The sequence below is a fragment of the Cynocephalus volans genome, chromosome 3 (genome assembly GCF_027409185.1).
Source record: "Cynocephalus volans isolate mCynVol1 chromosome 3, mCynVol1.pri, whole genome shotgun sequence".
Classification (NCBI taxonomy): Eukaryota; Metazoa; Chordata; class Mammalia; order Dermoptera; family Cynocephalidae; genus Cynocephalus; species Cynocephalus volans.
The window spans coordinates 145883643-145955731 of record NC_084462.1 but is presented as its reverse complement, the minus strand read 5'-3'; the positions used below and the strand labels follow the sequence as shown (position 1 = coordinate 145955731).

Below are 72089 nucleotides of genomic sequence, written 5' to 3'. Positions count from 1 at the left end.
TGAGCTTAAGGGCTGAGCTATTGAAAGCTATTTGACTGTTAAAATTTTTTAATTTACCCTGGGTCAATTTGGAGCTTGTTGTCATTATTATTATTACTGGTGGTCTGATGTGTACCATCCCCGGTGAGATGGATTGAGGTGTGATGGCGAGGCGTTGAGATTTTGGGATCAGATTCAATTCCTCGTCTGGTTTGGGGTTCCACATAAGGTTTAACAGCCTTAGCAGGAATCCATAGCAGGCCTGTGAGTGAGAGAACAGACGTGTACCCTCTCCCCCATGTAAACAATTTGGCAGATCTCAACCATTGTGGTTCTGTCGGCAGGTGGCAGAATAAAACCAAGGGTCTAGGTCTCTTTTTAGGAGGTATGAAATGTCATTCTGTGGCTGTTAATTTTTGGGTATTACAGTTTTAAAAATTTAGTGTAGGGGCCAGCCCGTGGCTCACTTCGGAGAGTGTGGTGCTGACAACACCAAGGCCACAAGTTCAGATCCCATATAGGGATGGCCGGTTAGCTCAGTTGGGAGAGCATGGTGCTGACAACACCAAGTCAAGGGTTAAGATCCCCTTACCGGATCATCTTTCAAAGAAAAAACAATTAGTGTAAACAGAGCTTTAAAGACCTGTTTATGAGAGGCCAGTCCCATATCTATACTACCCCTCCTTTGTTTATTTATTTGAGATTTAAGAAGGCCATTAGCCCTTTCAACAATTGCCTGGCCAGTGGGGTTAAATGGGATTCCTGTGACATGTTTAATGTTCCAGTTGTCACAGACTACTTGAAATACTTTGGAGGTGTATGCCGATCCACTGTCTGTCTTAATTTGGTTTGGAATCCCCATGGCCGCAAAGGCAGAAAGACAATGTTTTTTAAACATGTTTAGCAGTTTCTCCTGTTTGCACAGTGGCATGAATAAGACCAGAGTAAGTATCAACAGTAACATGTAAATATTTAGGACATCCAAAAGTGGAATAATGAGTAACTTTCACTTGCCAAATTTCATTACCTTTTATTCCTGGAAGATTAACTACTTGAGGGAAATTAGATTTAGAAAACCTCTGACAATCGGGGAAAGCACAAACAATATCTTGAGCTTGCCTGTAAGAGATCTGATGCATGTTAAGCAAAGCTTGTGCACCCTGATGAAAAAACTGATGAGAATCAATAGCTTTCTGTAAAACATTATTATACATAACAAAGTGATCAGTCACATCATTTTCAATTGATAAAGAGCCAGGAAGACCAGAATGAGAATGCATGTGAGTTACACAGAAAAGATGATGTCTTCTTTGAATAAGTTTTTTTTTTTTTTTTTTTTGTCGTTTTTTCCTGACCGGCACTCAGCCAGTGAGTGCACCAGCCATTCCTATATAGGATCCAAACCCGCGGTGGGAGCGTCGTCGTGCTCCCAGCGCCGCACTCTACCGAGTGCGCCACGGGCTCAGCCCTGAATAAGTTTTTGTAAATGTCCAAACATTTCAAATAAAAGAAAATCATTTCCCTCATGGATAGATGCATCTTGAATTACCTGTAAGACTCCAACTATGCAGGCAGAGTCAGCTACTAAATTAAGTGGCTGATTGTAAAAATATTGTAAAGCTGCAATGGCAGCTGTTGATTCAGCCCTTTGAGCAGACTTATGATGGATAGTAAAAAAATGTTTCCAGATACCCTGTTCTTGCCATGCCACAGATCCCACTCCTGATCCTCCAGAACTGCCAACAAACACAGCCAGGGCCCAAGGGAGACGAACAGGGGACTAACAAGATCCCAACTGCATGGGAAGCATTCAGAGTCCCTGCAAAATTCTATCATGGGGTAATGAGAACTGCATCCCACCAACAAAATCAACCATGGCCATCTGCAAAGACTCTGATCGTTCAAGGGAGTGCGAAAATCAGCCCCAGAAAGACTAGAATTAACACCATCAGGATCACACCCAGCAAGCACTCGACAACAGTGTCCTCCCGCAGTGAGCAGCTGAACACGTCATTCCAATTCAGTATATAATTTCCTTTTTTGTTGATGGGGTAAGAAAATCCATTCAATGACTCCTATTTGAGAAAAAAATTGGCAAAGCAAACCTGTGGTACTATGTGCGATGTTTAAAATAATGAAATGAATGACTTGAGATTTAACATTTTGGTAATGGGCCACAATAATCAACCACATTGTATATCGACAAAATAAAATTAAAAAAAAAAAAGATTTAACAATATGTGTTAATTGTCTGGAATGTAAAAAGGATTCAATCTGTTTTAATTCTAATTTTGCTTCTTCAGATAAGGAACAAGGGGAGGACAGATCAGGGTCTCCCTTCAAGATATTAAACAAATGTTGTAACTGATAAGGTGGAACACCCATAGAAGGGCAGAGCCAGTTAATATGGCCAAGTAATTTTTGTAAGTCATTTAGAGTAAAAGGCTGCTGAATATGGAAAGATATATTTTTTGGCTTTATACTTCTCTGAGTGATCAAAGAACCAAGGCATTTCCAAGGCTTCTTCTTTTTTTTAAAGATGACCAGTAAGGGGATCTTAACCCTTGGTTTGGTGTTGTCAGCACCACGCTCACCCAGTGAGCGAACCAGCCATCCCTATATGGGATCCGAACCCATAGCTTTGGTGTTATCAGCACCACACTCTCCTGAGTGAGCCACGGGCTGGCCCAAGGCTCCTTTTTTTGAATTTTATCTGGAGCTACTTATAAACCAGCATTATTAACTTGTTTGATTAAATGTAAATAAACTTGTGATAGCAGTTCTGGATTGTCACAAGCATTGTCAATTTGTCTAGATATAGCATTCTGAAGATGATTAGCAAAATCTATATGAGGCTCAATGGGTTCCTGTCTAACAGTAGCAAAAGATTTAGTGGGAGTATTCCAGGGACTATGCAATGGCTCCAAGTGTCCTATTTGTAACTGTTTAACAAGTAAAGTAGCTTGACTTAATTTCTCCCCTGTAAGAGGACACTGTTCCACCCAAACCGGAGGACGAGGGGTCCATTGGAATTTGACTGGTGGGAGTGTGACCATGGTCATCATGATAAATTTTGAAGGAGATGTCCCAATATAAATATCCCATTGAGCAAGGAGGTCTCAGCCCCCTAGAGTTTGAGGTAGATCTGGAACATAAGGCATAATGGAGGCAGTTTGTCCCTTAGGGCCAGTACACAACAAAGGATTTTTACTTTGATAAGGAGTTTTGAACTTGCCTAATCCAGTAAGTGTACCTGGTGCAGAAGTTACTTTCCATAATGGAGTCCAAACCTTTTTAGCAATTACGGTAAGATCAGCCCCTGAATCTGTAATTAATTTTTGTTCAACAGATAATGTCAACAGTGGCCAAGTCTTATGTAATCTTTGTATCAAAAATGTAGCAGGGGAAGCAAGAGGTTGAAGTTCAGATTTTGTTTCACGAATTTTGTCCCAAGCATTTGTGGCTGCTCTAGTTGTTTGGTCAAGTAACATGTCCATGCTAATTTGAACCTCATCTTGTAAATTTTCGAGTGAAATAGCATGTAAGGCTTCCTGATATTATTGTAGCCATACAGCATGTTGAGCAGGAGTTAAAATAGTTTTTCTGGAATTCCCAGAGCCGTGAGCCAAGCGGCGCGTGGGCTGCCTACTGTCTGCCCTGGCAGGAACCTAAAATAAACTAAGATGCCGACTTCCAGTCAAGACGGCGGAATAGACGGTCCCTAGCGTCACTCTCTCCCACAAATCAACCGATTTAAGCTATAAAAACATAACATCAAGTGCATATGGAACGGGGCGATGTCCAGTGGGGGGGCAGAAGCTCCGCAGAGACCACATGCGCTGCAGGGCCACCGTCACATGATGCGGCAGATAGGCTTCACCGCCGCCACCTAGCTCCATTCCCAGCCCAGCGCAGTGCACACAGAGAGGGGAGACATCTGGCAGGGGAGGCGGAGGCTCTGCAGAAACCACACACCCTATGGGCTGCCACTGCATGATCCAGCAGGTAGGCTTCACCGCAGGCACCCGGCTCCATTCCCAGCCTGGCCTAGTGCGCTCGGAGCAGGGAGACGTCCAGCAGGGGAGGCGGGAACTCCACAGGGACCACACTACTGCCATGCGATCCAATGCATACGGAGCACACAGTCGTCCAGCAAGGGAGATAGAAGCTCCGTAAGGTCCACACACCCTTTGGGGGGGCCACTGCCATGCGATCCAGCAGCAGGTAGGCTTCACTGCCGCCACCCGGCTCCATCCCAAGCCCGGCCTAGCATGCACAGAGCAGGGAGACATCCTGCAGGGGAAGGGGAAGCTCTGCAGAGACCACATGATCTGTGGTGCCTCAGCGCATCCCAGCAGCCCAGGCCAGAGTGCACGGAACAGGGAGAAGTCCTGCATGGGAGGTGGAAGCTCAGCAGAGACCACACACCCTGCGGTACCGCCCCGTGATCCAGCAGCCTGGCAGAGTCCAAGCTGACCAGAGAGGGGGCTCCCCAGAGAGGCCCAAGACCCGAGGCAACCACACACACAAGGCACTAGTGGCCAACCGAGTAGTCACTGAGGTAGCCATACCAAATTGGCGACGACAGCAACATCTTAGTCAGTCAATACTGTCAAACCTGTGGACTGTGAAACCCCCTGCCACAATGAATAAACACCAAAGAAAAGATACCAGAAATATGAAAAATCAAGAAAGTACACCACCAAAGAGTAATAACTCTCAAGCTCTAGATCCTATAGAACAAGAAGCCCTTGAAATGACTGACAAGGAATTTCAAGTGATAATTCTAAGGAAATTGAATGAGATACAAGAAAACTCAGCTAGACAACATGATGAAATGAGGAAAAGGATACAGGACCTGAAAGAAGAAATGTACAAGGAAATCAATGCCCTGAAAAAAAATGTAGCAGAACTTACCAAACTGAAGAAGTTATTCAGCGAAATAAAAAATACAATGGAGAGTTTAACAAGCAGGCTTGCGGAAGTTGAAGAGAGAAACTCTGAGCTTGAAGATGGGCTGTTTGAAATAACACAAGCAAACAAAAAGAAAAAAAAAAAAGAAAAAAGAATCAAAGTCACTGAAGAAAATTTGAGAGAGATATCAGACAACCTTAAGTGCTCAAATATCTGAGTCACGGGTACTCCAGAAGGGGAGGAAAAAGGAGATTGCATTGAAAACATATTCAACAAAATAGTGGCAGAAAACTTCCCAGGTATGGGAAAAATCACAGATCTTCAGATCCAGGAAGCTCAACGATCTCCAAACGTATTCAACCCAAAAAGGTCTTCTCCAAGACATGTTATAGTCAAATTGGCAAAACTCAGAGACAAAGAGAGAATCTTAAAAACTGCAAGAGAGAAGCGTCAAATCACCTATAAGGGAGCCCCAGTCAGGCTAACATCAGACTTTTCATCACAAACCATAAAAGCCAGAAAGGAATGGGATAATATATTCAAAATACTAAAAGACAGAGATTGCCAGCCAAGAATACTCTACCCTGCAAGGCTATCCTTCTGAAATGAAGGGCAAATAGTATATTTCTCAGACAAACAAAAACTGTGGGAGTTCATCACCACACGACCACCCTTACAAGAAATTCTCAAGGGAGTACTGGGTTTGGTTCCTGAAAAATAACTACCACTGCCACAAAAACCCAAGAAAAATCAAAACCCACTAGTGTAACAAAAATGGCATTCATGAAGAGAAAACAAACAAACAAAAATGCTATCTACAACCTAAGGAACCAACAAACACAGAAAACAAACAGTAAATCAGAAAGCAAGGAACAAAAGACACCTAAGACAACCAAACAATAATCAATAAAATGCTAGGAATAAATCAACACGTTTCAATAACAACTCTCAATGCAAAAGGCTTAAATTCCCCAATCAAAAGACACAGACTGGGGGCCGGCCCGTGGCTCACTCGGGAGAGTGTGGTGCTGATAACACCAAGGCCACGGGTTCGGATCCCACATAGGGATGGCCGGTTGCTCACTGGCTGAGCGTGGTGCTGGCAACACCAAGTCAAGGGTTAAGATCCCCTTACCGGTCATCTTTAAAAAAAAAAAAAAAAAGACACAGACTGGCTGACTGGATTAAAAGGCGGACCCAACCATATGCTGCCTTCAAGAGACCCACCTCACCCATAAAGACTCACACAGACTAAGAGTGAAAGGATGGAAAAAGACTTACCATGCAAACAGAAAAGAAAAATGAGCTGGAGTAGCTATTCTTATATCTGACAAAATAGACTTTAAACTAAAAACCATAAAAAAAGACAATGAGGGACACTACTTAATGATAAAAGGACTGATCCATCAAGAAGACATAACAATCATAAATATGCATGCACCCAATGTTAGAGTAGCCAGATTTATAAAAGAAACTCTATTAGACCTAAAGAAGGAAATACACACTAATACCATAATAGCAGGGGACCTGAACACCCCACTGTCAATATTGGACAGATCATCTAGGCAATGAATCAGCAGAGAAATACAAGATCTAAGCAATACTCTAGACCAATGGGACTTGGCAGATATCTACAGAACATTCCATCCAACAACCTCAGAATATTCATTCTTTTCATCAGCACATGGATCATTCTCCAGGATAGATCACATATTAGGTCACAAGTCAAGTCGCAACAAATTCAAAAAAATTGGAATTATTCCATGTATTTTCTCAGAGGACAATGGATAAAAACTAGAAATCAATAAAAAACGAAATTCTGGAAACTATACAAACACATGGAAATTAAACAGTATTCTACTTAATGACATATGGGTCCAAGGAGAAATCAAGCAGGAAATCAAAAGATTTATTGAAACTAATAAAAATAATGATACATCATAGCAAAACCAGTGGGATACTGCAAAAGCAGTACTAAGGGAGAAATTTATTGCATTAAATGCTCACCTCAGAAGAATGGAAAGGTGGCAAGTGAACAACCTAACACTTCACCTTAAAGAACTAGAAAAACAAGAACAATCCAAACCTAAAGTATGCAGACTGAAAGAAATCATTAAGAGCAGAGCAGAACTTAATGAAATTGAAACCCAAAAAACAACACAAAAGATCAATGAATCAAAAAGTTGGTTTTTTGAAAAGATAAATAAAATTGACAAACCGTTAGCATGGCTAACAAAAAAAAAGAAGAGAGAAGATTCAAATAACAAAAATTAGAAATGAAAAAGGTGATATTACAACTGATTCATGTGAAATATAAGGAATCATTTGAGACTACTATAAACAACTATACGCCAACAACTTTGAAAATCTGGAGGAAATGGATAAATTTCTGGACACACGCAAGCTCCCAAAACTGAGCCATGAAGATGTAGAAAATCTGAACAGACGAATAACAATAAAGGAGATTGAAGCTGTTATCAGAAAGCTCCCAACAAAGAAAAGCCCAGGACCAGATGGATTCACAGCAGAATTTTACCAAACATTCAAAGAGGAATTGACACCGATTCTTCACAAAATATTCCAAAAGATTGAAACAGACACAAATCTCTCAAACTCATACTATGAAGCAAACATCTTCCTGATACCAAAACCAGGTAAAGATATAACCAAAAAAGAAAACTACAGACCGATACCTTGATGAATATAGATGCAAAAATCCTCACTAAAATACTAGCAAACAGAATACAGCAACACATATGTAAAATTATTCACCACGATCAAGTGGGATTCATCCCAGGGATCAAGGTTGGTTCAACATACGGAAATCAATAAATCTGATACACCATATTAATAAACTCAAACACAAGGATCATATGATCATCTCTACAGATGCTGAAAAAGCATTTGATAAAATTCAACATTCATTCATGACAGAAACCCTCTATAAGTTAGGTATAGATGGAAAGTATCTCAACATAATTAAAGCCATATATGATAAACCCACTGCCAATATCATCCTGAATGGGGAAAAGCTGAAAGCTTTTCCTTTAAGAACAGGAACTAGACAAGGATGACCACTCTCACCACTGCTATTCAACATAGTGTTGGAAGTATTAGTCAGAGCAATCAGAGAAGAGAAGGAAATAAAGGGCATCCAGATTGGAAAAGATGAAGTCAAACTGTCCCTGTTTGCAGATGCCATGATCCTATATATAGAACAGCCTAAAGTCTCTACAAATATACTCTTGGAGTTGATAAATGATTTCAGCACAGTAGCAGGAAACAAAATCAACACACAAAAATCAGTAGCATTTTTATTCTCCAATAGTGAACATGCAGAAAGAGAAATCAAGAAAGCCTGCCCATTTACAATAACCACCAAAAAAATAAAATACTTAGGAATTGAGTTAACCAAGGAGGTGAAAAATCTCTATAATGAGAACTACAAACCACTGCTGAGAGAAATTAGAGAGGATACAAGAAGATGGGAAGATATCCCATGCTCTTTGATTGAAAGAATCAACATCATGAAAATGTCCATACTACCCAAAGTGATATACAAAATCAATGCAATCCCCATCAAAATTCCAATGACATTGTTCTCAGAAATGGAAAGAACTATCCAGACATTTATATGGAATAACAAAAGACCACGCATAGCCAAAGCAATGCTGAGCAAAAAATATAAAGCTGGAGGCATAACACTACCTGACTTTAAACTATACTACAAAGCTATAATAACCAAAACAGTATGTTACTGGCATAAAAACAGACACACTGATCAATGGAATAGAACAGAGAAACCAGAAATCAACCCACACACTTACTGCCATCTGATTTTTGACAAAGGCACCAAGCCTATACACTGGGGAAGAGAATGCCTCTTCAGCAAATGGTGCTGGGATAACTGGATATCCAGATGCAGGAGAATGAAACTAAACCCATACCTTTCACCATACACTAAAGTCAACTCAAAATGGATTAAAGAATTATATATACACCCTGAAACATTAAACTTATTAAAGAAAACATAGGAGAGACACTTCAGGAAATAGGACTGGACACAGACTTCATGAATACGACCCCAAAAGCAAGGGCAACCAAAGTAAAAATAAACAAATGGGATTATATCAAACTAAAGAGCTTCTGCACAGCAAAAGAAACTATTAACAGAGTTAAAAGACCACCAACAGAGTGGGAGAAAATATTTGCAAAATATACATCTGACAAAGGATTAATAACCAGAATATACAAGGAACTCAAACAACTTTACAAGAAGAAAACAAGCAACCCAATTAAAAAATGGGCAAAAGAGTTAAGTAGGCATATCTCTAAGGAAGATATACAAATGGCCAACAGACATATGAAAAAATGCTCAACATCACTCAGCATCCGGGAAATGCAAATCAAAACTACACTGAGATACCATCTCACTCCAGTTAGGATGGCTAAAATCCAAAAGACTCTGAACGATAAATGCTGGCGAGGTTGCAGAGAAAAAGAAACTCTCATACGTTGTTGGTGGGACTGCAAAATGGTGCAGCCTCTATGGAAAATGGTATGGAGGTTCCTCAAACAATTGCAGATAGATCTACCATATGACCCAGCTATCCCACTGCTGGGAATACACCCAGAGGAATGGAAATCATCAAGTCGAAGGTATATGTGTTCCCCAATGTTCATTGCAGCACTTTTTACAATAGCCAAGAGTTGGAACCAGCCCAAATGTCCATCATCGGATGAGTGGATATGGAAAATGTGGTTTATCTACACAATGGAATACTACTCAGCTATAAAAACGAATGAAATACTGCCATTTGCAACAACATGGATGTTCCTTGAGAGAATAATTTTAAGTGAAACAAGTCAGGCCCACAAAGAGAAATAGCACATGTTCTCACTTATTGGTGGGAGCTAAAAATAAATAAATAAATTCACACACACACACACACACACACACACACACACACACACACACACACACACACACAAATCGGGGGTGGGGGGTGGGGAAGAAGACATAACAACTACAATTCCTTGAAGTTGATATGACAAGCAAACAGAAAGGACATTGTTGGGAGGGAGGAGGGAGAGGGATGAGGGAGGAAGTTTTGGTAATCGGCCACAATAATCAACCACATTGTATATCGGCAAAATAAAATCAAAAATAAAATAAAATAAGATGCCTTACAGGTAAAAATAAAAATAAAATAAATAAATAAAATAAAATAATTTTTCCAAGTGTTTTCCAATGCTAAGTGGTTATATTATACCCATTAGCAATTGATTCTAAGTATTCCTTAGTAAAAGTACTATGTAAGCCATTTTCTTTGATGCTCTTTTTAAACCTTTTAAACAAGGAGAATGGGAGGTTTTCATGTCTCAACTGAGTCCCAGTTCTTACAACAGGAAAGACATGACAAGCATCAATTCCCATGTTATGTCCTTCTTTAAGACAGGACTCCATAAAGGGAACAAATGAGTTATTTGCCTCCAAAGGTGGAGAGGGAGGTTGACGAGGAGGAGGACGCGAAGATTGTTTTTCATCCTTTGTAATGGCATAAACATGTTTTTTCCTTTTGTTAAGGTTCTGAATAATTTTTAAAGCAATTCAACAAAATTTCCAAACCAGTATAATCAATAATAATTTCGTTAGATGATGGTTAGTTACTTTATAACCTACTGCCTTAAGGAGACATAGAAGGACTGGACTATGTTGAACTTCCCTCTTAGACAGTAAACTACACATAATTGCAAGAATAGATAGAGAATGAGAAAGTAAGAAAGCAAAACTTCTGGGCAAAGCTCAAGCTAGACACTGTAGCAGGCGTGTAATCACTTAATTGAAAGCCACCTGTGATCCTCTTCACTGGAGTGAGTCCCTCTTACCAGGATTTCCCTCTTGATGGGATGAGTAGACGTCCTCTTCCTTTTTCTGGGCATCTTTTTTCTTTTCCCCCTTTTGTCGGGATGAGTGGTGAATGTACTCTTTATTTTCCTTTCCAAGGCTTGGCAGGTCAGTCTCTGATTTGTGGACCCAGAATTTACCACTTTGGGGTCACCATTTGTTGCTTTGCCTCCCACAGATTTGTCACCTATTTTCCTCTGGGTGACAGAGCCACCAAAGATTACTCAAAGCCCATCTCTTCTGAGCAGTGAGAAGCCCCAAAAAGGGGTTAATCTCCCAGAACCCTCAAGAGCGAGGCATTCCTTCCATTTGGGAAATTAACCCCAAATTGGGGTCTCTTCCCACATTTATTCTCCAGACCAGAAAGTTACAGGAAGAGAACATAGGTGGGGATTTTGCCAAGTACAGTTCAAGAAGTTTAACAATAGAAGCTGGTACATTCAGTAAGGTGACATTCCATAATGCAATTAAGTTGATCCACCAACAAAAGCTTGACCCTAGCAAACATTCTCCTCCTACGCAATTTCCCAGTATCTTCATATCAATCAGTAACCTGTCTGTCTTTGAGCCAGCAATCTTGCTGCATTACAATTCCTTATCTTACAACAGAGACTATACAGCCTGGGGAAAATTTCCTGTCCTCTGCAATTTCTCCTCCTACGCAATTTCCCAGTATCTTTACATATCAATCAGTAACCTGTCTGTCTTTGAGCCAGCAACCTTGCTGCATTACAATTCCTTATCTTACAACAGAGACTATACAGCCTGGGGAAAATTTCCTGTCCTCTGCAAGGTCAATATTTGAAACTGCAAGGCTTTGGAAAACCAGGCCCTGTGAAATACATTTGCTTTATCCATACTCTACATGACTTGACAAGCAAATTCATTTTACCCTCTAACCCAGTTTTTCCTCAAATGAGGTATCAAGTTATTTTAAGGTCTTTCATTGTCCAAATAAACTTTTCTTTCAGTGACCAAGAGATAGGAAACTACAATATGGGATGTGGAAAAAGTGAAAACTTAAAAGCTACAGTGAACACTTTGAAGAAAAAAAAAAAGGAACAGCAATGTTTGCACATTGTAAAGAGAAGAGAGTCAACAATAATAACTACAATTTATTAAATGTTTCCTATATGCTGAGCACTGTTATGCCTTTTACATAAATAACCTAATTTATTCTTTACAAAATCTTTATGAGATATTATTATCTCTTCCAAGATCACATAGCTAGCAAGTAGAGGAGCCAGGAATCGAGTCTATTACTGTCTCTAAAGCTTATCTCCTAACCACCATACATACCACCTATAGCAGAATGATATGTATTGGATACCTAATTCCGCAAACATAATTAAATGGCTCTGAGTGACATGGGAGGTAGAGCATAAGAGTTTATAGTTTATACATCAAAATGGAAACCAGGAAGAAAATTGGGGATTTAATGGACAAAAACATTCTCTAAATGAGTTCCAAAATCTAGTCTGGTACTTAATCTGGTACCTTGGGCAACAATCCATTTTTCAGATAAAAGTAAAATAATTAGTCTGTGAGAAAGCAATAAAGCCAAGAAAAAAAGATTATGAGTGTTGAATTAAAGTTGCAGAGCCATGGATGAGGAAAATTTGTGAATTATTTTGTATAAATCATAAAACTTCACATTATATGTTGCTTCAATAGATGACTTTCTTGATAAATTCCATTAATAGAGCTGATCCTTGAACTATAATATCGTTGAGTACTTGCTAGACCCATGTACTAAAATCATTCTTCTTGGAGATAATTACAGAGTTTAAGAATTTCAAACACAAGTGCATATTGAGGATCTGAAATTATTTTCATGAGTGAAAAATGCAAGATGCCGTACATGAAAGGCCACTTTAGCATTGGTGAACTCCGATAATTTTTCTACCCAGTAGACTTTTTTTCCCCATTTGCTTGTGGGGACTCCATTTCTTGTAGCTCAGGTGGGGCTGATTCCATACCCCTCTCCATCACGTATGTACTTTCACATATATGACCACCATCACCACTACCACCATCACTACCACTACCACCATCACCATAAGAGTAAACAAATGGTGTAGACCTACTAGATTCTGCATATCTGTGGCAGCAGGGATTTGTTCACAGAGGGACCCTGCAGGGGCAATCACAGTTCTCTGTGGGACATTTGCCAATAGTGTTAAAGAAAAGGTCCTCTTCTGTTACTGGGATCTGCAGCATCGAGGAAAACTTACACCCAGAACTGCAGATGGCTATCTTTCCCACCATTTGTAAGAGAATAAAGCCAAAAACAGGGAGAAAAAAATGCTGGGAGTGGGTATGAGGCAGCATTCCAATGACATCATTTGAGACTGAATCTAGCCACAGTTGTGGTGCATAGCCTACAGAAGCCCTTCTATGTTTAAACTGGTTTGAGTTGGGTTTCTACCACTTGCAGACAAAGCAGAATCTAGAACCTTATGTACACTATAAATATATACTATAAATACAATAATACCCAGCTATTTTTATAATAATAAGTGCCTGCCTATCAGGGTCTGTAAACTCTGGCCAATGTACCAGAGCCTTTGCTTAGATGTAATAAAGCATACCTCCATCATGATGGCCCTGTCTCAGTCCATTTCTGTAGCTTATAACAAAATACCCGAAACTGGGTGATTTATAAAGAAAACAAAATTTATTGCTTGCAGTTTCTGAGGCTGGGAAGTCCAAAGTCCAGGGAACACATCTGGTGATAGCTCTGCCAGTGATGGCAGAGTATCACATTGCAAAAATGGTGGAGCAGAGAGAGAGAAACTCTCATGTGCTCTCCTTTTAAAGCCATCAGAATTATGCCCCTGACCACCATTATTAATCCATTCACTACAGCATGGTCCTACAATCCAATCACCCCTTCCAGGCCCCACCTTTGAATTACCATAATAGGGTTTCCAACCCTCTTAACACTGTCATACTGGGGGGGTCAAGTTTTGGGGGACACTCAATCCAAGATGGTCCCCATTTTTTTTTTCTTGGCGGCTGGCAGGTACAGGGATTGAATCCTGGACCATGGCCAATTTTTTTTTTTTTTTTTAAAGATGACTGGTAACAGGGTCTTAACCCTTGGCGTGGTGTTGTCAGCACCATGCTCTCCCAAGTGAGCTAACTGGCCATCCCTATATAGGGATCCGAACCCGTGGCCTTGGTGTTATCAACCATGGCCAATTTTTAAAACTGTGCTTTAATTTCTATTATTTTGAAATGTATCATGCATACAAAGGCTGTAAAAGTATCTGTATAATTTAGAGACACCAATAAAAGGAACATCCACATAGTAAACCCCAGGTTAAAAAACAGAAAATCACTCGTACTTTAGAAGCCTACTTTATGCCCCACCCCATTCCCCATGGCACCCCTCCCACTTTCCCTAGAAGGTAACACTGTATATTATTTGGGTTTGCATTTCTTTGGTCTCTGCATAAATGAACTCATAGTGTGTTTTTCTTTTTTTTTTTTTTAAAAAGATGACCGGTAAGGGGATCTTAACCCTTGACTTGGTGTTGTCAGCACCACGCTCAGCCAGTGAGCAAACCGGCCATCCCTATATGGGATCCGAACCCGGGGCCTTGGTGTTATCAGCACCACACTCTCCCGAGTGAGCCATGGGCCGGCCCTCATAGTGTGTTTTTCGTCTGTGACTTGAATTTTTCTCTCAACATTTTATTTATGAGAATCATCTATGCTGATATGTAGAATGAAAGTTTATTCACTTCCATTGCTGAGTAGAGTATTCCATTGGGGTAATATACAACAATTTGTGTATCTAGTCTACTGCTAAAGGACATTTGGGTTTCTCTTTCTTTAGCATCACAAACAATGCTTCTGTGAACATTCTTGTATGTGCTCCTGGCCACATGTACAAGAGTTTCCTTAAGGTGTACCTAGGAATGGAAATAGTGAATTGTTGGTATACTTGTGTTCTTTCCACTAAAAAATGCCAAATTATTCTCCAAAGTAGTCTTTATACTCCTACCTTCAGTGTAGGAAAGTTCTGATTTCTCTACACATCCTTGCCAACACCTAGTATTAAGCAATTTTAAATTTTTGCCAGACTGGCTGTCATGAAGTGGTATCTCTGTTTACTTCAATTTTTCATTTTGCTGATTACTATTGCAGCTGAGCATTTTTAAAATATGGTTATGAGCCATTTGGTTTCTTCGTTGGCAAAATGCCCCTCTGTCTTTTTTTTTTTTTTTTTTTGGCAGCTGGCCTTTATCAGGATCTGAACCTGTGACCTTGGTGTTATAATGCTGCACTCTAACCAACTGAGCTAACGGGCCAGCCTCCCCAAATAACACCCAGAACCAATGATCCTCCCCATGGAACCAAGGAGGCCAAGAAATGACTGGAACCTGAAATGCCAAAGCTCTTTCAGAAGCGAGGGATCCATTGTCCAGATAGCTCTGGTGCTGAAACCCACCAATCAAAACCTGCCCAGCCAGCGCTACTGCATACCAGCCTGTTCCCCTAACCCATAAAAGTTTAACTCAACTCCGGATGGAGGAGACAGATTTGATCATAGCCTCCTGTCTCCTTGCTGGTTGGCCACTCAGTAAAGCTCTTTGCACAAAAGCCAGTGTCACAGAGTCTGGCCATCTGTGTGCATCAGGCAGTAAGCCCACTGCTCAGTAACAATAACATGGCACATTTGTTTATTTAGGTCTTTAAAGTCTTTCATAACATTTTATGATTTTCAAAAAAAAAGAAAGAAAAACATTTTATTATTTCCTTCATAGAAGGATTATATATCTTTTATTAAATTTATTTCTAGGTACTTTTGTTTTTTTCTGTTGCCATTGAAAACAGCATCTTTTTAAAACTTGCATCTTCTAACCGATACTTGACATTGTGTAGAATTGCAGTTGACTTTTGTATATTTTTAAACAATCTTGCCAATCTCTTTGGAACTTAATTTTAGATTACTTTGGTTTTTTTATGTACACAATTTTATCATCTATAAATAATGACAGTTTTGTTTCTTCCACCCCTATCTTTGTACTTGTCTTGCTGAAGTGATTAGTACTTCCAATACAATGTAAAAGATAAGTGGTAATACTGGATATCCTTTACTTGTTCCTGATCTTAAAGAAATGTTTAACATTTCACTATTAAGTAAAATGTTTGGTATAGATTTTTTTGCAGATAACTTTTATCAGGTTAAGGAAGTTTCATTGTATTCCTAATTTCTGAAAAGATTTTACTATGAATGAATGTTGAATTTTATTGTATATTCTTCATCTGGAATGATCAAATGTTTTACTCCCTAGATCTGATAATGTGGTAAATTACATTAATCCACTGTCTACTATTAAATCAACCTTGTGTCCCTAGGATAAATCCAAAATGCTAGCTTTTTGGGGGGCCGGCCTGTGGCTCACTCGGGAGAGTGTGGTGCTGATAACACCAAGTCAAGGGTTAAGATCCCCTTGCCGGTCATCTTTAAAAAAAAAAAAATGCTAGCTTTTTTTATGCATCGCTGGATTCAATTTGCTAATGTTTTTTTTAGAATATCCATATCTCATCTCATGAGTGTGAGTGGCTAATAATTTTCCTTTCTTATACTGTCCTGTTCTGATTTTGGTTATCAAGGCCATGTTAGCCTGATAAAATAAGTGGAGATGGGGGACAATTGACATGTTCACATATTATGCCAAAACTGAGATTTTTAAAATGAATTTACCTAAGAAGATTAACAAAGCTATTGTAGTATAGATGTATGATGGTAGATGTTGCCCTTGTGGCCATGTAAACACCTTCATGCACAGGATAAAGCACTGGAAAAGACTATTTTCAATTTATCACCAGCAAATAATGCTCATTAACTAACTGTGCTAAGTATGTGGTTCCTCCTTCTCCTTCCCCTCCTTTTTTTTTTTTTTTTTTTTGGTGGCTGGCCAGTATGGGGATCCAAATCCTTGACTTGACTTTGGTGTTGCAATATTGTGCTCTAACCAACTGACCTAACCAGCCAGCCCGGTACTGGCACTTTGTAATGGCTTTAGCCAAACCTTCATCAGGATATTGAACACTGAAAACAAACAAACAAAGCCTTGGAATTTCAATGTTTCCTTTAAGTATGTAACATTCCTTTTAAGTATGTCAGCAAATATTCTGGGGAAGGGTGTGGGCGCAGAGCTGATAAGGAAAAGACAATTGTAGAATTTTTAAGGCATCAGGGGCAGTTCCTTTGGCTTCCTCACAACTTTTCTTAGCCCAACACAGTTCCTGACACCGTATCAGAAGAGCTGAATCATAGAAACTGTAATTGGGTTTAGTACTCCATGATTTTGGAGGGAGCCCAGAGAAGGATCCCTATCCGGGAAAAAAAAAATGGAGACTAATAAAAGGGAGGGCTTGCCGGTCAAGTATTTGGATTTCTGAACTTGCCGGCAGCCAAAAAAAAAAAAAAAAAAAAAAAAAAAAGGCAATATAAAGGAAATGAACCTAAAAAGCTATTTAAATTTGAGAAGAAACTAAAGCACACACAGAAAGAAACTAAACACACACAGAAAAGATCCCCTTACCGGTCATCTTTTTTAAAGAAAAAAAAAAAATTATTGATGCCCAAAATTCACTTCAGTGGTGCTTTGTGGACTACAGCCTGATAAAGAGAAAACAAAGGAAGTAAATTTAAATCAATAAAATTGGACTATGTCTTTTTAGAACAGGAAATTGTTTCCTACAATTATAAAATTTTTTGATCCCCTCATGCTACCACTATAAGAATGCCAGCAGTGTATAAAAAAAATGCACATCTAACTCAAAAAAATAAATGGTACTATGAAAAACAATAAACTACTGAAGGAGTTAAAGATATGCCACCCCAAAATACCAATATGTTGATTTGACATATTGATTATTTTGAGCTGGAGGCACTTGAGAAACAGCAGATGCAGAAAGGGCTATCTGGTGTGCTCTTTTCTACCTAAAGCGGGCCATAAAATTTTCCATGAGAAATTTCCCATGAATGCTCTCCCTGTACAAGGAGAAGAACACCCTTATCACCAGAGACTGAGTGGACGCTGAAATGGATCTCTACAAACGTACTAAAATCACCCTTATCTTCCACTACTTCTTCTCCTTCCCCCCCCACCTCCCACCATATGTCTCCTTGTGACTTCTCTACAATTTACTGCTGCTAGCCCAAACCCCTCTGTCTTGTCATTTCTTCATAAATTTATTTTTTCTTTGTCTAAAAGGTATAAAAGCTTTTCTGCTCTGGGCATTTCTTCAAGTCTTCATTCTCTTGTGAAGGTCTTTATGTACATGCAAAAATGAATAAAACGTGTGCTTTTCTCCTGTTAATCTCTTAATGACAGTTTAATTCTTAGACCCAGCCAGAGATCCCAAGGGGGAGAGGACAATTTATTTTCCTCCCCAATGCTACATATAGAATGGGACTGTATAGTAATGATCTCTTTTGTGTGGCTGAATTTTCTAATGGAACCACACCACTTGAGATAATCAGTCAATTACTATGAATAAAATGGAGGTAAGATTACACTGAGAATCACACTGGGTCTTATATTAAGACATTAAGTGAAGTTAACGAAAATGGAAAAAAAAGGACATTAACTGAAGTTATATTTACTAACAACGCTTTCTGATATAAAAATTTTGAGTTTTGAAAAAAAGAAAACTAGTTCTTATGTAACACATTTTTATTTTTATTTATTTTATTTATTTAATTTTTTTCCCACCCCCTTATGTAACACATTTTTAAATTCATTAAATTATTCTGGTAATCGCAATGGCCTTTTGCTAGTAAGGATTGACTAAAATGATCAAGATAAGCTATCTTTTTTTTTTTTTTTTTTTTTTAAGATGACCAGTAAGGGGATCTTAACCCTTGGCTTGGTGTTGTCAGCACCACGCTCAGCCAGTGAGCAAAACAGCCATCCCTATATAGGATCCGAACCCATGGCCTTGGTGTTATCAGCACCGCACTCTCCCGAGTGAGCCATAGGCCAGCCCTAGGATAAGCTACTTTAATTCAGATCTCAGATAGGCAGTATCCCAAATTGATGGTATACAGAGGTAAATTCTCTGGCTGCCATCCACGCATTTTCCTGTATGCCCTTTCTTGAACAGATATGATATCTTGTAAATTTTAAAACTGTCCTCATTAGTATATTGATTTAGTAGAATGTGGCTGTAAATCTTTATTAATTAATTTACTTTTTGGAGACACACCAGTACAGGATCCAAACCCTTGACCTTGGTGTTATCAGCACCAAGTTATAACTGATTCAGCAACCAGCCAGCCCTTGTAAAAATTAATTAATTAAACCCATTTAACTTTTTTTTTTATGGGAATCTGAACCCTTGACCTAAGTATTATAACACTGTACTAACTGAGCTAACCAGCCAGCCCCCATTTAATTTGTGATTCTCACTGTATTAAGTCTAGGAGTTACCTAAAAATAGTAATCCTACATTCACATATCTATGTTCAGATGAACATCACACATAATGTATAGTAATAATTTATCATTCCAAATATTTTTTATGGACTAAAAATAAATTTAAAATGGTCAATCAAAACAAAGTGTGTCTCAGGGCCGGCTGTGGCTCACTCGGGAGAGTGCGGTGCTGATAACACCAGGGCCACGGGTTCGGATCCTATATAGGGATGGCCGGTTAGCTCACTGGGTGAGCGCGGTGCTGACAACACCAAGTCAAGGGTTAAGATCCCCTTACTGGTCATCTTTTAAAGAAAAACAAAAAAAAACAAACAAAAAAAAAAAACAAAGTGTGTCTCAAACGCAGTCATAATCTCCTGAATTTTGATCCTTTTAGAGATAAAACTTTCCCCCTCTGCTTGTGAGTTTTGAAATTGAAATTTAAACACAAGAGCGACTGATTAATTAATTAAATATATTGCCCTATGGATGAAGTGGTACATTTAGAAACTCAGCTATATCAGCTCTGGAGTTTCTAAAATAATAGAATAGTAAATTAAATTATGGCATAAATCTCCAAACATTCATTCAATCCATTTCCATTAATATACTTAAAAACTGTTCAGGAGTGCCATTTCTCCATAGAAGAGGAATTTATCCATTTGTATATATATTATTTTGTTAATGGAGATTTCTGAATTATGTTGAAATGGACCAGTTAAAGAACGCATGTAAAGCAGAAATTAAAGTCTTTCACCTACAGTAACCTTCTTTATGACTTTTTTGGTGAGGAGAGTAAACACTTTTTAATGGGTATTTGTTTCGTTTAATGGGTATTCGTTTTTGTATGCTGGAGAACCACGCAATGCTGCCAGCATTGGAAGCAATCCTGGGCAGTTCAGATACCTACCAAGACTGAAAATCACTACAAGAAAAACACCCTGTGGTGAAGATTCTGAGATGTGGGATCTTTTCCAGACAAGAATCCACAAGTGACTTGTTGACTTGCATAGCCCTTTCGAGATTGTTAAACAGATTATCTCTGTCAGTTTTGAAACAGAAGTTGAGGATAAAGTCAACATTGCAGATGCTTAAGTAAACTATTTTAACAAATTATCCGTTGTTAAAAAAAAAATAAAGTGGCTGGACAGTTAGCTCATTTGGTTAGGGCACAGCCTCATAACCCTAAGGTCACTGGCCAGCTGCCTCCTGCCCCCCCCCCAAAAATAACTTGAAGTAACCTGATGTTAACCAATCGGTTATTTCTCTATTGTTCTGTTTCCCTGTAGCTGCCTTACAAGGTAAGTAACTTTGAAGTGAGCAATTTGCTTCTTGTTCTTTGTTTCTGCTTTCTGCAGGCCTTCTTTTTCTATAAAACTAACCTCCTCTGCTTTTGGAACACTTATTCTACTTTACGGAATAAAGTGTTGTCCAATCTAGAATTGCAAATAAAGCCAATTAAGATCTTTAAATTTGTTGTAATTTTGTCTTGTGACAAAACTATGAAGTGTCATTATTTTCTTGATATTCTGGTATTCTTGATAACTCAATGTATAAGAGTATTTCATTAAACTTCTTTTTCAGTTAAATGTATTTTTTTAATGAAATGTTCTTTTAAGTGCTCACTTTTAAAAATCTAAAGTAGGAGCTGGCCGGTTAGCTCAGTTGGTTAGAGTGTGGTGTTATAACACCAAAGTCAAGGATTCGGATCCCATACTGGCTAGCTGCCAAAAACAAAACAAAACAAAACAAAAAACACTAAAGTGGCTAGATTTATCTGCAGAGTTAAAGTAAAAAGAAAAAAAATGGGAATTATGAAGTCAAGAAATTGTTCTTGTCTCCCTGGATAGTAAGAGGGCAGGAAGAAGGGGGCCATGAGCCACAGGGGCTCCGTGCAAGGAACCAGGTACAAGGTCTCACCAAGGCTCCATCTGGTTTTTGTTCTTGCTGTTACCTTGAGATAACATCCCTGCTATTATCTCAAGGTCCTGATTCAGGGTGGAATCAGCATGGCTTTCCTGATGACTTCCTTGGTTTCCCAGGGTCTGTAGAGTACATGTAGCTGCAAGTCTGCAGCTCCCGGCTGGCTGGAAAAAAACTTTACTTTTATGTAAATAATGTCATCTTGTGCCATAACCAAGGTTCAAAATATCAAATAACCATGAGAAAAGAGGGAACTCAGAGAAATGCATGCCAAGAAAAAAAACTGTGTCCTTTTAAAATCTTTTAGAGCCTATGTGATTTTAGGTCCCAACATGGCTTTGGTCCTGCTCACTCCAATGGCACTAATAATTTATACATGATGGTAAATAATCACATTCACCAATCAAAACAACATGAAAAAGAAGAAAAAAGTACTAGAGACTCATTACTGAAGTAATATCCCTCTTCCGGAAAGGTATGAGAACTTGTTTGTGGCTGTGATGCCTATCTCTTGACTTGATGGCTAAAATATCAGCTTTTTCTACCCTCAAATTGAGAAAATCTAAGTTGCTTCACCATTTTATCCTGAATTAGCAACATTAACGCCACAGTTTTCAATCTACTGGTTTGAAGTCTATCTTCTATTTGCTTTGCCTGAGGTCTTCCACTTTCCGCAACAATTTTAGCATATGGCAACCATTTTTATTAGTGACTAGTCCTGGCATTAAATTGTAATGAGAGCAGCTTTGAGAACAATGAAATGACTATGCTCCAAACAAATTCTTAAATACAAGTCTTTGTCTGGTATCTGAATGTGGGTGTGTTAGAGTAGATGACTTAACCTAGGTGTTCAAATAAAACACAAATACAGTAGGTGTGCCTTTGACATACAAAGTATACTAAATTTTTACTCTTTAATAGGAATCTGAATCTAAGTAATGCCTATGTTATTTGACAATGTGAAACTTAACCTGAGGGATAGGAAATCCCTTCACCCTTTTGTTTTTTTTTTTTTTTTTTTTTTTTTTTTTTTTTTTTTTTTTTTTTTTTTAAAGATGACCGGTAAGGGGATCTTAACCCTTGACTTGGTGTTGTGAGCACCACGCTCAGCCAGTGAGCGAACCGGCCATCCGTATATGGGATCCGAACCCGTGGCCTTGGTGTTATCAGCACCACACTCTCCCGAGTGAGCCACGGGCGGGCCCCCTTCACCCTTTTGTGTTCCGGAAATAGCTACTGCAGGGAACCCCCCTTTCCCTTACAATTTAGATAAGACTCTGGGCTTCCTGCCTTCTTTACCTATGACAGTGCTTTGCCCATATGATAGCTGAACTGTTTTGTCCCTATTGACCAACAGGAACAAATGCTAATTAACTAAACTTTAGTTACTAAACTTCTCTCCTTCCCCCAAGACCCTGAATTTTGGCCTACCCTTAGTCTGAGCCAGCACACAGACCCTCATTAAGGACAGTCCCTGAGCATAGCCATCTGACCTACTAGCCCATCACACCACCCTTTCACCCCACCTCCCCACACCTGGTTCTTTCTAGTCTTGTTCACTCCTCTCTCTAAAAGAAAACCCATTTTTGCCTCACTTTTGAAAGCTTGCATGTCTTATGACCACAGGGTTCTCCCTATTACAATAGTTCCTCCTCCCCACTGTAATAATCCTTTTGGAATTTTTTTTTTTTAAAGAGGACCGGTAAGGGGATCTTAACCCTTGACTTGGTGTTGTCAGCACCACGGTCCCCCAAGTGAGCTAACCAGCCATCCCTACATAGGGATCCGAACCCGTGGCCTTGGTGTTATCAGCACCATGCTCTCTCAGGTGAGCCACGGGCCAGCCCTGGAATTGTTTTTTATTTGACATAATCAATCTTTGTTTATGAAATTTCTTGTACTTATTTTACATTATTTCATTCTTAAAGGAGATATTTTCTGAATATCGTGCATCTGCCCTTCCTGTACGTGGCTACTGCTTTTGTTCAAGCCTTTGTTAACCTCACCTTTGCCCATTACTAACTAGTCTCTTCAGCCTCCAATTTTACTTAATTTTTCATATTGTTAACAAATTAGTCTTCCTAAAGATTACTACTCCGATCCCAACATTCTTTTGCCCTCTTTTTATTCTTCTTTTGGTTCTCTGTTGCCTAAGAAGAAAGTACAATTCCTTAGCATAGCTGTGAAACCAAAGTTCTGTGTAAACTAGACGCCAACCACCTGTTTTTCTTTGTGTATCCGGAGTGACCTAAATTTAGTGCTTTGTGAGTGCCAAACAAAAATTTAAATTTTATCCTTAAGGCAAGGGGGAGACACTGAAGGATACTAAGCAGGGTAGAACTGTGATCAAGGGCTGGCCTGTTAGCTCAGTTGGTTAGACCATGGTATTGATAATACAGACACCGGGTTCAGATCCTGGTAGTGGCCAGCCATCAAAACAATAACAGAAAGACTGGCAATAAAGTGTGCTTTGCAGAAAGCATTGTGGAGAAGAGATGTGAAGGGTGGCAGGTAGAGGCAGAGCTGTGGAGATGACAAGCTTTCTGTTTGGAGATGTTGAGTGTGAGGTAATGATGGACACGTGAGTGGTGATGTTAAAATCACAGTAAGATATCAGATACAGTTCTTTAAATAAAATTCCCAAGGTATATTCTGTCCTTAGCATGTTCTCAGTCCAATTTCCTACAACTATTACAATGATATGTTTGTAGTTGTTAATTCACTTGATAGTTTAAAAAATTTTCACCTATACAATGTAATTGTTTTCTTTCCTTAATCCTGTAAGGTGGACAGGACTATTATTCTCCCCATTTTTGCAAAGATGAATTATAGCTCTGAGGTTGTAAATGATTTATTTGCCTAAGCTCACAGAGGAAGTCAGTTGAGGATGTAAGTCTCAAACCTAGCTCTTCTGACTCAAGATAATGTTTGCTCCGTGACAGTGTAGTGTATACATTTATAGCAGCCTGTCAACTCTTTGTGTTTAGTTTGCTCCCAGCACTGTTAGTAGAAATAAAAAAGAATTAGAAGATCAGGCTGGTCCTTGCCTCTGAGGGACAGCAGCATTTTTTGCTGGCAAAGCTATAGACTGACAATCAGATCTGGCTTCTAATTCTGCCTGTAACCACCTGTGTGATTATATTTCATTTAAAAATAACAGAAACCTTAGGGCCAACCTGTGGCTCACTCGGGAGAGTGCGGTGCTGGTAACACCAAAGGCTACGGGTTTGGATCCTATATGGGGATGGCCTGTTCGCTCACTGGCTGAGCGTGGTGCTGACAACACCAAGCCAAGGGTTAAGATCCCCTTACTGGTCATCTTTTAGGAAAAAAAAAAAGAAAAAAAAAAACCCCAGAAACCCAACTCAAATAAAGCTAAATAGAGAGGGGAATGTATTGGCTCACGAAATTCGAGGAGGGATTGAACAATCAAATGTTAAGACAGGCAAGGCTGCTGAGGAGGCCTTGGGAACAACGGAACGAAGAGCTCAAACCTCATAAGGAGTCTTTCCAAATCTTTTGTTTCTGTTGCTTTCAGTATGGCAGTTTCACTTTCTCTCACTGATAACTAGCCTTCTCTAAAGGCAGGAAACATGTGTACTATGTTTCTGAGTTTAGATATAAAGCTTTAACCATTGGAGAGAGATCACCCCAATCTCTCACTCGCCCAAAGTATAAAAATCTCAGGGAATCTATTCCATGGCCCAGCAGGTGTGCCCCCAACCTGTGGTAACCAGAGAAATCAATTCCACAGAGTTCTAGCAAGATAATCCCAGCTATCCATTTTCTTAGGTATTTTATGACAGATATAAAACTTAATATGGGGCACGATACAGTCAGGTAGAAGGAAAGAAAGTCAGTGTTCCGGACAGGGGAAGGAGGCTTTCAGTTAGTGATGTAGGTGGTCTATGAATGAAAAGACAAGCCTGGGTGGAATGAGGACTGCATCCTTGTTCCCATGGGAGATAAGAGTGGATTGCTAAAGTAGGAACTGATTATGATGGACTTAAAAGAAAAACATGAATTTGTTCTAGTTGACGCAGCCCTTATAGGTTTCTTGCATAGATTCAACAGTGACTTCTGAAACCCCACTTTATAACATAAATCCTAACCACTTCCTCGAACACTCCTGTGTCTTAACTGAACTTGGGTTAGGGTTGTGGCAGTGGGAACAAAGAACGAATGAGAGAATTCAGAGAAGGAAAACTCAAAAACACCCCCAATCTAATCTGGGAGCCTAGAAGGACAGTATTCTAATGACCATTTGAACATAAGCATCTTGAAAACAGGAGCTGTCTTATGAACACTGCATCTCCAAGAACCTAGCACAGTTGGTGCTTCATTTACTAGATGAATAAACTGAGTGACTCATAAAATGAGCAAATTAAGAAGATGGCCTATAAGCCCCTTCCAGCTCCAAATTCCCTGAGTTCATTTCTCAATCTTTTTTTTTTTTCTCATCCTGATCTTAAAAGTCTTCAAAGTCATCAAGCATCCACAAACAAAATAAAGGTTGTTAAAAAGGTTAAAATGGTAAATTTTATGTTATGTGTTTTTAAACACAATTAAAAAATGCAAAAAAAGAAAAAAGAAGTTGTTCATTCTACTGTACTTGCAAAAATATATATTTAAAAATATAACAAACACATTTTCATAGATTATTTTCTTTTTAAAAGATGACCGGTAAGGGGATCTTAACCCCTGACTGGGTGTTGTCAGCACCACACTCTCCCAATGAGCCACGGGCCGGCCCTTAACCCTATTTCCACTCACCCTTCCTACTCTATTCTATGAGCTAGTAATTTACCAAACACGTCTTTGCACATTCCTGTCTTCTATCTTTGTTCATTTTCTCTTCCTAAGATGGGCTTCTTCACCTATTCACATCTTGCTTGTTCAACACCTTTCTTGCTGTCCCTAGTCAAACTTGTTCCTTCACCTTTTCCAGTGTATGTTGCTTATGTCTCTATTTTACTCTTGCCATCTGCTCTGTACTCTAGAGGTGGTCCTGTCTATCTCTATCTCTCCTTTATTCTGTAAGCAACCTGAGGGCAGGGATGATTATTCCTCATTCTATGGCCACAGCCTAGCAAATAGAATAGGAAGAGGAGAGTAATCTTCCCTGGGGAATGAAAATATTTCTAATGACTTAAGGGTATGGGAAAATTTCCAGTCTGTTTCTTGGAAGTAGTTCAAATTTTTAATTATAGACATTCACCTTACCTGAAACAACTTCCTAGAAGTAGAGTTCAGAGACAAACTGTTCTATCTAGAAGCCAGGTTTGTAACTTGTGAGACAGGGAAATTAACCCTGTTAGTCAACATTATCAAACTCAAAAGTCTACATACATATTGCATTCAGCCATTAATTACATTTCCTCTGTGCAAGTCCCCTAGCTATTAGAATTCATTAAAAATAAGTCAAGAATACCTGTGCTCCCTTAATGTATGCCAAAATATCTGATGAATGACATAGTATTTTGAATCTGTAGGTGATTGGTTTTCTTTTGTAGACTACAGCTGTTCATTTTACCGATTATACGGTATATCCTGGCATTGTTCTGGGACCTACATCTAGTCTTGCCACCACTGGTCAAATGGCACGTGGCTTTCCTTACATGAACCGCACGAGACAGCTCTGTAATTACTTGTTAATTACTTGAGTCGAATGTTTCCGGGTGCATGGTGGTTACTTCGCCTTCATTCATCATTCACCATCTGACTCTGTGCCAGCAGGAAGTCCGGCTGCTTGGTCACTGGCACCACCGAAGCTGGCACCAGGATCGTGGCCTCTCCAACTCAACCTCGGATAGAGGGAAGCCGGCAACACCAGCCTGCGAGGAACGAGGGCTGAAAGTGGAGAAGCCGGACACTCCACATCCCGCCTGCCGAGTGCCGCGACGCCTAGCTGTGGGTGTCAGGGGACTTCACAGCCGCGGCCCGCTAAGCCTCAGCGCCCAGCCGCCTCCTGCTGCGCTCGGGGCTTCTCGGCGCTACCCGGCCCCTCTCGGGGCGCGGCGGAGGCGGGGCGCGGTGCGCGCGCGCGCGCGGCTAGGGAGGGGCGCGCGGCGGCCACTGAGGCCTGTGGCGCCGTCACTCGGTAGACTCCCGCCGGTCGAGCAGGCGTCGCTGCCGCTCTAGCTGCCGCTAGCCAGACGCGCGAGGACTGTTCGGGGCTGCGCCGGGGGCCGGCCCGCCCTCCTTGCGGGTCCCGTTGTCATGTCGCTGAGGCAGCGCCTGGCCCAGCTGGCTGGCTGGCTGCAGGAACCGCAGAAAGTGGCCCGTTTCCAGCGGCTGTGCGGGGTGGAAGCGCTGCCGAAACGCTCCGCGGACCCGAGGGAGGATGAGAAGGCAGACGAGAAGGCGCTCCCACCCGGAGACACCCGGCAGCGAGGGCGGCAGCCCCGGGCGCCCGGAGGCCCCCAGCCGCCCGGGAGCGACCGCAATCAGTGCCCGGCCAAGCCGGCCGGCGACGGCGCCCCCAACGGCGTGCGCAACGGACTGGCGGCGGAGGTGGGCCCTGCCTCGCCGCGGCGCGTGGGCGCCGTGCGCCGCAACTCGCTGACGGGCGAGGAGGGCGAGCTGGCCTGCGTGAGCAACTGGCCGCTCTACTACCTGTTCAGCTTCGGCACAGAGCTGGGCAACGAACTCTTTTACATCATGTTCTTCCCCTTCTGGATCTGGAACCTGGACCCCCTGGTGGGCCGGAGGCTCGTGGTCATCTGGGTGCTAGTCATGTACCTGGGCCAGTGCACCAAGGACATCGTCCGCTGGCCGCGGCCCGCCTCGCCGCCCGTGGTCAAGTTGGAGATCTTCTACAACTCCGAGTACAGCATGCCTTCCACCCATGCCATGTCTGGCACCGCCATCCCCGTTTCTATGGTCCTCCTCACCTATGGCCGCTGGCAGGTAAGGCTCCCCTTGCCTCGCCCCGCTCAGCCCGGGAGGAGTTTCAGAACCTGGAGTTCTGTTCTCTCTCTACAGTTTTAATTTGGCCGTTCCCCTCCCAAACCTCTCTTTTCACAGGTTTTCACAGTACCCTCAAACAGACTGCCTTTTAAAAAATTAAGTCATCAAGGATACCTAGAAATTTAGCCATTAAGTTATATTTTAATAGCAATGCCTTTCTTAGACCCCAAAGGAAACACTTTGCGTGAAGTAATACATTATTACTGGGCTTTTGTTGAGTTTTTAAGCTGTTTTAATTCTTGTGATGCACAGTTGAAGTGAGTTTTACTTATAATTAATCGTTAGGTAACTAAGTCTTACTTGCAACTTAATATATGGTGCGTTCCCCAAAACTGATTCTGTTCCAGGCGTAGGTAAAGTCATTATCTTACAAAAACGTAGTAGAATTTCAAAACAAACATGCTAGTCCCAAGCAATGAAATAATGAGTTTGCAAAGAAAGCTGCCCTTTATGGAGTTAATGGCGCACAGTCTGAGTTCTTTTTGAAGGGGTGTGGTTGCTAATTTGCTTATTGAGTTCTTTTTGAAGGGGTGTGGTTGCTGAGTTGCTTTAATTTGTGTGTGTCTATAAGCAAATTCAAAAAGTTTAATTATCTTTTAGATCGCTGATCTGTAGTATCATTCGTTGAACTACTGCAGTATTATTGCTGTATTAATTGTAAAAAGTCATGGTTTAAAAATTAACCTTAGGGCCGGCCCGTGGCTCACTCGGGAGAGTGCGGTGCTGATAACACCAAGGCCCCGGGTTCGGATCCCATATACGGATGGCCGGTTCGCTCACTGGCTGAGCGTGGTGCTCACAACACCAAGTCAAGGGTTAAGATCCCCTTACCGGTCATCTTTAAAAAAAAAAAAAAAAAAATTAACGTTAAAGATAGGGTTCTTGATCAGATTAGTGGGTTTATTAAAATGGCAAATATGTCAGGTCAGCCTGAAAATCGGGGATGAGTTCTTAATGGTAATTGTTTCCATTTTGCCTACTTTTTTTGTCCTTCCAATTTTTAGTTCTCAGTAAATGTTACTTAGGTTTAAAAACTAAGTATGTTTCATACAGAAGCAAAATTTATTCTTACACTGCTGGGCTTGCTTTATCTGTCTTTTAAATTATCAGGAGATTTGTTAGTACTATAGACCAGTCCCTTAATTTAAGAATAAAGTGCGGGGAGGGAGGAGGGAGGGAGGTTTTGGTGATGGGCAACAATAATCAGCCACAATGTATATCGACAAAATAAAATTTAAAAAAATAGTAATAATAAAAAAAGAATAAAGTGCGCAATTACGGAGAATCGAGGGAATCAGACTTCTTTTTTTTTTCCCTTTACTGCACAAAGTCGTCTTACGTTGAGAAATACACATTCTGTGTAAAACTACATTATGATAAGTTTACTTATCCCACATTTAATTTCCGTATAGGTAAAATCTTGTCCTCATGGGTAACTCTGTGTAGTGCTTCTTTCTTACAGTAACATGGAAATATGTGATGTGCTTAGTAAGAATGGCAGATTTAGAAGGGAAGGTACCATGGAAAGTTTTTTCCTATTTAACGAAAGGAGATGTGCAGTGATATTCAGATTGTAAAGGAGTGCTGCCTATTTTGTATGATAAATATCTCGAATTTTTCATTTAATCTGAATATTTTAGAATTTGATTGTCAGTGAGCTATGTTTGGCATGATATTTACTGGATAGCTGATAGTGTTGCTCTTACTTTCATGAGACTTTTAGGATTCTATAACAATAGGTCCTTTTACAATGCCTCCTCAATGAGTTGTATGCCATTATTAGCAGTTTAAGAAAGAATAGTTATTTTTGCTCTTCATTTATTCAGGACACATGCTAACAGGAAGTCTGAAAACAGTACTGCTGAATTGTTTATAGGATGCAGCTATCAGTATGCTAACATTTCAGTGATAGTTGAATTATCAGAATAAACTTACAGTTTTTAAACAAACTAATTAATATATATATTTTTTAACCTTTTTTTTTTTTTTGTGGCTGCTGGCCAGTATGGGGATTCGAACCCTTGACCTTAGTGTGATAACACTGCGCTTCAACCAACTGACCTTACTGGCCACCCCTAACAACCTAATATATTTAATTCAAAGTTTAAGGAATTTGTATATCATACAGTTTTAGAATTTGAACTAGACAGAGTGTTAGAAATCACCTAGACTCAAACTTGTCATTTTACAGATGTGGAAACTAACCAATCATATTTAAATGTATCTTGTAATGGTTTAAATTTCTTTTTTTAAAAAAAATATTATTTTTTGGCAGCTGACTGGTGTGGGGATCTGAATCTGTGACCTTGGTGTTATCAGTACCACAGTGTCCCAAGTGAGCCACAGGCCAGCCGCTTAAATTTCCTTTTTTTTTTTTTTTTTTTTTAAAGATGACCAGTGAGGGGGTCTTAACTCTTGGCTTGGTGTCGTCAGCACCACACTCTCCCATGTGAGCCACGGGCCAGCCCTTAAATTTCTTATTTTATATTTTTTCACTCTGAATTTTGATAAATTTTTAAATTTGCATAATTGTTTAGTTTTTGTTGGCTGTCTTGAAAGAAGGGCTCCCTTTCATAAAAGTTCTATCATTATGAAGTTTGACTGTAATAATCCGATACAAAAATCAAAATGCCTTTTTTACCTTTTTACTTTTTAAAAGTTCCTTGTTATATATTGAGAACAAAAGTACCTTCCTTTGCTTAAGTTGTTTTGGTCCTCTTCTCTGTCAATTATTATTGGAGGTTTGTATTTCCAGAGTGGATAGTGAAAAAAAAATATTAGAAACTAGGTAGAGAATTAAACAATGAAAGCCTGGTGTTTTTCTAATTAACATCAGTTTTGGTTGACGGTCCTGTCCATCTCCTGTGTCCCAACTGCTTACTTGGAACAGGTATGGTTACTTCTTTATGCATAGGATGCCAAACAGTCTGTCAAAACGGAGTTACCTCACGTACCCTCCCTTTGGTATGTGACTTTGCAGTGACTACTTCCCTCTTCCCTACCACTTAGTGTTCCTGCTTTCGTTGAAGTTTGCTTAAGATTCACCTCCTACATGGAACCTTTTCAATCAACCCTTTCTTTTCCATTATTCCTCACTTATTCTTAAAATGACAGTATACAAAAAAATCACCTGGGGGGTTCTGCACCTTACTCACAGAGATTCTGATCCATTAGATAAGTGAGGGGCATTGCATTTTACTCAAGTAAGTGTCCCAAATTTAACTTTTTTTTTTTTTAAAGATGACCAGTAAGGGGATCTTAACCCCTGACTTAGTGTTGTCAGCACCACACTCTCCCAAGTGAGTTAACCAGCCATTTCTATATAGGGATCGGAACCTGTGGCCTTGGTGTCATCAGCACCACACTCTCCCAAAGTGAGCCATGGGCCGGCCCCCAAATTTAACCCTTGATCCTTAGAATATATTTTATATTTCTCCGAGATTGCCGTCTCAGCTCTTTTGTGGTTCTACTCTTTGAATCTTTTAAGGTATGTTATAATACAGAAAGGGAGACTGGAATAGTATAGCTCCAAGCAGTTACTTGAAGAGGTTTTAAATATATATTTTATGATGACACAAGATAGAAAATGTTATGGCATTTCTTTAGGGATTAAATAATTTGAGACCCATTGGCCAGGATAATGATTTTTGTTCTCATATTATTCACTGGAATTTTTTGTAGCTTGAACTGGGAAAGTATTAAGAAATAAGGAACATCACATATTAAGAACATAGTCTTTTGAAGAATAATCTAAAATAAAAAATAAAGAATTTATATTTGCATGTCCTTTCAGAAGTAAAAATTAAAAATTTAAAAATAATATTGCATATAATGAGTCTTAATTATATACTTGATTTAATAATATTGAGAAGGCTTTAGATGAATTTCCGTTTTTTTTTTTTTTTTGGTGACTGGCCAGTATGGGGATCCGAAATAGATGAATTCCATTTTAAGAAAATTAGTGTTACCACACACTTTATAGACAAACCTATTAGCAACTAGTCTTTCACTACATGTGCTTTCACTACTTTTTATAATAATAATAGAAGTAGTAGTTACATAATATTATTAACATTATTCATATTTATTAAGCACTATGGGTCAGACATTGTTTGAAATGTCTATTACCTCATTAAGTCTACTCTTATAACATCTCAATATTTGGTCCTATTATTAATACAAGTTTACAGATGAGAAAACAGGTACAGGGAGGTTATATCACTTACTCAAAGTAACACAACTAATAATCCAGCAGAGGCTGGATTTAAATGCAGACTGACTCAAGAGCTTGCACAGAGAACTCATTTCAAATCGTACTTTGTGTGCTTTTTAAAGTATCTTTGCAATAATAAATACCATTTTTTGTTTTTTTAATTATTTTTTATAAATACCATTTTTGAAATAGATATAATTGTGTGGTTAAAATACAAGAACAGCTTTTATACGCCTTGAGAAGATAATTTGTGTTTGTATATGTATATACATATGCAATACCCACAAATATTTGTTTTAACATATATATTGAGATGTTGACTGAAATCAATTGCTGATTTATCATACTTTTCCTCCATTTACCTAAATAAAAATTCAGTAAACAGAAGAGCTTTGGAAAAGAAAAGCACATAAGTATTATATTAAAATATAGTTTATTGTAGATAATAGAGGAAGGTATCTGTGAGGTCACGAAAAGATAAAAAAAAAGAAAGGCAAGCAGTAAGAGTAACAAAAGAGGTCACAAATAGCAAAGACCAGAGGAAGCTGCAAGGTCTAAGGGAAACTGATCAGTGTGGTAATTCTGGGAAGAAACACAGTTTATTAAAAAACTGAATTGGGGGCTGGCCCGTGGCTCACTCGGGAGAGTGTGGTGCTGGTAGCACCGAAGCTGCGGGTTCGGATCCTGTATACGGATGGCCAGTTCGCTCACTGGCTGAGCGTGGTGCTGACAACACCAAGTCAAGGGTTAAGATCCCCTTACTGGTCACCTTTAAAAAAAAAAAAAAAACTGAATTGGTTTGCTCCTTTTTCACCTAGCATCATACTTGTGTTTGAAATTCACATTTTTCTGATTTTATAAGTGCTTATTACTAATACATGATTTAAAATTAATTGTACAGTTATTTGTTTATTTGAATGGGTAATTGTACAAAATTCAAAATTTACATAAAAATATGAAGAGGACAGTACATATTTCTTTTTTCTCTGTCCCACTGCTACTAGGATTTCTTTTCCAGAGGATTTATTGTTATACTTTTTCGTTTAGTTTTCCAGAGACAGTATTTACTTTTGTAGACATATGTTTATATAGTTGATTTTTCATACAAATGGCAACATACTGTACTGTTCTGGATCTTGTTTTTTTCACTCACAAATACATTGTGAAGGTTTTTTCTTTTCTTTTACCCAATAATTAATGGATACTGATTATGTGCTTGCCATGTTTAAAAATGCCTCACATGACTTACATCTCTTTTAATCCCCATAAAATTCAATGAGTATTATCACTAGTGTGCAGAAGAAGAAAGTGAGGCAGAGGAAGGTTAAGTAACTTGCCTAAGATTACTCAGCAAGTGCATACATGGCAGAGCCTGCATTCGAACTCTGGTAGTTTAGCTGTAAAATGATATAATACTAATGTATTATATTGCTTCCCCATATTAATTCATTCTATAGTTTATAAAGAGATCTGTCCAATTTGTTCACATTTGTATGATGTTCCAATATGTTAATGTAGCATACTTTAAAAAATCGACTAGTCCAGTATCTTCAGATTTCAAGTCATTTGCTAGTATAATGACACAATGACTGTTTGTTTATATTACTGTGTCAAAGAGTACATGCATTTGAATTTTAACAGATAATGCAAAGTTGCCCTTCATAAAGATTGTACTGATTTACATTCATACCAGCAATATATGAGAGTACCTGGTTTCCTGCACTCTCGCTATTGCCATATATTATCAAACTTATTGATCTTTGACCAAAATAATTTTAACATTGTATTTAATTTCTCTTATCAGTAGAGTTGAAGAGCTTTACTTAGGTTTATTGGCCATTTATGTTTCTTTTTCTATTCAAAGCTTTTCTCCATTTTTTGCTATTAGGTTGTTGGTATTTTGCTTACTGATTTTTTTTTCATCGCATCTCTCTTTTTTTTTAGTGGTTACTTCACCTTCAAATAATATACCACTTTGAGTATGGCGTAAGAACCTTGCAACACTATACTTCCACTATTCCCTCTACCCTCCTTTGTATTGTTATTGTCATTCATTTCCCTCTACATATGTTATAAAACTCATAATAAATTATTATTATTTTGATTTTTGTATAATGTTCCAATATGTGATATAGAATGTGCTAACATAGTTTTGGAATTGGTAGAATTCTTTTTCTGCCTAAAGAGTGTCTTTTCATGTATTTTTCATAGTGTAGATCTGCTGGTAATGATATTTTCTTAGCTTTTTTTCTTTGAAAAATATTTTGACTTCAATTTGGAAAAGTAGTTACATGAGATACAGAATTCTAGGTTGATAGTCCCCCCCCCCCACCCCCCCCACATTAAATATGTTGCTTCATTGCCTTTTGGCTTGCATGGTTTTTTTTTGTCAAGATGTCTGCTTAATTCTTACCTGCCCTGGCCAGCCCTGGTTGCTTTTTAAGATATTTTCTATGTCATTAGTTTTGAGCAATTTGAAAATGATGTGTGCCTTACTGTGATTTTTTTTTTTTTTTTATATTTCTTCTGCTTGGGTTCATGGATATTAGATCTGTAGGTTTGTAGTTTTCATCATATTTGGAAGATGTTCAGCATTATTTCTAGACATTTTCTTTCTCTCCTCTATCCTTCCCCATCCCCTTCTTCTGGAATTCCAATTTAATGTGCATTAGACTGTTTATTCACAGGTCACTGATATTCTGTTCTTTTTGTTTTTTTGCAGAGTTTTTCCCTCTGTGCTTCCTTTTGCATGGTACCTTTTGGATAATTTCTTTTTTTTTTTTCTTTGTGGCTGACCGGCCCAAGGATCTGAACCCTTGACCTTGGTGTTACAAGGTGGCACTCTAGTCAACTGAGCTAACTGTTTAGGCTTGGATAGATTCTATTGCTGTGGCTTCAAGTTCAGTGATCTCTTCTGCAATGTCTAATTTTCTGGTAATTTCATTAAGTAGGATGGGATGTAATTTCAGATACTGTATATTTTGTATCTAGACATTCTATTTGGGATTTTAAGTCTTCCATTTTTCAGCTCATTATGTTCCTGTTTTCCTTTACATTCTTGAGTAAGTTTATAAGATTTTAAATAGCTTTTTTAAGGTTCATATCTACTAATTACATCGTCTGTCATCTTTGTGTGTTCCTAATAGTTCTCCTGGTTATGAATTATATTTTCTTGCTTTTTGCTTGGTAAGTTTTATAGGGTTTTGGATTTTGTTGTATTCCTTTAAGTAGTGTTGAACTTTGTACAGGAGTGTAGCTAAATTACTTGTCAGTTTAATCCTTTTATGCTTGTTAGGATGGGTCCAGAATAACCATAATCTAGAGCTAATTAAGCCTCACTATTTAAGCAATAACCTTCTAACCACTCCACCAATTTCCTCTTCACTCTGCCTAGTGGGAAAGCAATTCCAACCTTATGTGAGCTTTGGGAATTGTTTGTCCTACTACTTTCTAGTATTTTTTTCCCCAGCCTGGTAGACTTTCTTACCATGCATGCCTAGATTAGTACTTAGCCAACAATTTGCAGAGTTCCCTCCACAGATCTCCAGAGCTCATTCTCTGTGTAGATTCCTTTCTCCAGTATTCTGTCCTGCAAATTTTAGCCTCTTTGTCCTCTGGGAATGCCAGTCTCTCTCCCTTTAATTCAGTGAGATTGCCGGACTCTGTTTTGGTTTCTTCCCCTGTGCTACAGCCTGGAAAATGTCTCCAGCAACAAGCTAGGGCCATCATAGGGCTCAAGTAATTTGTTTCCCTTTTTTCATGAATCTCAGTTGTATGCTACTTATTCACCAATATCTAAAAACAGTTGTTTTATCTATTTGTTGTTTTGTGGTTGTTTGCAGTGGAAAGGCTTTCCTTACAACAGTTAATCCTTTATAGGCAGAAACAGAAATTCTCTGACGTCTACTTATTGTTTTTAGTTTTTTAATATACAATAGTTTGTTGAGATGTATTTCACATACCATTCAATTCACCCATTTAAAATATACAATTCAGTGGTTTTTAGTATATTCACAGAATTGTGCAGTCATCATCACAATCAACTTTAGAACGTTTTCATCACCCCCAGAAGAAAACCTATACCCATAGTAGTCACTCTCTATTTCCCCCCACTCCCTAGGCAGCCACTAATCCACTTTATGTCTGTAATGATTTGCCTGTTCTGAATATTTCATATAAATGGAAGTATGCAATATGTAGTCTATTGTGACAGGCTTTTTTTCACTTAGCATAATGTTTTTAAGTTTTATTCATATTGTAGCACATGTTCAATACTTCATTCCTATTTATTGCTGAATAATATTTCATTGGATGGATATATCACATGTTGTTTATCCATTCATCAGTTGATGGCATTTGGGTTCAGTTTTTGGTTATTTTGAATAATGATGCTCTCAGTACTTGAGTACAAGTTTTTACACGGACATATGTTTTTGTATCTCGTGGGCTACTTATTGGCTTTTGAAGCCCTTTATATTTGTGGTGAAATTAGCCTTTTGTGTGTGGGGTGATTCAGAAATATATTTTCCTAAATTGTTAATTTTCTTCCGAATTGATGATGTTTTCTGTCAAGCAGAAATTTTTCCTTTTAATCAATCTTTTCTTTCATAGTTTCTAGATTTTGTGTGATATTTAGAATGGTGATATTTGAACTGTTTCTTGCTTTGAGAAAGGAATCCAACTTAATATTAGTTGCACATGTCTACCTCACCCCTAGTTGTATATCATTTACAAATTCATGCACACAGCAGAGACTGTCCTTCTGACTTCATTTCAAATTACTTTTAGAAAAAGGAATCTGTTCAGCTCAGCCCAACCAGTGGATTTGCTTCTGCAGGGCCAAATGTCTATGCTTCATCTAAATAGCTGTGGCCAAGAGAGCAGGATCAAACAGTATGAGCGTGTCTTTAGGGCCACACTGCTGGTGTAGGTGGGGAAGTTTTCAGAAGAGCGGCGTGTAGACTGGGCAATATAAAAAGAATATGCTGTAGAGGGAAACTAGAAGTGAAAGTAAGAGAGTGGGTGTTTCTAGAGGGGAAAACTGGTTAAATTCTGCTGAGAGGATGTGCAAGATAAATACTGAAATTTATAGAAGGCTTGGAAAATAAAAAGAATAAGAAAAAGCTGATGTTAATTTCCTTACAATTTGAAAATAACTGAGACCATATTGTATATGGAGTTTGTTTTTTATTTAATGTTATGTGTGATGAATAAAGTTATGTGTGATGGTTAATTTTATGTATTAACTTGGCTAGGCCATGATACTCAGATATTTGGTCAAATACTATTCTAGATGTTTCTGTGAAAATATTTTTTGATGAGATTAACATTTAAATCAGTAGACTTTGAGTAAAGCAGATTTCCCTCCATAATGTGGGTGGGCCTTATCCAATTAGTTTAAGGTCTTAAAAAAATAAAAGACTGACCTCCACCAAGGAAGAGGGAATTCTACCAGCAGACTGCCTTCACACTTGACCTAAAACAGCTCTTCTCTGGGTCTCCAGCCTGTTGGCCTCCCCTGCAGATTGTGAACTTGCCTCCACAATTGTCTAAGCCAATTTGTTAAAATAAATACATATACATCCTCTTGGTTCTGTTCCTTTGGAGAACCCTGACTAATACATTATGTCATAAATTTTCCCATCAGTAAAAAGTCCTAGAAAACATTTTTTTTTTTTTTAAAGATGACCAGTAAGGGGATCTTAACCCTCGACTTGGTGTTGTCAGCACCACGCTCAGCCAGTGAACTAACCGGCCATCCCTATATGGGATCCGAACCCAGGGCCTTGGTATTATTAGCACCACACTGTCCCTAGTGAGCCACAGGCCGGCCCCTAGAAAACATTTTTAATGAGTGAAAGATTTTTATATTCTTGCAAAATACTTTTTAAACTATAGGAATGTCATTAATGTAGATGAGGAAACCAATATGCAAAGAGATTATGTGATTATCCCATGGTTTTACAACTGAAGAAGTAGACACCTTCTGGGGAGTTCTGCGTAGTCTACAGCCCTCTAAAAGCTCTCCTGCCAGTAGGGCAGCTATATCTTCTCTACATGTTGAGAATAGGTACAGAGTCTGGGCTGGTTTCTTCAAGGAAGAAGTAGTCAATTTGGAAGCCTTCATCTGCCATATGGACTGAAGAGCAGAGAAGCTGGTCTGTAGAAGAGAAATGAAGTGAATATGTAGAAAGAAGAGACAGTTCTGTAACTGTCCAGGTTATAGTTCCAGTTTCTTCTCCAAACTTAGCCTCATTCACTTCAGGGTTCTCTGAGATACTTTGTATCCTTTTAATACATCTCATTTTTTTTTTAAAGATAATTTATGTTGGTTTCTGTCATACACATTTTTAGAGTTCCAATAAATGCATGTAGTAAACAGTGAGAACCAGGTCTAGGTAGCTCCAAAAACCCAAATTTTTAATTACTACATTATAATCAATAAATATTGACTTGTTTATTATTGTATGATATAAATAATTTTATGGTAGACATTTTTATGTGTGAATTCTTACCCATGTTTCTATATCCTTAGTATAGAATTCTAGGGGAAGGATTGCTGGATCAGTGTATTCCAGCAATTAGAGCTCTTTTACATATTGACAAAATGCTTTCCTGAAAGGTTGTATCAATTTTCATTCCACTAGCAGTGTATGAGGACAAAGCATGTCTATCTTTATATGTCATCTGTGTCATTTGTTGTTACATATGTACTATCCATTCCTAGAATCCAAAATAGAAATTTGTTTCTGGTGCCTGCCATTGTCCCATATTTAAGTTACTCTGAAAATTTTAAATTCTGTGAAAGACAGTTTCTGTGATTGCTTTAATTGCAGATCATTTTATTGACTTCTTTTACTAACATCAATGAGTGTGAATGGAAAATGCTACAATATACAAAATAATTCCGATTATGTATATAAATAGTTAAGGAAAACCTTTTAGGAAGAATAAAACTGCTTGGTAGAATAACCGAAGGAAATGTTTAGATAAGTTTTTTCTGTAATCAAGAATGTGCAATGAAGGACCGGCCCGTGGCTCACTCAGGAGAGTGCAGTGCTGATAACACCAAGGCCATGGGTTTGGATCTCATATAGGGATGGCCGGTTTGCTCACTGGCTGAGCGTGGTGCTGACAACACCAAACCAAGGGTTAAGATCCCCTTACTGGTCATCTTTAAAAAAAAAAAAAAAAAAAGAATGTGCAATGAAGGGATTAGATAGTGGTGTAAAATTAAAAGCACCTAGGATGTCATATGATCTGTTTTGGGTTTGGTAAATTTTTTATGTAATTGAAAATAATGTAAAGGACTAGTAAATTTTTACTTTCATATTTTTTGACAAGATCTAAAAATATAATTCAGTAAAAAAATCTTATTAGAGGAAATACATAAAGTCAGCAGATAAAGCTCAACAGTCTCTGAAAAAAAAAAAAAAAAAAATAGAAACCAGGAACCCCTGCCAAACAAAATTATTACCTATTTGTGTAGTGTTAAAGTGTAAAGTGAGAAACATGCTAAATTGGAAAGAGCATTAGGATAGTTCACTATGACATAATACTAAATGTTATTTAGCACCCCTGGGTCTGTTTCTTTATCTGTGAAGAGAGGGGGGGTGGAATTAATATCTTTAAGATCTCTTTCACTTTTCTTTTTTTTTTTTCACTTCTCTTTTTAAGTGGAATTTGTACCTAGCCTCCATTCTAAGAAAAACTTAAATAAAAAACAATTTGAGTGATATGCTGCTTGATCCTAAGGATACAAGAAATTAAACAAGTGACACACTTTGAACAACTTTCTCCGTGAAGTGCAGCATGGTGTAGTAGTTAAGAGCCCAAACTCAGGAATCAGATTTCCTGTGTATGAGTTCCAGATACGTAACTTGATACTTGGTTGGTCTTGCGCAATCACTTGACACCTCTGTGCCTCAGTTAAATCTATAAAATGAGGGAAATTAGGGTACCTTCCCCGTAAGGTTATTCTGATGGTTGAATAAGTTAATATTTGTAAAGCTCTTAGAATAATAGTGCCTGGTATATAGTAAATTGTATGTTAAATAAAAATTACTGCATCTGTTAAAATTTCAGTAAAGAATAAATCCATGTTCATTTCTCCTAATATCTGCCTAGAATTGAATTTTGGTTTTAAAAAAATCCAACCAGAGTGTTGGCCAGAAATAAAAGATTGGGTTAGGTAGGAATATAAAAAAGTAGAGAGAGTGAAGTGGAGGTCAGAACAGCAAATATGAGGCCAGCCCGTGGCTCACTCGGTAGAGTGCGGTGCTAATAACACCAAGGCCATGGGTTCGGATCCTATATAGGGATGGCTGGTTGGCTCACTGGCTGAGCGTGGTGCTGACAACACCAAGCCAAGGGTTGAGATCCCCTTACCTGTCATCTTTTATTTAGAAAAAAAAAAAAAAAACAGCAAATATGTAACAGAAATAAGAGAAAGGTTGGTTAGATTGCTGTAGCAGAGGAGAGGAGGGAAAAGATAGTTCTTCCTAGCCCAGCTAGTTCTGACTTTTTTATAAAAAAACTGGGGCTCTGAAACAAGTCAGGCACAGAAAGAGAAATACCACATGTTCTCACTTATTGGTGGGAGCTAAAAATTAATATATAAATTCACACACACATACACACACACACACACACACACACAAAAAAAAAAACGGGGGGGGAAGAAGATATAACAACCACAATTATTTGAAGTTGATACGACAAGCAAACAGAAAGGACATTGTTGGGGGGGAGGGGGGGAGGGAGAAGGGAGGGAGGTTTTGGTGATGGGGAGCAATAATCAGCCACAATGTATATCGACAAAATAAAATTAAAAAAAAAACAAAAACTGGGGTTCTTTTAGAATTGCTAAATTTGCCAATGTGGAAAAAACAGAATTTGAGTCTGCCATTATAATGCCTTTTGCATTTTGAAAATGACTGGACTTAATTAGCCCTACTCCTCTCACCATTCACTTTTCCAAGTGCCGAGGCAGCTCCAGAATTATTGTCATCCCAGACTAGATTTGTTCTCACCCTGGAGGGTTGAATAGGAATTAAAAAAAAAAAAATCTCCACATAATCCACATTAGGCACTAGAGAAGTATTCTGGGGCCTTGTAACAGATAGGGCTGGATAATCCAAGAGACCAGAGATAAATTCTTCAGTAGGTAATGAAGAACTATTAATGAATTGGAAACTTCCAATTCATTAATAATTGAATTGGAAGTTTGTATTTACGAAGTTTCTTTTGTTTCTTCTCTGGTTTCTGGAGAGAAAATCAGAAATTTCTTGTTCATCTTAGTTATCTGGGAAGTTGTGGTCTGCTTACAGCTCTAACATGATATATTCTATAACATGTAGCCCTATTCTTTCTTTCCTCACAAATCCCTTCCCTGAAATAGGATTTGGGAAATGGATCCTATTTTCTAAGACCACATCAACTAGTATGATAATAAATAGTACTTCCCTTATTGTGGTTTGTGATATAAAATATATCTTAAATTATAATTTGTATGTGGTCAGTTCTGCTACTAAATTCATTGTAATATAAGAGTTTGAAAGAGAAACAGTACTAAACGGACATTAGATGTAAATAGGTCAAAACAATAGATTGAAAAGTGTTTTAATTTGCATTTTTCTCATTAACGTGTACATTAAATGATTGTATATGGGCGAGTTTTTATCTTACCTGTTTGAACTCATATTAATCTACATTAGCCTACCAGTAGAGAAAACACCATGAAGAAATCACACGCACAATCCCTATTGAACTTTTTTTTTTTTTCTTTTTTTGGGGGCGGGGCTGTCTGGTACGGGGAACGGAACCCTTGACCTTGGTGTTACAAGGCTATGCTCTAACCAACTGAGTTAATTTTTTTCTTTTTGAAAATATGGTACATAATATGCTATTCTATGAAGTGGTTTTCATATTTCTTGGGTTACTTTGTTTTAGAAAGTTTACATTGGTTTTAAAAACTTAAACTACAGAATCCTTACCTAATATGTTTAGGTAAGCTTTGGAAATTCCATTTCTTAAGTTTACTCAAAAGGATTTTCAGATTGCAATTTATTATGGTAGATTCCACAGACTTTCTTAGAATTAAAGGTTAACATGTTTGATGCCAGGAAGTGAATGATACCTATGGCCTTTGACTCTACAATATCATGAATGTGATACTGTAGGACTGATCCCTAGTGGCTGAAGGCTTATGTTTACTTCATTCAACAAGTATTAATTGACTGCCTGCTATGTGTCAGACACTGTTGTAGTCACTGGTAATACAGCAGTGAATGAAACATACTTAAGTCTCTGCTCCCATGGGATTTACATTCTTGAGGAGGGAGATAGACAATAATTAAAATAAATAATATTATTTTAATTATTTATAATATATTCTATATCTACATTTAGTGCATAAATGTATCCTATGACAAAGATAAAAGTTATATAGAAAAATAAGGCAGAGAAGGCACATAGGGAGTCCTGGGGGAGGAAGGTTGTAATTATAAATAGGATAATCCTGGAAGGCCTCACAGATAAAAAGAGACATTTAAAGAAGGTCCTGAAGGAGTCAGGGGAACAAGCCATGAGAAGAGAGGTAATATGTTTCAGGCACAGGGACAATAAGGAGGACACCACTGGAATGCAGGAAATAGAGGAAAGGATAGTAGGTGATGAAATCAGAGGGGCAAGGCAAGGGGGTAAATGTTATCCTACCTTTTAGGCTGTTAAAAAAATTTTGGCTTTTACTCTAGATGATATGTGAAGCCATTGGAAGGTTATTTTTTCCCCATCTAAATAAACCTAATTGATTTGAAAAGTAAGAAATGACAATATCATTGGAAGGTTTGGAGCAAGAGATGGACATGATTTGATTTACTTTTTGAAATCATCTCTGACTGTGGAGTTGAGAATAGATCATAGACAGAGGAGCAAAGTTGGAAGCAGGGAGAGAAAATAGTCTGTTATGTGGGGGCCGGCCTGTGGCTCACTGGGTGAGCGTGGTGCTGACAACACCAAGTCAAGGGTTAAGATCCCCTTACCGGTCATCTTTAAAAAAAAAAAAAAAGAAAGAAAAAGAAAATAGTCTGTTACAATAATGCATGAGAAAATTTCCAGTAGCTTAGAGCAGGTGATAATGGTAGAGATGGTGAAAAGTGGTCACATTCTGGATATATTTATTTTCCTTTAATCTTAAAAAAATCTTATTTAAAATTGAGGTTTAATTCACATAACATAAAATCAATCATTTTGAAGTGAACAATTCAGCTCCAATTAGTGTTGTGCAACCATCTAGTTCCAAAACACTTTTATCACTCCAAAGGGAAACGTCATACCCATTAAGCAGTTGCTCGTTATTCCTCCCTCCCCCATCCCCCGGCAACCGTCACTCTGTGTGTGAGTCTGTGTATTTAACTATTCTGGGTATTTCATATCAACAGAGTCATACGGTATGTGGCCTTTTGTGTCTGGCTTCGTGCACTTAGTGTAATGTTTTTGAGGTTCATCCACGTTGTAGCACCTATCAGTACTTCATTCGTTTTATGTTGAGTACTATTCCATTGTATGTATATACTACAATTAGTTTACCCATTCATCTGTTGATGGACATATGGACTATGTCCACCTTTTGGCTATTGTGAATAGTACTGGTATAAGCATGTGTGTACATGTATGTGTTTGAGTACCAGTTTTCATTTCTTTTAGGTATATACTTAGGAGTGGAATTGCTGGGTCATTTGGTAATTCTGTTTAATGTTTCAAAGAACTACTAAACTGCTTTTCACAGTGGCTGTATCATCTTACATTCCTAACAGCAATGTACAAGTGTTCCAATTTTTCCACATTCTCAGCAAGACTTGTAATAACTTTTCCTTTCTTTTTGTAAATTATTATAGCCATCCTAGTGACTGTGAAGTGGTACCCCATTCTGGCTTTTTTTTTTTTTGTCTTATTGTGGCTCTGAATTTGTTGTTTTGTTATTGTTGTTTATTTTTTATTGATGGCCGGCTGGTAGGGGGATCTGAACCCTTGACCCTGGTGTTATAACACTGCACTCAAATCAACTAAGCTAACTGGCTAGCCCACATTTTCCCTATAAATAAGATATTGAACATATTTTCATGTGCTTGTTGGCCATTTGTGTATCTTCTTTGGAGAAATATCTATTCAAGTCCTTTGCCCCCTTTTCCTTGGGTTGTCTCCTTGTTTTTGTGTTCTAAGAGTTCTTTACAAATTCCAAGTACGAGACATAGATATATGATTAGATATAGGGTTGGAGATACTTTCTTCCACTCAGTAGGTTGTCCTTTCACTTAATTGGTAATGTCCTTTGCTCTGCATATTTTAATTTTTGATGAAGTTCCAGTTTATCTATTTTTTTCTTTTGTTATACATCATTTTGGTGTCATATTTAAGAATCCATTGCCTATTCCATAGTCAAAAAATTTACCCCTATGTTTTCTTCTAAGAGTTTTATAGTTTTAGCTCTTACATTTATGTCATTGACCCATTTTGAGTTAATTTTTGTATATGGTGTGAAGTAGGAGACAACTTCATTCTTTTGTGTGTAGATATTCAGATGTCCTAATAGCATTTATTAAAGAGGTTGTTCTTTCCCCCTTGAATGTTCTTGGTGCTCATGTTGAAAATATATTAGCAATAGATACATGCATTTATTTTTGGATTCCCAGTTTTATTCTATTGGTCTTTGTGTCTGTCTTTATGCCAGTACCACACTGTCTTGATTACTGTAGTAAGTTTTAAAAATTGGAAAGTGTGGGCCTGCCCATGGCTCACTTGGGAGAGTGTGGTTCTGATAGCACTAAGGCTATGGGTTCAGATCCCTATATAGCTCACTTGGTTAGCTTACTTGGGAGAGCGTGGTGCTGACAACACCAAGTGAAGGGTTAAGATCCCCTTACCAGTCATCTTTAAAAAAAAAAAAATTTGGAAAGTGTGACTTCTCCAACATTATTCTTCTTTTTCAGTATTTTGGATAGTCAGAGCTTCTTGCAATTCTATATGAACTTGAGGATCAGTTTTTCCATATTAGCAAAAAGGCAGTTAGAACTTTGATAGGGATTACATTGAATCTGTAGGTCATTTTTGGGTAGTAGTGCCATCTTAACAACATTAAGTCTTTTAATCCATGAACATGGGATGTCTTTCTATTAATTAGATCTTTAATTTCTAGGTGTTTTTTTTTCTTTGGGATGGTATTGTAAATGGAATTGTTTTCTTTTTTTTATTTTGTTTTTGGTGGCCTGCTGGTAAGGGAGTCCAGACCCTTGACCTTGGTGGTATTAGCACCATGCTCTATCTAACCAAGCAATCCAACTGGCCAGCCCTGGAATAGTTTTCTTAATTTCCTTTTCAGATTGTTTCTTGCTCGTATATAGAAACACAACTGATTTTACATGTTGATCTTTTACTCTGAAACATTGCTTATTTCATTTATTAACTCTAATAGTTTTGTGTGTATGTGTGTATGTGGATTTTTTGGGATTTTCTATTTTTAGGATCACATCAACTGTAAATAGAGATAGTTTTACTTCTTCCTTGCTGATTTAGATGTCTTTAATTTCTTTTTCTTGCCTAATTGCTCTGGCTAGAACTTCCAGTACAATGTTAGATAGTAGTGACAAGAGGTAGGTATCTTTGTCTTGTTCCTAATCTTTGGGGGAAAGTTTTTAGTCTTTTGCCACCGAGTGTGATGTTATCTGTAGATATTTCATAAATGCCCTTTATCATGTTGAGGAAGTTCCCTTCTATTCCTAGTTTTTTGAGTGTTTTTACTATGAAGGGGTACTGGATTTCGGCAAATGCTTTTTCTGCATCAATTAAAATGATTATGTATATTTCTCCTTTGTTTTACTATTGTGGTGTATTACATTGATTGATTTTCTTCGTTGAACCACCCTTGCGTTCCTGGGGTAAGTCCCACTTGGTTGTGGTGTATAATCATTTTAATATGCTGCTGAATTTGGTTTGTTAATATTTTGTAGTGAATTTTTGCATCAGTATTCATAAGGAATATTGGTATGTAATTTTCTTGTGATGTCTTTGTCTGGTTTTGGTATCAGGGTAATACTATTTTCATAGAATGAGTAAGGAAGTATTCCTTTCTCTCCTGTTTTTTGTAAGAATTTGAGAAGGACAGGTGTTTACTCTTTTTCTTTTCTTTTCTTTTTTTTAAAAAAAAGATGACCAGTAAGGGGATCTTAACCCTTGATTTGGTGTTGTCAGCACCATGCTCTCTGAAGAAAGCAAACCGGCCATCCCTATATGGGGATCTGAACCTGGGGCCTTGGTGTTATCAGCACCACACTCTCCCAAGTGAGCCACGGGCTGGCCCTTGATGTTCAGTCTTCTTTAAATATTTGGTGGAATTCATGAGTGAAACCATCAGCTCCTAGATTTTTCTTTGTTGGGAGGCTTTTGAATACTGATTCAATCTCTTTGCTTGTTATAAATCTGTTCATACTTTCCATTTCTTCATAACTCAGTTTTAGTTATTTGTGTATTTCTGGGAATTCGTCCATTTCATCTACATTATCTAATTTGGCACACAATTATTCATAGTTGTCTCTTATATTCCTTTTTATTTCTGTAAGATCAATAATACTATACTTGATCTTAGCTAAAAGGCCAAGAAGTGGTGTAAGAGCAATAATAATGTCCCCACTTTCATTTCTGCTTTTACTTATTTGTATCTTCTCCCTTTTTTTTTTTTGTCAGTCAGTCTAAAGTTTCATTATTTTGTTGATCTTTTCAAAGAAACAACTTTTGGTTTTGTTAATTCTTTTTATTGGTATTCTTTTCTTTTTTTTTTTTTTAAAGATGACCGGTAAAGGGATCTTAACCCTTGATTTGGTGTTGTCAGCCATCCCTATATGGGATCCGAACCCGTGGCCTTGGTGTTATCAGCACCGCACTCTCCCGAGTGAGCCACAGGCCGGCCCTTTTTATTGTTTTTTCTATTCTCTTTTTCACTTTTCTCCACTCTAATCATTTTATTATTTCCCTGCTATTGCTAGCTTTGGATGTAGTTTGCTCCTCTTTTTCTAGTTTCTTTGGGTGTAGAGTTGTTATTGATTTGAGACTTTTTTCTTTTAACATAGGTCTCTACTGCTATAAATTTTTCTCTGAGCATCACTTTCATTGTATTCCATAATTTTTGGTATGTTGTATGTTTTTTTTTTTTTTTTTTGTCTGTAAGTATTTTCTAATTTCCTTTGTGTTTTTTTCATGGACCCATTAGTTATTTAAGAATAGTGTAAATTCTTCATAAAGTCAATTTTCGTTATTCATGGATTCCATATTAGTGAATTCACCTACCTGCTAAAATTTATTTGTAACCCCAAATTCAGTACTCATGGTGCTTTTGTGGTCATTCATGGATGTGTACAGAGTGGTGAAAAATTTGAGTTGTCTGGCATGCACATTCCCAGCTGAGGTTGAACAGAGCAACACTGTGCCTTCTTGTTTTAGCTATCACATTGTAAGTAAGAGTCCTTTTTGCAGTCTATTTAGTGACAAGTTTTTCACATTTTTGTTCTTTTTGTTGGTGATTTTGCTGTTTAAAATGTCTCTCAAGTGTAGTGCCAGTGCACTGTCTAGTGTTCCTAAATGCAAGAGAGCTGTAATATGCCTTAGAGAAAATACATGTAATACAGATAAGATTCATTCAGGCATGAGTTACAGTGCTGTTGGCCAGAAAAAGGAATAGGAAATTTACCAAGTGTATGTAAGGCCACTATAAAGAGTGCATGATGAAACTGTGGAAAAAATGGAAATGTGGTTAAATTTGTGGATTCTCTTGAGATGAGGACTGATTTTTTTTAAAAAAGAGAGAAAGCAAAGTGGACAGAATTGTGAGGCTGAAAGCCAAAGAAATTTGCAGCCATGTTACCCATGTCAAGAAATTGTTAAACCCTTCTTGGGTAGTGCTGGCTGACTTGCACATTTCAAAAGGTGATAATAGCATGAAAAATGTTAAACTTGCAGGTGAGGCAAGATCAGAAGGCTAGGGAAGAATTTAAAAAATACCTGCTAAGTGTTATGAAGGAAAAGAACTATCTGGAAGAGCAAGTTTTCAATGCTGATCATACTGGTTTTTATAGAACTATTTCTCTCTTAATTCTGCCAACATTTGCTTCATTAGTTTTGGGGCTCTGTTTGGTGCATATATGTTTATAATTGTTATATCTTCTTGGTGAATTGATCCCTTTATCAATACATATTGTCCTTTATCTTTTCTAACATTTTTAGACTTTAAGTCTATTTTGTCTGATATTAATATAGCCACCTATCTCTCTCATTTATTATTTGCATCAAATATCTTTTTGCATTCATTGACTTTTTTTTTTTTTTTTTTTTTTTTTTGCAGCTGGCTAATATAGGGACCCAAACCCTTGACCTTGGTGTTATAACACCACACTCTAACCAACTGAGCTAACCAGTCAGTCCCATTCATCCACTTTTAACTTTTTGTATTTTGAATCTAAAGTGAGTCTCTTTAAGCAGCATATAGTTGCATCACATATTCTTATCCATGCTGCCAATCTCTGCCTTTTGATTGGGGAGTTTAAACCATTTCTGTTTAAAATAATTAGTAATAAGGAATGACTTTCTACTGCCATTTTACTATTTGTTTTCTGTATGTCTTATACCTTTTTTGTTCCTCATTTCCTTCATTATTGCTAACTTTCATGTTTAATTGATTTTTGTAATAGTATATCATTTGGATTCTCTTCTCATTTCCTTTAGTATATATTTTTTAGATACTTTGTGATTATCATGGGATTATAATTAACAACTAGATATATATTTTGAAGTTATAACTGATACTGTTAATGAATTAGGTGATGGATGTGAGAAAAGAAGTCAAGGATAATAACAAGTTGTTTGGCCTGAGGATTGGAACGAGAAGTGATTTATTAGGAAGGAATCAGCTATAGGACTAGCTGGTGGAATGGGGATTTGGGAGAGAAATGACGAGCTCAGTTTTGACATGTTACATTTGATATTCCTATTAGACATTGAAATAGAAATATCAAATAGGTGGTTGGATGTATAAGTCTGGGAGTCAGGAGAGCAGTCCAGGTTGGGGACAGAAATTTGAGTTAAAAGCATATGGATTGTATGTAAATCCCTGGAGCTGGATGAGTTTATTGAGGGAGTGAGTGTAGATTGGGAAATAAAGTATCCTTAGAACCAAGTTCTGGAGTACACCAAGAAGTCATGAAGAAAAGGGGAACTAACAAAGATGACTGAAAAGAAGTAGACTAAATATATTTTATGTATTTGTAATAAATTCTGTTATTTCTTGGCAAAGGATAATTCTGCATAATCTGTTTTCCTTACAGTTACATCTAAATGAGGGCAGTGATCCTAAATTTGTTTTTAGAGGTAGTTTAACATAAAACTTAAAGGTAGATGTAATTTAGATTTTTTTTTTTTTTTTGGCTGGCTAATACAGGGATCTGAACCCTTTACCTTGGTGTCATAACACTGTGCTCTAACCAACTGAGCTAACTGGCTAGCCCTGAGTATTCTTAAATATAAGATAAATATAACAGATGAATTAGTTAGTTATGCATAATTCTTCCTCCCACACAAGTTCCCACTTTAGAAATACTACTTTTATTTAGTCTATGTAGTTCATTTTATTTTGTTTAGTCATTAAGTTCTGTGGTGTCTTTTATATCTGCCTTAAAGATTACTGATGAAATACTGTTTTGCTTTGATACTTAGTGGTTCAGAATTTTGTTATTCAATGGGAAGTAAATATGAAAGCAATTATGCAGCCAGAACTGGATCAAATGTTTCCCCAAATGTGTTGTGGTTTTTCTTTTCCTGCAGAAAAAAATCTAGAGATAATATCCTGAAGGTAGAGACTAATGGCCAAAAAAATCAACCAATCAATAAAAATTAAAGTGACATTATTTTCCCAGCTAGCCACCTCATCCTATGGAGGTCTAAAGGTGCCATAGAGCAAGGGAAAAAGAAAGGCTTATCAATTCTTTCTTAGCCTCTGCATCCAGCTTGCTAACCTTTCTAACTCTACCATTGTAAACACTTTGGACATAGTAGACTTTAGTAAATGTCAGTTAAGTCATATTTAGTTTCACTGCTCCTACTCAAAAACTCTTATTTTTCCCTACCTGCAGCCTTAGCTTCTGAGACTATAGATGAATTTTTCTTCCATCTGTTGTGTATAAAGAACCCACCAATAACTTTGTACATTTTGCCTTCCTTATGGAGTTTAAGTTAAAAAAAAGAGCAAGAAGAGGTAAACATAGGGGAGGTTTTTGTTTTTACTTCTTTGGCTGTCTTTTGCTATTAACACTTTTGGTTTTTTTTGTTTTTGTTTTTATTTTTATTTTGGTGGCGGGCCTGTAAGGGGCTATTAACAGTTTTAAAACATTAACAGAAAAAATTAGGAGGCCTAAGTACCTGCTGTAGAGACAGAAGCCACTGTTATCTCTCATCAAGTTTATACCAACAGCCTCCTAACTGGTCTCGGTTACCTCCCTTGCTCCCTTATAATTTAATCTCAACATAGCAGCCATCATGACACTGCTCTACTGAAAACCCTGCACTAGCTCCCCATTTGATTCACAATAGGAGTCAAATTTCTTACAGTGGCCTCTCAGGCTCTTCTTGAACCTCCATCACCTCTCTGACCTCACCTACTTGTTGTCTCTGCTCTGGCCGTCCTAGCCTCCTTGCCAGTTACATTTTGTCATTAGAGACTTTGCCCTAGCTGAGTCCCCTGCCTGGTATGTATTCTTCCCTCAGGTATCTGTTTGGCTAATTCTGTCACCTCCAGTCTTGCCGCAAATCTCAGCTTCTCAGTGAAGCCTACGTTAACCTCTTCTATTCATATTGTAACCTGCCCCACTTACATTCAGAAGCACTGGTCCTATTTCTATTTCTGTTTTACTTAAGATACGTTTGGTTATGGTGCAGTAACAACTTAACCCCCAAATTTTAGTGACTTAACACAAGAGCTTAGCAAACAACTCTGGCCACTTAGAACCTTGGACCCAGGCCTCCAAGGTGATGCATATCAACATGTGGTTTCCAGAGTTACATTGCAAGGGAAGAGAGAGTTCAAGGAATGATTGAAAAAGTGGTATGAGTCACTTTTTACTCCAGATTATTGGCCAACACTAGTCACATGATCCCAATCTAAATACAGGTGAATCTGAAAATATAGAGGAGCCCAAGGAATATCAATGAGCATTAGTGTTTATTCAACAACTGTTTTCTTTTTTATTTTCTCCATATTACTTATCAGTTTTATTACATAGTTTATGTATTTTATATAACTTATGTATAGTTATGTAATATAATTTACCTATTTTTGTGTTTACTGTTTAGAGCCTCTTCTCAGCCAGAATAGAAGCTTACCCTCCCCCCAAAACCACACTGCTTACAATTTCTTGCACACAGGACTTTGCTCATATTGTTCCTACTGTTTATAATGCTCTCCTTCTTTTTGCCCTGTACTGACTCCTTCCTTTTTCTGGAGAAATCCTACTCATCTTTGAGGATAACTGGAATCTCACTTACTCTGGGAGGCTTTGTTAACATTCCTAAGCTGAGTTAAATGCTCATCCTCAAGGCCTTCTCTGAATTTTTAGTATGCTCCTGTCATAGCATTTAACTCATTATATAATGACATGTCTGTCTGCCCACCCCATTAAACCAAGTTCCTCATGCATGTGGAAAAATGGCTGGAGAAATAGGTAGAGCCTAGAAAAGAAACTATGAGGGTCTTAGCAAGAGCAGTATAAGTAGGGATGGAAAAGGGATGAAAATCAAGGAATATTTAGAAGGTAAAATTGGTCAGATTTGGTTATTGGCTGAATGCAAGGGATAAGGAAAGAATCAAGGATAATTCATGTTTTTCATTTAGGTTATTATGTGGTTTATGATGTCTCCAAATGAAGTAGGGAATATAAGAGGAGGAACTAGTTTGGATGATGGGATGATGAGTTTAGTTTGAGGTATAATGGGTTTAAATCTATAGGGACCTCAAAGTGGAGGTAACGTGCAGAGTTGGATATATGGTTCTTAAAGCCAGGTAAATGGATAGGTCTTCATCATACTAAGTAGTAGTTAAAAAATTAGAAAGGGTGGGACTTTGTCGGGGTGGGGGGGAGTCGGCGCTTGCGCCGGCGCCCTGACAACTAGCTAAACCGCGCTCGGCTCAAGGGAACGAGGCTGAAGATTACTCCCTGCCTCCACCTCCCTGCGCGAGAGGGAGCGGGGCGGGAGAGCCCAGGAGATAAGTAAGCGCAGCCACCGGCCCCAACCCGGCTCACAAAGGAGCACTCAGACGCGGTGGAGGTTCTGTCAAGCAGTTCGTTTATTCAACTCAAAGCCTACATATTTATGCATAAATGGGCTAAATGAGGGGGGATTCTGGTGGGGGTCTCCACCTAACAAGCCAATCACCCTATAGGTCATGCGTGCATGCATGGCTCCTGCCTATGCTTATGGTAAAGATCATGAAGTGTCCACGAGCCTGGAAGGCTTTCTGCACCAATAATGTTAAGCCCCGTAAGTGGGGTGAGGTTTTACCCGACACCATAGTCACTCCCCCTTTACGTCCTCCAGGCGCCATCCTGAACACGTGTGAAGAACAAAGAAGGGAACAAGCAGTCGTCATTAGGTGTAGCAACCATCTGTGCCAGGAAGGTAGCTGCCACCCAGCAGGACTTCTAATAACTACTAACGACAGAATCCTTCTTTATACCGATGTTTAAGGAACAAGGAGGGGAAGATATGTTCTTGTGTGGAATACACAGAAAAAAAATAGATGGTGAAAGGGGAACTGAGAAAGTGTGCATCTGTGGCTATCAAGGGTATTTAGAGTTTCAGGAAGAAAGGGGAAGTTCCATGCTAAATGTAGTAGAAAAGTCAAAAATTAAAACTGTGTACTAAATCTTCACTACAGCCTTACTCAACTCCCATCTTTTAACCCCACTTCTCCAACCACCTTGGTTTCAGTTTCATTGAGAAATTTGAAGTCATAAGGCATTAACTGCCCCAAATATGCCCTCCCTTCCTTTACAAGCTTACCACCATGCTCATCCATCTTTTTCTCATTCCCTCTAATCACAGGATATTCAAAGCCAACTCTTCCACTAAGTGCCACTGATACTGAGAATTGTCTACACTTCCTGTTTATACTATTTCCCTCTTTATGGTTTCTGTTCCCAGTATTCCACCAAAATTTTTCTCAGTAAAGTTACCATTTGAGATTTTAGTGGAGAGGCAGAAAAGGAAAACTAATTACAAGATATTGAATATTGATAAAAGGTAAGGAAATGGCAACACAAATTGCAGATAGCAGTCACTGATGGAAATGAGAGGGAGGTAATGCCCAGAGCTCCTCTTCAGGAAAGTGAGGATGTTTACATGGACCAGCTTCAGGTACTGTTTATTCCAGAGGCCCTTTAATTTTAGAGCCATGTTTAAAGTATGTCTCCTATCTGTCCTTCTTCTGTAGTGCTAGTGATTGAATCTTTACTGTAGAAGCAAAAATGAGCCAGTTCCCACAATGAAGAGTATAAAAACATGAGATTTCATTCATTTTTTTCATTCATACACAAGTATTTCTTGAATGTGTGCTATGTACCATGCTCAGGGTTAGGTGCTGGGAATAAAGTGTGAGTAGAAACAAATAGTTCTTGTTTTGGGGGAGTTTCATTTTTTGGGGGAGAGGGGGTGGCTGGCTGGTACCAGGAGCCGAACCTTCGACCTTGGTGTTATAACACCGTGCTCTAACTAACTGAGCTGATTGACCAGCCTTTGTGGAGTTTTTATAGAATAGCAATTTGGTTTTTATTTGCTTGTTTATGTCTAACTTAATTTATTTAACTAATTTTACTTTTTCCCCCCCCTTTAGTATCCTCTTATATATGGACTGATTCTTATTTCCGGCTGGTGTTCTATAGTTTGCCTAAGTAGAATTTACATGGGAATGCACTCCATTCTGGTAAGGAAAACCTTGTGTTCCTAATGCTTTATTTTTTCTGATATTGACAAGCAATTTTATAATTTGTAATCATTTGCACACTTATATGAAACCTAAATGGGAAAATATTGTAAGTCTTCTATTTTTGTTTTGCAAAAATATCAACATGATGCTTTGTGAAGTATTAATGTAGCAATCATGTATTTCATAGAAACAGTTTCCAGAGGTCACAACAGCTGAGTATTATACTCATAATAACATTTCGTTCTCCTTCCAGTCTTAGTGTTATTTTCCTTTGCAATCTCTTCTATGCCTCTCCTATCACTAACTCAAAACTGACAGTGTGAATGCAGAAACCAAGGGGAGCTCTAAGTATTAGGGAAGACTTAGTGACTAGAAACTGAGTGAACTTAAACTATCCTGGTGCCATTTGTATTTACATATTAAACTCTGCTTTTCTTCTCCTTCCCATCAGTATTTTAGGACTCACATCAGATATTTTATTTTGAGAATGCAATTCAGTTTCAAAAGCAGCAGTACAGGAACACTCCACTATTTGTAGCCACACCTGCTCACTTCCCTTCTCTCTATCCCCACTGGCATTCCCTTGGAATGGCCTGCATCATGTCTTGACCGAATTACTGCCATAGCATCTTAATTAGTAACCCTAGTTCCAGTTTGACACTGCTCCATCCAGTATTCAATCTCTCATTTAGTAGACTTTCCAGAACTCAAATAAAATGCCATGCTGAATTACTTATGTTTCCTCAAGATGCAAAGGGTGTTTCTTACTTCTATAACTTTAGGAATACTGTATCCTTTGCTTGGAATGCCCTTTTCTCTTTCTTTGCCTGCCTAACTATCCCATTCATTTTTCAAGACTCACTACAAATGTGCTTAGCCCCTAAAAGCCTCATTACCTTCCCCATCTTCTCTTACTCAAGACCAGTTAGGCGACCCTACTTCCCACTTATCCTAAATTGCAACTGCTGTTTCCCTTATTTGTCACCCACACTAGACTTGAAGTTCCTTGAGAACAGTAACTTTGTGTTTTACCTCTTTTATCCTTGCATCTCATGTGGTGTCTCTTAAGGCACTCTGTGAATGTATTATGTATTATCTTGTAGATAAAAGATCAGAAAAAAAGGTGGAGAAATACCTAATTTATGGAATCCTAAAATTTCTGATGTGTTGTATCAAGTTTTCTTGTCCTTAACAATAACCTAACATTTTTAGAATTTTCTACTTATAAAAATATCTCGTTAGCTTGTTTCATAGCTATAGAAATATTGTCTTTATTTTTTACTTAAATTTCTTGCCTCCAGCAGCTGCCCCTCCATTAGTAAATATCCAGAAGTCCAAACACTATTTTAGTAAAAAATTATTTGTTTGAGTTTTTATAATTATTTATGTTTAAGACAAAATGTGAATTTACATATAATTCTGTCTTTCTGACTAATCTCTACTAATTTTATTAGACTAAGTATCACATTTTTATGTGAAATCTAGTATTTGTCAGAAGAAAATGTCCAACTTCTAGACAATATTGATGTATTACTTCAAATCATGAGTCTGATAACGTTAGTTCTTTATTCAGAGACCATCTTATCCCATAGAATGTCTTACCAGTTTTATTAAGACTAGCTACTGAATTTTATTATGTGTAGTATTTTTGTCCTTTTTAAAAAGTTAATATCAGAGGGATAACTTGCAAGTATTGTAAATTACAATTCTGTGCTGTTAATAACCACAACTGTTACTAATCAATAATATATTGCTTGTTATTTGTGTTTTGATAATTGATATTTGAAATTATACTTATAGTGAACCCATTTTTTAACATTATGGATCTAATATATTCCCACAGTTTATACTTTTTAAATATTTTAATGTTTCAGTAATTACCTGCATTCTGAACTATTTTTAAAAACATAATTGGTCTTCATTGTTTATTATGAAATTAAAATTGAACTGTAGGCAGTGTATCCTACAAATTGCTAATAGGTGCTTAGATACCATATAAGAGGGTACTTCATAAAGTTCACGGAAAAATAGGATTGAAAGATAATAGGAATCTTTCCATGAACTTTTTGAAGACCACTGTATTGTCTAAGCTGATGTCTTTATGAATATTAAGAAGAGAGCTCTAATAATGTTATAAATAATTTACAATGAACACTTCATTCAGTATTTGCTATATATGCTTTATTATTGTTGTTACAAAGAGCAACAGCTTAGCTTATTTTTAACATCTGTCTACATTCCTAAGTTGGTTTCTTTAATCCCTAGAAAAGTAAAGATTACTCCAAAGTAAAGATTACTCCATCCATTTTCTTCATTTATTATTCAACCTAGCTCTCAAAATTTAATTTCTTAAAATGAAAAAGCCATTTTTTAAGTTACTCAACTGAGTACTTCACAAATTAGTTTCATTTCTACATTAGTAAAATTGTATGTTGTAATTATATTTACCCAAAATTATACTAAATATGTGTGTGTGTATATACTCATACATAAACACATTTAGTATAGTTTTGGGTAATACATATATTTATGTGTGTATGTATAAAGTATTTTTAGAAAAGTTTTATTAGAGTATAAAGTACTATATACCTCTGAAGCTCATTTTTATAATAAGAAATAAAAATCAAACCAACCAAAATAAAACAAACAAACTAAAACATGTTACAGAGAAAGTTCTGTTAACAGTGAACACTAAAGAGTTTTAACAGTGCTTACTTCTGGGTAATAACTAATTATTGTTTATCTGTATTGTTTTTCTACAATTAGCATGTCTTAAATTTGTATTTCAATTTAAAAAGATAGAAACTTTAAAAACCATTAAAAAAAAGCGTTAATAATGCTTTTATAATCAAAGATAATGCATTACAACAATACATTTTGTTGTTAGAAACCCTGTTGACATCACTGGAACATAGAAATTACAACCAGGACACTGAAATAAGTTATAGTTAAAACAGAAACAAAAACCCACTAGGAAACAGGAGACCTGAATTCTAGTCTCAGCAAATCACCAGACTCTCTACATCTGTTTTTTTCTTTTTTTTTTTTTAAAGATGACCGGTAAGGGGATCTTAACCCTTGACTTGGTGTTGTCAGCACCACGCTCTCCCAAGTGAGCCAACCGGCCATCCCTATATAGGGATCCGAACCCGTGGCCTTGGTGTTATCAGCACCACACACTCCCAAGTGAGCCATGGGCTGGCCCCTTACATCTGTTTTCTCATCAGGAGAAATGAAAAGGAAAAAAGTTCCAAATTTAGTTCATGGTAAATATTCATTGAATTAATGGTATTTGATATCTTCTACCATAAATGTGATGATAACCCTGAATATTCCATTTAAATGTGTAATTATTTATTAACAATTTTTAGGACATAAATGTTATTTATAATAATAAGTATTTAAAATTATTTGCTAAGTTTCATTTCACAAAATTCGCTACTTTGAGCTCTTTGTGTTACCTTTAATATTAATTGTTCTTTTTTGCATACTTTGTTCTGTAATGCTTAAAACCACTTAAGTTGTATATTTTAATATTATCCATTGTATTGATATCACAATGATAGCCACCACGTTTATGTCCTAAATTTGATTGTTCCTCTTGGGCCTACTGGATGAAAGTTCAATATGCCCTTACTATCTAGGGCAATATAAATAATTAATAACTTAATCAGAAAAGGAGGTAGATTTGTATAGTTTTGCAGCAATCTAAGTTTAATACTCATAGAGCTATACACAAAAAAGTAGAGGACAACAAATACTGGATTTTTTATGTCATACTGAAATAAAAGGGGTCTTCAAAATGTTCATGGAAAATTTGCATTATCGTTTAATTCTATTTTTCCACAAACTGTTTGAAGTACCCTCGTATATTTCTGAAAGTATAATTGCTACAAGAGAAGTTATCATTTAAAATAATTCTTAATATCAGGCTGGCCCGTGGCTCACTTGGGAGAGTGAGGTGCTGATAACACCAAGGCCACAGGTTCAGATCCCTATATAGGGATGGCCGGTTGGCTCACTTGGGAGAGCATGGTGCTGACAACACCAAGTCAAGGGTTAAGATCCCCTTACAGGTCATCTTTAAATAAATAAATAAATAAATTCTTAAAGTGATAAAAAATTTTTAAAAATTAAGACATTTAATTGATTAAGGTATAAAAGAAACATTTTTAAGATTAAACATGTACTTATATCTGTAATATGAAAAACATGTAGTTTTAAAAAATATACCTAACTTCATTCAGAGCTACTAACCCTTCTTTTCATTTAACCTTAGAGTAAATGTGTATGGTTTTACATAAAGAACCCATCAGTTGTCATTTATCTAATGTGAGAATTACAAGGCTCAGAACATTTCTACATTAGTATAAAACTTGGAATTTTAAGTCAGTCAGGAAATTTAAAGTAAAAAACAAGGCAACAGCTTCTGTCTTTTGTAGACAATATTCTATGGGTATTTACCAAGATCTGTGCCTTTAATTACAAGGTAGGGAGGAGAGGATAAGATAGCAAAAAAGAAAACATAACCTTATAAAGTAATTATTTTGGTGATTTTGGTGTCTGAAATATGAAGAATAGAAGTTTGACAGTCACATAACTTGAGATCTCCATATCCAAAAGTGTGGTCAAGAGTTTGGGTCACTTGTGGAATCTTTGAGTGATTGCAGTAAAATTCAGTTAACCCAAATTCTTAGGTTAAAATTTTAGTATTATCAGTGAATTTTCATGGAAGACTTCATGTTCAAAAAAAAATTTGAAAATTTAGTTCTCTTCACTCCAATATTTAATTTCTAATGATAAAAATATTAATTTTTCCAACAAATGTAATGAATACCTTCAGTCTGTGAGGTTAGATAACTAGCTATGTGACCTTAGTCCAGTTTTCTTTATTTAAAAACTGGTTGATTAAGGTAACCATAAAGTTTCATCAAATTTGGACACTTTTGAGAGGGAGAAAAGGTGCTTTTAATATTTATCCTAGTGACAACAGGAGCAAAATGGGACTGTCCCAGGCAAGCCGTATTAGGTTAGTTTGAAGATTAAATTTGACATTATTTGTAAAGTATTGAAGCAGTGCTTTTAGTACAAAGAGAAGTAGTAGTATTCCCTAAAAATGCCTTTAGGCCAGGATCAAGAAATTATGTATTATCTGTTTCCCTTAGAGGTTTCTTGTAAGGCAAGATTATATAGTCCATGTGCTGAATCTAAAGAGTTACATTAACTGTCTTAATTTAACCAACATTTATTGCCTGCTAATTAATGTGTCATGCACTGGGGATAGATATATAAATAAGATAAAGTCTTTGCCTTTGACGAGTCACAGTCTAAATATGTAATATAACTATGCAGTGCAGTAATTTTCAACCATAGATGTACATTAGAATCACTGGTGAAATTTTTAAAAATACTGATGCCCCACCCTCACTTCAATTTAATTAAATCAGAATCTCTGGGAATTGGCCCTGGCATCAATATTTTTGTGAAGTTCCCCAAGTAGTTTTAATCTGTAGCAAGGACTGTGAACTTTTGGTTTTCTGGTAGAAATAGGCAAGCAAAGAGAACAGAAAACTGTTGTAGCAGATATGTGGAGGATGCTATGGAAACAAAGGAGAGAAGCTAATGGAGGAGGTAGATGCCTGAGCAGAATCTCAAAAAAATCTATAATAGTTGGCCTAAAATATAGATGGGAAAGGTGACTCCAAGATGAGAGGAAATAGTCTATAAATTCACTATAGGATCTGCCATTAAATGAAGCTTAATGATAGGTAGAAGACAGATATGAAATGCTTTATATGTACTTCTAAGAAGCTGAAATGCACAAATGGTATTTATTGTCTTAGTTGATACTTTCTTAAATATTTTGTCAATTGATTATGTAACCTTTTGTTGACCTCTGCTATGAAAGGAGTCATTTATATGAAGAGAACACAATTAAAATTTTAAATAACATTGCTTTATATTGTAGAATAGGAAAATATCAGCAGAAACATCTATTTTATATAGAAATAGAATTTTAAAAATGTTTCCCTTATATGAGGGTACTTGAAAAAATTCATGAAAAAATGTAGTTAAGAGATAATACAAATTCTCCCATAAACTTTTTGAAGACCCCTCATATCTATAATATAATAAATTATATTATAAAAACAGACTAAAGATATTTAGGCTGGTTGGTTAGCTCAGTTGGTTAGAGTGCAGCCTTAAGACACCAAGATCAAGGCTCTGTATCCCCATATTGGCCAGCTGCCAAAAAAAAAAAAAAAAAGATATTTATTGACAGGTAATTTGCTAGATTTTGCTAAAATACATAAAACTAACTCCAGTGAAGGATTTCTTTATTCATTCTTTCATCCATTCAACAAATATTTGAGTATCTACAGTATGCTAAGCCACCTGGGAAGGTGGTTGAACAGAACGTAATCTATTTCCCCAAAATTTTGTAATTGAATGTTTAGCTCGTATTCAATTTAGTAATTGTCTGTATCTTCTGCACCTATTCTTATATTCCATTGTATTCTGATTTGGAGTCAAATATCGTTTAGAACATGGTTTCAAGCACTACATTGCTGACTCTGCCAATTCATGACAAAGTTTTTATTGCACTGCTACACAGTGAGGATAATAGCAGGAGTTTTTCATTTAACTTAATTTATTCAGTTGAAAGGACTGGCCTTTAATCAGCATTATTTGTAGAACCTGTACTATGTCAGGCTGTACAAGGGTACATCAAAAAGTTTGTGGAAAAGTAGAACTAGAAGATGGTACAAATATTTCCATGAACTTTTTGAAGTGTCCTCGTGTATGAGTTAGGGTGCCTATGTAATGGTTGGCAAAACTAACACAGTTCTTGCCATGACAGAGTTTTTAGACCAGCGAGGAAGGTGAACAATGAAATAATCTCACAAATAAATATCAATTAGTTATTGAAGTCTTTTCTGTATATGTTGTATTTCACTAAAAGTTCATGAAAATGAAAAATATGAAAGAGCTAAGATTCTAACTTAATAGGTTGAAAAAGAACAGAATAAACTGCCCCCCCACCAAAAAAACAAAAAATCTAAAAGAAGAAACGGGGAAAAAAAAGAGTAGAGATCATTAAGAAAGAAAACAGCCTTTACAAGGCATCATATATTTTCAATATATAGTAGCCTCTCTATATATTAGAGAGGCTACTATAAGAAAATATATGATGCCTTGTAAAGGCCAATAAAATAGTTAAACCTGTGCAAAATTAAGGAAAAAATGGAAGGCAAAAAGATAAGCAATATTATGAAGTAAAATGAAAACATTAACAGCTATGACAGGGATTTAAAGATTAATTAGAGAATTTTATGAACAAGCTTATGCCAATAAATTTTAAACCTTACATGAAATGGAGAGTTTATTAGAAAAATCTAACTTACTAAAACTGACTCAAGATGAGACAGAAAACCTCAGTAGTCTCATAACTACCAAAGAAATAGAATCAGTGATTAGAAATCCACCCTCAGGATTGACCAGAAGGGGGCATGAGGGAACTTTGTGAGGTGAAGTATGTTCTACATCTTAATTGGAGTGGTGATTATGCAAGTATATACATTGATCAAAATTCATCAAATTGTGTACTTAAGATCTGTGCATTTCAGTTTATATAAATTTTACCTCAATAAACTGAAAAAGGTAAGAAACTCTGTAAAGAAAATATCAGACTTCTAGACAATTTTATGGACAAGTTCTACCAAACGTCAAAGAACATATAACTCCAACCAAAAGCAAATTTTAATAGAGAATTAATAGAAAGGAAACACTGATCAATCACTTTAAGAAACTAATACTTTCTTTTTACTTTTTAAATTATATATTGACAAATTATAGTTGTATATATTTATGGGATACAAAGTGACGTTAAGATTTTTGAATACAATGTGCAATGATTAAATCAAGCTAATTAATTTATCCGTTGCCTCAAATATTTGACTTTTTTGTGATTAGATCATTTGAGATTTACTCTCAGAGATATTGAAACGTGCAGTACTCAATTATTACTTATATTGACCATGCCCTACAATAGACCTAAAAAAAAAATCAAATTTATTTTTCCTATCTAATTGAGGCTTTGTACCCTTTGATTATTATTCCCATTCCTCCCACCTCCCAGCCTCTGGTAACCACCATTCTACTTTCTGTCAGTTGTTTTAGATTCTACATGTAAGTGAGAAACACGCAGTATTTGTCTTTCTGTGTTTGTCTTATTTCACTTAGCATAATGTTTTCCCATTTCATCCATGTTGTCACAAATGATAGAATTTTTTCCTTTTTGAAAGGCTGAATAGTATTCCATTATGTATATACAAGGATACCTCAAAAAGTTTATGGACAAATAGAATTAAAAGATAATACAAATCTTTACATGAAGTTTTTGAAGTACCCTTGTATGCCCATTCATCCATTGATGAACACTTAAGTTGATTTTTTTTTTTAAGATGACCAGTAAGGGGATCTTAACCCTTGACCTGGTGTTGTCAGCACCACACTATCCCAAGTGAGCTAACGGGCCATCCCTATATAGGGATCTGAACCCATGGCCTTGGTGTTATCAGTACCACACTCTCCCAAGTGAGCCACAGGCTGGCCACTCACTTAGGTTGATTTTATAACATGGTTATTGTGAATAGTGCTGCAATGGACATGGGAGTGCAAACATCCCTTCAACATACTGATTTTAAATCTTTTGGGTAAATACTCAGAAGTGTGATTGCTGGACCTAATATCTTGATATCAAAAATAGACAAGGTCAACATAAGTAAGGAAAATCATAGGTCCATCTAACTTACAAACACAAATGTAAAAATCCTAATCACAGTGTTCTCAAATAAAACCCAGAAATGTGTAAAAAATATATTTACTAGATCGTGAGTAAGTTGGATTTTTCCCTAGGAATGCAAGTATGGTTTAACATTTAAAAAAGTGTTAATTTACTATGTCCACACATTAAGAAAGAGGAAAATCACATGATATTTCAAAGGGTGTAGCAAGAAGAAAAACCATTCAATAGTTTTCTATACCTGTTGTTATTTTAGAGTCTTGGCAAAATAGGGATGGGAGAAAACTCCCTCAGTTTGATAAGGGTATCTGTGAAAATGTATGGCCATACATCATCAATTGCCATCAAACATTAGAAGTATTTTTTTAAAGCAGGAACAAGACAAAGATACTCAACTATTGCTGCTCTTCAGCATTGTATAGGCAGTATTAGTCAGTGTAATAAGATAAGAAAAAAAAAGATTTAAAATTGGAAAGGAAAAAACAAAATTTCATTTTCACAGAAAATTGTTTATATTCAAAATCCAAAAAATATTTACAGATAAGTTACTAGAATTAATAAATGAATTAGCAACATAGCCAAATGCAGGAGCAAGTTAGAAAAATCAATTACATTTCTATACACAGTAACAAAAGTTATAAAACATGATTTAAAAAGAGATACTATTATTATAACTAAAAATATCAGATACCTAGGAACAATTTTGAAAGACCTACTGAGAAATCATTATAAATGTTTGAAGACTTTAAAGAATCCTGAAGAAATGGGTGGCTATTATTGGTAGGAAGACTCATTCTAGTAAAGGTGTTATGTCTAATTAAATTTACCTGTAGGGGCTGACCAGTTAACTCAGTTGGTTAGAGCATGGTGTTATAACACCAAAGTCAAGAGTTTGGATTCCTGTACCAGCCAGCCTCCAAAATAAAAAATATATGTTAAAAAAATAATAAAATAAATTTACCTATAGATTAAGTACAATACCAATGAAAATCCAAACAAGATTTTTTATGGAACCTGAGAAGCTGATTCTGAAGTTCACTTATAAGAGCATTGAATGGCACAAGAAGACCCAAGAAACTTGGACTTACTAGCAGTTCAGTGCAGCAGAGCTTATATATATTGTAAAGCAACAGTAATCAGACTGTGGCATTGGAGCACAATTAAACAAATTAATAAAACAGAGCAAGCAGTCTGGAAATACATTCATGCATATATACAAACTTGCTATATAATGGAGATGGCATTGAAGATCACTGTGCAGTTATTGCCAGTTGGTTATTCATATGAAAAAAAAATTGGATTCCTACTTCATACCAGAGTCAAAAATCAGTTTTGGGGCCGAGCCCGTGGCGCACTTGGTAGAGTGCTGCGCTGGCAGCGCGGCGACGCTCCCGCTGCGGGTTCGGATCCTATATAGGACTGACCAGTGCACTCACTGGCTGAGTGCCGGTCACAAAAAAAAAAAAAAAAAAAAATCAGTTTTGAACATATTGAAGTCTTAAACAAAAAAGGCAAAACTTTAAAAAATTTTAGAATAATATACTTTTGGGGGTAGGTAAGGCTTTCTTCAACAAGAAATACTGACTACAAATATAAAGAAAATGAAAAGACAAGCCACAAACTAGAAGTTTGCACCCCACATTGATAAAATTATTTTTTTTAATTTTTAAAATTAAATTTAAAAATTAAAAAAAAAATTTTGGCAGATAATCAGTACAGGGATCAAACCCTGGACCTTTAAAAGATTTTATTGGTAAAGAATTTATATGCAGCATGTGTAAAGAAATCCTTTAAACCAGAAAAAATCCAAAAGAACAGTTGCTCAAAAGACACAAATGCACATTTTATACAAAAGGAGAAATCCATAGACTTATGAAAAGATGCTCAACTTAATAATTATGGGAATGCAAATTAAACATCAGTGAAATAACATTTCACAGCCAGCAGCTGATAGAATGTAAATTTCTATAAACATTTAGAAATTTATTTATTGTCTTGTAAAACTGAACAAGTGCATATCCTATGCACCAGTCATTCCATTACTAAGCAGATCTCTAGAGAAATTCTTCCATACCTATACCAGGGAACATCAAAAGAAAGCACATAGTAGCAATGTTTATAATATTCCTGTTTGGCATAAGAAAGCATTCAAGTTCAGCCATAACCAATTAACTAATCCAAAACCTGAAAACAACTTAAATGGCTATCAGTGGGAAATGGTTAAATTGTATAATTAGACAGCAAAATATCACATAGTTGTGAAATCGAATGACCTACAACTACATAAAATGAGTGAATCTTAAAAACTTAAGTGTAAAAAGCAGATCAAAAGAAACTGCATGCTATATGATAACATTTCTACAAAGCTCAGAAAGAAGCAAAACTAGATAATATTTTGCTTGGGGATATGTGGTAAAGCAGTTTTTAAAAGTGGGCATTCAGCCAAAATTCATGCTTGGAAATTGCCTCTAGGGAGGATGCAGACTGATAGAGTTGTGAGATAGCACTCCAGAAGATTCAGCAGTACTGGCAATATTATAGTTCTTTTGTTGGGCAGTGATTTCATAGATATTAATTTTATAATTTCATTTACACCCTACATATTTTTCTATGTACCAAATATTATGTAATAAAAAATGAATCTTCTTTGGTCACAGAGATAGTTATATATTTAAATGCATGAAAATGAAGATAATTTCTTTGAATAATAAATAGACTCTTTTTCCCAGAAATCAAAACCACACAATTTAAGTATATTTTATTGTTTAGGATTTGAATATAAATTTGTGTATATTATATATGTAGTTAATTTATAAAGAGTATGAGTATGATAACATAAACTTATTATCAGTAAATCTTTTTATCGTCATTAAAACAATTTTTACTACCTATTATATGGTCTATTAGTAAAGTTTACTCAGCAGTTGATGTTTTTGAAATTTGTACCTATCAGCATTTGAAATGTGAACTATATACGTGTTATTTTTTAAATGCCAAAAGTAATATTATACTAAATAACTATGCTTTTATCTTTTCCCAGGATGTTATTGCTGGATTCCTATATGCCATTTTAATCTTAGCTGTCTTCTATCCATTTGTGGACCTGATTGACAACTTCAACCAAGCTCACAAATATTCTCCATTAATCATCATTGGGCTTCATTTAGCTTTGGGGATCTTTTCTTTCACTCTTGACACCTGGAGCACATCCCGAGGAGACACAGCTGAAATTCTAGGAAGTGGTGCTGGAATTGCGTGTGGATGTCATGTTAGTTATAACCTGGGTCTAATATCAGATCCTTCTCTGGATATATTACCTTTAGCTAGGCCCCCCATTACTATGACTCTGTTTGGAAAAGCCATATTGAGGATCCTTATAGGGATGGGATTTATACTAATGGTCAGAGATATAATGAAAAAGATCTCCATTCCTTTAGCCTGTAAAGTCTTCAATATACCGTGTGATGATATTCGAAAAGCAAGACAGCACATGGAAGTTGAACTTCCTTATCGGTATATTACCTATGGAATGGTCGGTTTCTCCATCTCATTTTTTGTTCCTTATGTATTTTTCTTTATTGGTATCTCTTGATGGAGAAATATTGCTTATGTTAAGAAAGGAGGATATTAGTCACTGATATCTAAAAATATATTCGAGGTAAAAGCCAGATCAGAATTAGGCTTTTGCGGGAATTTAAATAATTATTTAAGGAAATTCATAAGACTCAGTGCATTTTATCATTGCACATTCAGATATTGTTTTAGGTGAGATAAGCTGTTTCAATACTGGAAAAATGATAAGTATCCATTTAGAATGTTCATGTAATGTTTGGAGAGTTTTGTGCTGTTATGGATTCAAGTTATATATAATATATATTAAGGTACATAATATACAACTATATATCTAATATATGTTATATATAAAATAATATACCTAAGTTTTTTTTAAACCGTGGGGATTGTATTATAAAATCAATAATAATATGCAAACAGTTGTGCCTGTGTATTTGGACTTAATACAGGTATGTTGTTATTAACAAATATATTTAACATTTACCTACTATGGGAGCCATTTCCTAATTGAATTGCATAACTACTAGACCAGAATTCATATGCTAACACATTATTTACTGCCTCTTTTTACACTGCCATCACCTTTCATGTTACTGATGATGTTGAACATGGGAGGCATCTTTAATGGACCAAATTTTCAGAAAAATTCATTTTTGGATTTATTTTTTTTAATTTCTGTACACTATGTTGAATGTACTTTATTTGCACCTGTTCTGGACATCAGTTTAATAATTCAGGTACTGAATTTTTTTGCTTGCTAATTGTGCCTTTCTGTTGCTGAATTAAGAAATGCCATGTATACTGTGATATAAAAATAAGATGCTAACTTTATCTTAAGTTACATATAATCAGGCAAATATTTTAAAAACACATGTTAAGCTAACAGGTATAGAAATAAACTACCCTTAACTCCTTAGCCTTCATTTATGAAGAAATGTGGAACGGGCTAAAATTTCTCACTAATTTATTGGAAAGCTAAATGGATAAATATTTCCATTTTTGTAGGTATTTTTCTGTGAATTGTAGGTTATAGGAGCAAGCTATATTTTTTGTACATTGTCTTGATTTCTTGATTCTTTATACTGCAGGTCAATATTTCCAGGTGGAAATGTAGTTGAAATTTATGGATGGGACAATGCACATACTTCATATGTAAACAAACCATTTTTCTAAATTATTTGGAAAGGATTGGATTTAGCACTGTTAACCTTTAATACCCATTTATTAGCTGCTTAATGTGAATTATAAAATCTAAAAATAAGTATCAGTATTTTACATCCTGTTTTTTAACTTTTATTGTTTTCACAGTGGTGAATTTGGGCATAATATTAAAGAATTTCTTTCTGTGCCTTTATATTTTAAAGTGCAGTTGTAATTAAGTTAACATTAAGTTCATTTGTAGAAAGTTTTTCATAAAGAGGATAATTAACTTTCCATATAAATGAACATCAGGTATGGAATTACTGACATTAGTGCAATATCTGTATGATTATCCAGAAGTATCACTTAAGATGTTTCTATTTTGGGCAGCATAACTATTTGAGCTCATATTTTTATAATTCTGATTGAGACTTTAGGGGCATGGTAATTTTTACCAAAACTGAATCTGACAGTTTTAAGTAAAGCAAGTAAAATTGGGCCCTTTACCTATTAGTTAAAAGGAAACCAAGGCACTTAGGAACACATTGGTACATTGGAAAATGTGAAAAGAGCTTTTCTTTCAAAATGTGTATTTAATGAACTGAATTTTAAGGACTGTGTCCCATAATTTGGGTCTATGCTATCCTATCGATTTTGATGTCTAGCCTAAAAGGTATTTGAAAATATTTTATTTCTTTGTGTTTTATTATTTTCTGTCCTATGACAGTTCTATGCTAAATGTATTTTAAAATAAAAGCCAAATTTAAGATTGAAGGGTTTTTTGTTTGTTTTGTTTGCCTTCTATGCATTTGTTTCTGTGTTATCTGGTAGAGATTTTTAAAATATGTCTAGCATTTTCATTCTAGCAGGCTTTTCCTCTGAAGCATTTTGTTCAAAATCAAAATACTGCTTTTAGCGATAGAAAACATTGAAGAAATTCTTTAAAATTCAGATTGACTTTTGGCTCCATTTATGACCATTTCTAACATTACTTTTAATTAAAAGTTTCATAATATTTCTCTTAAAAAACCTTACGCTGAAAAATGTTTCAATAAAATCTGTGGTTAACAGTATTGTGGGTAGTTTACTGCTATTCCATTAATATCAAGAATTAATCTTAAGACGAGGAACAAGTACTTTTCAAGCAGAATAAAAACATATGGACATTTCATTTTGTGGTTTCAAATGCCATGATATGTGAATTGCAAAAACTAGGTCTGCCAGAAACTTATTACAGGGTCTAATATAAAACCATGTAAATATAAGATTGACATAATTATCTTAATTTTATTTTCTAGCTTTCTTTACAAGTAATATTTATCAAATGTATCTTTCAAAGACAACATAAAAAATTAATTCAGTGAAAATAGTAGAATTTAAAGGCAAGTTTTCCCCTCATCCTCCCTCATAGCCCCTTAAATTTTCACAAAACATTCAATAAAGATGAGTAAATACTAAAATGTTTTATTTTTAATATATAATAACAATTTTATATGACAAAGATGTTTTATTGCTAAAGCAATTTCATGCTTGTTAACAAAGAATGTTTATTCTAAATTTAAAAACTAAAATGCTTAACCAATAAGGACTGATTTTTAAAATTTAACTTTATAGTTGAATGAGATTTTCTGAAGGGAGTTTTTATTTCTAAGATTTTTTGAGGAAGGGGCAACAGTTTGGGAAAATGTAATTAAACATAGTGGATGTTGCTGGATACTTTGTCAAGTTTTGGTCATGTTCTTCCAGTTCCTTTTGAAGTAAACATAAGTTAAAAAGAGAAAACGTTAGGCCGGCCCGTGGCTCACTTGGGAGAGCGTGGTGCTGACAACACCAAGTCAAGGGTTAAGATCCCCTTACCAGTCATCTTTAAAAGAAAAGAAAAAAAATTTTTTTCACTTGAATTTTAATTGTGGTTACGTAAGTTGTAAATAAAGTTTTTAACATGCGAATTATAAAGGACATCAGAGAAAGCTCTTCATCGTTAAGCCCACCAGATAATTACAGATCTTTGTGAGGAAACATGCCTTCTTTGTGAGACACTCAGGAGGGAAAATTCAAAAAAAAAAATTAAATCACTTTAAAAAAATAAAATGTTTAAGGGAATAAACATTAGTTCTTTAACTTCAACTGGCTGGCTTTTCCTAGCTTGTCCTTCCCCTACCTCCTTCCTCCTCCAAATATGGAATTCTACATCTGATAGCAGCAACATATGAACAGAATAAAATGTACTTTGATAACTACTGTACTGATTTTTCACTCTGAAAACTCAGTGATTATGAAAGTTCTCTTGCCAGTAAATAGGAAAAACAAATTCTTGCATTGCTGCGGAGAGCCTCTAAGAGACTATTTCTTTTTTAGTTTCATCATTTTTAATCTTGGTGCATTTTCCATGGACGTGTGGAGAGCCCGTACCCTGGTACAACAAGCAACAGATGTCAGAATATCTAATGTTTGTGTTTTTAAGGATTTCCCTACATTTTCTAAAAACCAAATGAATTTTAAAAGTTTCCTTTGTTGCATGATGACATTTTCTTATAGGATGTAAAATGGATTTAAAAAAAAAAAAAAAAATTACAATCATGTTACCTCTTTAGATTTGAAATTTATTCCTTGTCCTAAATTAGGGGTCCTCTTAATTGAAATACATTATAGTACATGTTACAATCTATAATTGTCATATTTATGTATAATTTGCTTTTTACTTTTAAAATTTTCTATCTTTAAGGGCCAGCCCATGGCTCACTTGAGAGCGTGGTGCTGACAACACCAAGTCAAGGTCAAGGGTTAAGATCCCCTTACCTGTCATCTTTAAAAAAAATTTTTTTTTTCTATCTTTATCACTATGATGTAAGCTCCATGAGGAAAGGGACCATGTGCATCTATTTACTCTGGATCTTGAAAGACAGCAGGTATTCGATAAACGTTGAATGAATTACATGTTACTCAATCCCTGGACAGGCTTCAGTATGTGCATTTGTCTGGGGAAAAACTTCTATAACATTCATCAAATTCTAAAAGAGATCAGTGATCTAAATAATTTTAAAATTGTTTAGTCTACTGTTTACTTCTTTTCTTTAGCTGTTTTTAAAGTTTAGGTTGTAAATAAATGCTCCCAATTTATTTGGTGAGAATTTTGTCAATTTTCATGCAAGTATAATTTTAATTGTGGACTAATAATTTAGATTCTTGAAAAGTTTTGTGTGTAATTGCTACAATACCGTGTTGTATAAAATGTGATTTGTATCCATATTAGTTTGAAGATACTATTTTCTTTAGAATTAAAATCAAATCCAAAAAGAAAATATCCTGCATATATGGGGATATAACTTTAATTTCTACTAGTAAGCAATATAAATGTGTTCTTGAGAATATTTTGTACAGTTGATCTCTAATCTTTCATATAATCAGCCCACTTCATTTAAAAATTTGAAGTGATATTTGTAACTAAAATTTATATAAAATATATCAGGGCTTAAATATTTTTTTTGACATAAACCAAGTTAAAAGTCTCCACTAGTCTCAGTCTCCAAAGTTTGCCTGGCCCAAATTTATGGGACTCAATTAGGGTTGGCAGCAATACAATGGATTCTAATTTCCCTACTATTTAAAGGGTTTTTCCCATCTTTTATCTGGGTTAATTTAAGGGAGAAAAATTCACTTAACTCCTTTTAATGGATGGTTATTTTTGCTCATTTCTGATTAAAATGCTATAATAATCTTAAAATAGTAAAAGTAAAGAAACTGCAGTAATAATCCTTGAACATTTTCCACTCTACAAAATGTTTCAAGTAGCTGTACAAATAAATATTTTAAAATATTTGTTTCTTGGCAGTATAGTCCCCAAAATTTAAAGTAACATATAACTTTATGAATATCATTAATTGATTATAAACCCAGATATGACATTTACAGCTGAAATATTTTTGTCTTTTTCTAAAAATAGTTTTCATTTTCCCACTATGCTATACATGTTAAGGGTAATCAGAATTATAAAATGTTTTTGACGTACATGGGATCTTAGAACTCACATATGGCAAATTCTTACTCAATTCATCAATCTCTTCTATAATATTATTAGCAGATAATCATGTGGAATCTATTTAAATAGGCCAGCTATGACTTTGAAGCACTCTATTCCATTGTCAAAAAGTTCTTAGTGAGATATTTCAGTGAGCTAAGAGCAATGGGGTGGGGCAGAGGAGATG

The 72089-nt window shown here is 36.5% G+C and overlaps 1 protein-coding gene across 1 annotated transcript; it reads left to right on the top strand.

The window, feature by feature from the left end:
• The first annotated feature begins 27275 nt into the window (after nt 1-27275).
• SGPP1 (sphingosine-1-phosphate phosphatase 1) lies at nt 27276-67034 on the top strand. The gene is made up of 3 exons (XM_063091684.1): nt 27276-28074; nt 54273-54362; nt 66212-67034. The coding sequence occupies exons 1-3, from the start codon at nt 27385-27387 to the stop codon at nt 66761-66763; spliced, it is 1332 nt and encodes a 443-aa protein (XP_062947754.1). The 5' UTR covers nt 27276-27384; the 3' UTR covers nt 66764-67034.
• Nucleotides 67035-72089: the final 5055 nt, after the last annotated feature.

What these genes read in the sequence shown, in the direction of transcription:
- SGPP1 (XM_063091684.1), top strand. Translation starts at nt 27,385, where the DNA reads ATGTCGCTGAGGCAGCGCCTGGCCCAGCTGGCTGGCTGGCTGCAGGAA. An exon ending in TCACCTATGGCCGCTGGCAG is followed by an intron (nt 28,075 to 54,272) that starts GTAAGGCTCCCC and finishes CCCCCCCTTTAG; the next exon opens with TATCCTCTTATATATGGACT. An exon ending in TGGGAATGCACTCCATTCTG is followed by an intron (nt 54,363 to 66,211) that starts GTAAGGAAAACC and finishes ATCTTTTCCCAG; the next exon opens with GATGTTATTGCTGGATTCCT.